The sequence below is a fragment of the Nannobrachium achirus genome (genome assembly GCF_963921795.1).
Source record: "Nannobrachium achirus genome assembly, chromosome: 3".
Lineage (NCBI taxonomy): Eukaryota > Metazoa > Chordata > Actinopteri > Myctophiformes > Myctophidae > Nannobrachium > Nannobrachium achirus.
The window spans coordinates 34,862,931-34,933,182 of record NC_137812.1 but is presented as its reverse complement, the minus strand read 5'-3'; the positions used below and the strand labels follow the sequence as shown (position 1 = coordinate 34,933,182).

At 41.9% G+C, this 70,252-nt stretch overlaps 2 protein-coding genes and 1 long non-coding RNA gene across 3 annotated transcripts; all 3 read right to left on the bottom strand.

The window, feature by feature from the left end:
- Positions 1 to 9,580: 9,580 nt before the first annotated feature.
- On the bottom strand, positions 9,581 to 12,555 carry cep20 (centrosomal protein 20). The gene is made up of 4 exons (XM_080721335.1): positions 12,513 to 12,555; positions 11,408 to 11,605; positions 10,801 to 10,885; positions 9,581 to 10,675 (listed from the first exon to the last, which is right to left on the bottom strand). The coding sequence occupies exons 1-4, from the start codon at positions 12,538 to 12,540 to the stop codon at positions 10,549 to 10,551; spliced, it is 438 nt and encodes a 145-aa protein (XP_080577461.1). The 5' UTR covers positions 12,541 to 12,555; the 3' UTR covers positions 9,581 to 10,548.
- Positions 12,556 to 15,037: 2,482 nt separating this feature from the next.
- LOC308281130 lies at positions 15,038 to 17,477 on the bottom strand. The gene is made up of 3 exons (XR_013961816.1): positions 17,250 to 17,477; positions 16,799 to 16,886; positions 15,038 to 16,589 (listed from the first exon to the last, which is right to left on the bottom strand). It is a non-coding gene; the product is annotated as an uncharacterized lncRNA (long non-coding RNA).
- Positions 17,478 to 29,043: 11,566 nt separating this feature from the next.
- Positions 29,044 to 55,237, bottom strand: abcc6a (ATP-binding cassette, sub-family C (CFTR/MRP), member 6a). Its single transcript, XM_080722000.1, has 30 exons — positions 55,029 to 55,237; positions 54,564 to 54,689; positions 51,553 to 51,690; positions 49,015 to 49,137; positions 47,006 to 47,067; positions 46,754 to 46,885; positions 45,050 to 45,256; positions 44,099 to 44,276; positions 43,705 to 43,866; positions 43,474 to 43,566; positions 42,369 to 42,572; positions 41,198 to 41,344; positions 41,017 to 41,104; positions 40,388 to 40,457; positions 40,140 to 40,266; positions 39,854 to 40,030; positions 39,476 to 39,643; positions 38,942 to 39,125; positions 38,375 to 38,459; positions 38,173 to 38,290; positions 37,747 to 37,954; positions 37,041 to 37,351; positions 36,282 to 36,481; positions 35,257 to 35,383; positions 34,342 to 34,443; positions 33,801 to 33,947; positions 33,508 to 33,666; positions 32,093 to 32,259; positions 31,496 to 31,690; positions 29,044 to 30,937 (listed from the first exon to the last, which is right to left on the bottom strand). The coding sequence occupies exons 1-30, from the start codon at positions 55,029 to 55,031 to the stop codon at positions 30,829 to 30,831; spliced, it is 4,317 nt and encodes a 1,438-aa protein (XP_080578126.1). The 5' UTR covers positions 55,032 to 55,237; the 3' UTR covers positions 29,044 to 30,828.
- Positions 55,238 to 70,252: the final 15,015 nt, after the last annotated feature.

Genomic DNA, 70,252 nt, shown 5'->3' with positions numbered 1-70,252 from the left:
TCACTCAGCAGTTCAATTAAACTATATTGTATGTCTGTCTATGGCTGGCATTTGTTACGTTTTCTTTTTTCTTTTTTTTTTAAATAAGACTTTAGTCCACGCCTTCTGTGAGATGGGCTATCAATTCACTCACTCAATTTGTTCTCCCTAAGTTATTTCAGTTTACATCAATGTCATCATTCAGCTCTCTACCATCAGTGTGAAGGACATATCTAAAATTCCTTATCACCATGTGATTATCCATGCAAGGAAGGAGGACAGGAGCCTGAATATCTGAACGGTTCAAGTGGAAGAAGGGAGACACAGTTTATGCTGTCATGAAGGTTTTGTCCTGAGGTCCAGCCAAATCACATTCCATCACTTGGATCTCTGAGCTGAAGCACCATCATTGAGCAGTTTAACGAAGCAATTAATAAAGTTAAGAAAACTGCACAGTTACAAGAAGAGTGTGTGGATTTGGAGTCATTATAAACATCTTTTGATTTACACTTACAGTAGACAGGGAAGCCACTTAAGGACATTTAGTTTTTAAAAATAGTTGTAAGGCTTCACATTTAATAATATTTATGCAGAGCCTTCTACAGGTTCACTGCCTGAAGGAGTCGGTTGCTTTACCCTTGTGTAAGGGTGGCCCAACTCACATTAACCGCCAGTGTTTAAACTGGTACCTTTGTCATTACCTTGTTACTGAATTTGCCAATAAATAATTGTAAATACACCTTTTTGGTTTGTTGTATATTATTAAGTATTATCATTAGCAGATTGTATAATTATAAGTTTCCGACAACGCCACCTCGTTTAAAGAGGAAAATAAGTGCACAAAAGGCACAACCTTTAGGGACACACAAGTTCGTTTACGGAACACCAGAGCAATATAATCATGAGGAGAGAATGACCAGGACGACAGTTTAGAAAAGTATGACAATCTTTATTACTAGGTTACAGCGGCCTCTATCACGCCAAAAACACAATAATAAAATAAAAGGGAACCCTAAAATCCTACGGCGCCAACTAACTAAAAAACTAAAAATAAGAGCACTGTCAACAATAAAACATTAATTCAAACCCCCCTTCTTTCTCTTATCGTAACGTTCTTGGTGACAATTAAAGTGCACTTAGTTTAGGGTACCGGCTCGTTAAGGCCTCAAATCGTAATAGTATAATAATTACGATAATTAATTATAATGCAAGGAGCGCAGATTAAAGACTATAAATGTTATTATAAACTAAGCAGATATTAAATAATAGGCAGAGTATCGTTTCAGCAGGTGGGAATAGTGACTTCTACAGCAGGTGGGATGGCACACACAGCGACACACAGCTCATCTTTGGTCGTCTACTTCTTTAGTCCACCCATCTGTGAATACAAAGAATACGCCAGTATCCTTGTCGTGACGACTATACAGCTCAACTCTAGGCCAGTGACTTTAGTGACAGTGGTGTACAGGATTGGATACTCACACGCAGGCAGCCAAGTGGCTGCCAGTGCGGGTAGTTCGCACGACACCACAGTAGTCACACGACCCCTCTCGTTGGTAGACTGGTTCGGCTCGTCGGGACCCTCTCGCCGTCTCTGGATGGCCCGGACACTGCCTGGTAACGCTGGCACCCGGATCGCCGTCTGGAATCCGCTGCGCTGTAAGGTAAAGTGCTACTCGGTCCTAGCACTGGAGTTCACTAAGGTTCAATAAGGTTCAGTTCAGTTACTGCATGTCTCGGCCTGTGTCTGTCTCTCAGTTCGTCACAGCCGGCCACCTGAGTCACTTCCCTTCCCTCAGCCCGCTCCGCACACACACGTCCGCACCCCTCGCTCGTCAACCTAGACTGAGCCTGGCGTTCCTCTTAAAGGGCCGCCTCCCACTCTGCCAGCCGCCCATTGGCTGGTCATGACGTTAGTCCCCCATACATTGGCCAGCACCGGCGTCTAGTTATCCTATCAGTTCGCATTCAGACTCACACATGGAAAGAGAGGAGGTTTTAAAGGGGGACAGCAATACAACATTATAACCAAACGAAACATATTATACAAATTATACCAAACATGTTCAACAGAAGGAAATAATTGTAAAAACAACAATTATTAAAGGAAATAAAAATAAAAAGAATAACGCTGCTTTCCACCCCCTCACACTCCCCCCTACTTGATCGTTAGCAGTCCCTGCGACTAACTCAACCGGGCTGTACCGCACAGACGGCTGCCCAAATTAACTCCAGCAGAACGTCGGGGCCCTGATACCTCCCTGAAAGCTTCTTCCAGTTAGGCTGTCGTCTTGGTTGAATGCATCCTCCCTTTCTCCGCCTCAATGGGACGGCCTGAGCCTCGTTCCCCCAGGTGACCTGCAACTGGGGTTCGTCCTGGAGCTTCTGAAGGGCCATCTCCTGTTCCTCAGACAGCTGCTGGTGTTCTCTCATCGGGGACACGCTCCGTCTGTTGGCCTCTTGCAACTCTGCGCTGAGGCCCGTTATGGTGATCTCCAGCTGGGCTTTCTCCTGGCTCAGCCTCTGACGCAGAGCACCACCTCCCTCCAGCTCCACCGCCTGTTGCCTTACCTGCAGCTCCAGAACACGCACCTTCTGGTCAGCTGCTTGTGCCTGGCTGTTATACTCACTCTCCATCTTGGCCCATCTGAGGTTGGTGTCCTCCAGCAGAGCCTGGGTGCTCTCTGTGTGTCTCCTTTGCAGCTCAAACTTCTCCTGCTCCTCCTTCAACGAGTTGGCGCTCTGAACCGCCACCTTCCTCAGCTCACCGATCTGCTTATTTTTGCACTCACGAATGACCTGGGTTTCCCGCCGTAGGCCTCGAACTGTCTCCTCTAGCTTGCGGACGCGCTCCTCAGAGTCCCGCTGCTTAGCTCTATACGCCTCAATTTCGCTGTTCTTTCTGTCCAAAAGGGCCCGCATATCCCGATCGTGTCTCTGCTGCATTAACCTAACTTGTAATCCTGCATCCGGTAAGCCACATAATGGAACTCTCTCCCTCGGTACCCCCATAACCTGACACTCCCCAACAAACGCCTCATTAGCCCTCCTTCCCATAGGTGGGGAAATAACCCGTCGCACGGGCTCCGGCAACAGGGCCCTTTAGTTTAACGACGGCTGATTATTAGTGCACCATCTAGCTATGTGTCCCGGTCGTTTGCATTGTCTGCATATTGGCCTCCCCTCCCCATCCCATTCATGTCTCTGAGGTGGCGCGTACCGGCGTGCAGGTGGCACATAAGGCGCCTCAGGCGGCGGTGGTTGGGAACGCACAGCAGGAGCGGCAGCTTGGATGAGCGGTCGGAGTTCACTCATCAACTCTTTCGTCATACCGTGCAACTGCGTCTTGACATCCTCCATTATTTCTCGCTTCAGTTCATCTCTCCACGCAGAGGTCTGTGGTGGCACAGGGACAGTTACGGGGTTAATAGCATGACAAGCGATTTCAGTAGCTGGCGTACCTCCATGTTCCGTGTCCAACGTCAAGGCCTCCTGTCGCAGCGCGGCGAAGTCTTCGTCAGGGTGGCGTCGAGCATATATTCTCAGTGCTTGACCAAGTGGGCCCTCAGTTAACCCCATAAGAAACTGGTCTTTCAAGACGGCCTCGGAGGGGGCTGTAGTCGCATCATAACGCCGCAACCCACAAAATAATTCTCTAAGTCTCAGAATAAAGGCACTGACACTCTCTCCAGGGCGCTGTGCGCAACTATAAAATTGTGAGCGTACCTTTGCAACAGGGATTGTTTCCTTGTACACGTTATCTAGATAAGCAAAGATTTTGGCCACAGTATCTCGATCCCCCTCATCCAACACATTAACTTGCCGTCTAGCTTCATCAGTCAAGGTTTGTAATAGAATGGCAACCTTTTTAGCCTCATTAACATCTTGCGTCCCCAATAGCCCTTTAATCTGTACTTTCCATTCCCTGTACTTAAGTTCACCCTCTGTACCTCCAAACGTGGGCAGCCACGGGGCGCCCGGATACACCGGCATCATCATCATATTACAAGTTCACAATTACACACTTATTCAATCTCTCCTCTATATTGCTCTGTGTCCGATCCTGCCGCTACAAACGTCAATTATGTAAGGGTGGCCCAACTCACATTAACCGCCAGTGTTTAAACTGGTACCTTTGTCATTACCTTGTTACTGAATTTGCCAATAAATAATTGTAAATACACCTTTTTGGTTTGTTGTATATTATTAAGTATTATCATTAGCAGATTGTATAATTATAAGTTTCCGACAACGCCACCTCGTTTAAAGAGGAAAATAAGTGCACAAAAGGCACAACCTTTAGGGACACACAAGTTCGTTTACGGAACACCAGAGCAATATAATCATGAGGAGAGAATGACCAGGACGACAGTTTAGAAAAGTATGACAATCTTTATTACTAGGTTACAGCGGCCTCTATCACGCCAAAAACACAATAATAAAATAAAAGGGAACCCTAAAATCCTACGGCGCCAACTAACTAAAAAACTAAAAATAAGAGCACTGTCAACAATAAAACATTAATTCAAACCCCCCTTCTTTCTCTTATCGTAACGTTCTTGGTGACAATTAAAGTGCACTTAGTTTAGGGTACCGGCTCGTTAAGGCCTCAAATCGTAATAGTATAATAATTACGATAATTAATTATAATGCAAGGAGCGCAGATTAAAGACTATAAATGTTATTATAAACTAAGCAGATATTAAATAATAGGCAGAGTATCGTTTCAGCAGGTGGGAATAGTGACTTCTACAGCAGGTGGGATGGCACACACAGCGACACACAGCTCATCTTTGGTCGTCTACTTCTTTAGTCCACCCATCTGTGAATACAAAGAATACGCCAGTATCCTTGTCGTGACGACTATACAGCTCAACTCTAGGCCAGTGACTTTAGTGACAGTGGTGTACAGGATTGGATACTCACACGCAGGCAGCCAAGTGGCTGCCAGTGCGGGTAGTTCGCACGACACCACAGTAGTCACACGACCCCTCTCGTTGGTAGACTGGTTCGGCTCGTCGGGACCCTCTCGCCGTCTCTGGATGGCCCGGACACTGCCTGGTAACGCTGGCACCCGGATCGCCGTCTGGAATCCGCTGCGCTGTAAGGTAAAGTGCTACTCGGTCCTAGCACTGGAGTTCACTAAGGTTCAATAAGGTTCAGTTCAGTTACTGCATGTCTCGGCCTGTGTCTGTCTCTCAGTTCGTCACAGCCGGCCACCTGAGTCACTTCCCTTCCCTCAGCCCGCTCCGCACACACACGTCCGCACCCCTCGCTCGTCAACCTAGACTGAGCCTGGCGTTCCTCTTAAAGGGCCGCCTCCCACTCTGCCAGCCGCCCATTGGCTGGTCATGACGTTAGTCCCCCATACATTGGCCAGCACCGGCGTCTAGTTATCCTATCAGTTCGCATTCAGACTCACACATGGAAAGAGAGGAGGTTTTAAAGGGGGACAGCAATACAACATTATAACCAAACGAAACATATTATACAAATTATACCAAACATGTTCAACAGAAGGAAATAATTGTAAAAACAACAATTATTAAAGGAAATAAAAATAAAAAGAATAACGCTGCTTTCCACCCCCTCACACTTGCACAAGTGGAGTGCCAATGCTCATGATGGGACTTCAGTATACAGTATACAGTACCACTGGCTCACTCTCGGTGGTGTGGTCACCAACAGGGGTGTAACACCAAATTTTTGAAAAACCTATGTTTCTATGTCAGTGGTGCTCAAACCTCTTCATGTGAAGGACCCCCAACATGATATGTATTTGGCCACGGACCGTCGGACCCCCATCTCAAAATATTTAGTTCCAGGGACCCCCCAGAAGCAAATATTTGAGTAAAAAATGTTCGCTTAAAAAAATAACAAAGATTTGCACACATTTTCCACAACTTTTCAAAAATAGCAGATCTACAAGCTCGCAGCGCTGCACTCGGTGCCGCGCTGCATGTGAGCTTGTATATCTGCTATTTTTCAATAGCTATAAAGTATAAAATAATTAAGGCCCCCTCCACCTTGGGCCCTAGTAACTCAGTCCCACTTTACCCCCCCTTGTGACGCCCCTGGTCACCAACCAACATAAAGCCATCGTAGTCTGTTGCTTGTTCTGTGCTAATGGAGCAAAAGGCTCATATAGGCCTTTTAGTATACAAGCTACATTGTTGCTTTAGTTGTGCTCATGTTTAATGCAATGTTCTGCCTGACTGACAAAATAGCTAGTGATACAGACACCTGTTGTGATTAATTATCTGGACCAAGACCAATGTGTTTGTGATGTAGTAAGTACAATATTGTCAAATTGACAGATCTATTGCATATTTGCATTAATAATTTTTGCATATTATTCTCATCATAGTTTGTAGCCACAGAAGGCCAAATTGGCCAATTATAGAGTGAATCATTTGTTTATGGATATATTTGAGCCCAATGGAATGCAAATGCATGTTAATTTGAACCAGAAATAAATGTTCACTCTGCTGCATTGCATGAGACACCATTATTGTACCCAATAGTATTTATACAGCTGTCTCTTACACATAACCAAATATACAGTGGATTAATGCAACCTGCCAAATACAAAACAGCAGCCACTCAATTTCTTCTGCTTATATAGCTGTTTCCAAGGGTATTCATATCTGGTGTGAATAAACTGGGCGACTATAAGGGGCGGGCTATAACCATTGTTATGAAAGTCTAAAAGCTCCACATATTGTACATTCTCTGAAGGAGGTTTTAGAAAATGCCATGCGTGCGATCACCAAAATCAGTAGGCACCTGCAAATCCATCCATTTGATTTGGAGACATCTTGCAAGCGGAAATTGTGGGCTAGGGCGAGCTCTGGTCCATAGCGTTAGAACTCCACTAACGCTATGGACCAGAACTAGCCTAGGGCCAAAATCAATATGATTTTGAGATATGAAATCTCAAGTGCAAGTGGACATTTTGACCTACAGGTGAGGAGGAAAGGCCATGCGTTCACCAAAATCGGTAGGATTTAGCGTCTACAGGGCATGTTGGTGCATAATACATTCTATGGCAATCTAACCAGTTTTCAAGATGTCCTGTTTGGGACAGAAGACAGACAGACCAACAGACAGACAGACAGACCAGACAGACCAACATTTCCATCCTTAGAGCCCTGCTACTAGCAGGTCTAAAAATACATTTTGGTCTGAAGCAGACGTGGGTCCTGAGAATGATGTATTCATGGAGGTCAAGAGATTCACCAGAGTACTATTTCTAATGCCTCTATTCCCAGCATGCGCATGTACAGCAAAACCATATTATAACTTACGCTGGGACTTAAAAGCCATGAATTAGGAAAGTGTATAAACACATTGGATACATTAACAGCTACTCCTCCTGCAGACATGGTGTGTGGTAGTAGTTACTTATCTTTACAGCTACTTACCCCATTACAAGATGTAGACATAATATACAAAATATTACTGAGCTGTCTGATTAATTATACTAACCAAATGAGGCTGATTTAACTTTTTAAAGGTATAGGGTAAGTGATATTTTATGGTTAAAACGAAAGTTTATTTTTGTTCAAATGTTAAAGCACTATATTCTGATCATAATCATTGCTATAGAGTCTTTGTTCAGTAAAACACGTCTCTCCGTCCAGCTCTTTAATAAACAGAAAATACATTTTCAGGTTGGTTGCCAATTTCAGCCAATCAGAAGAGAGTAGACAACCCATTTATCAGCTCTGCTGGTCTGCTCATTTCTTTGTGTCACTACTTCCAATTTCACTTGTTTAATCTGTATCCCCTGCGCGAGTTCTCTCTCCTCGGATCAAATTGATATCCTGACCTGAAAAATCCATTTCTGTTTATTGAAGTGCTGGATAGGATAAAAGACAAATTATTAAACCTTGAAGTAACTGAGACACACAATAGCTTGTGCAAAGGGGGTGTCAGTCGTAAGATCATTATCTGGAGCTGAACTAAAAAAGATAAATGGCCAGCTCTACAGACGATCACTTCCAGTTTGTGCTTTAAGTTGGGTCACCCTGCGAGTGAGATAAGAATGTCAAGTTCCCTTTTATGGCCACAGTAGATGTTTGTGTGACCTGCACTGGCTATGGGCCACACATGGACGTCACTAGAACTTCACAGCCAGCGTTCCTGAGCTTCCCCATGGAAAAGTCGAAGCACGGTGGAGAGGGCAACAGAAAGCAGCTGGGGTCCAAATATATGCAAACTATTATCAATCTGCTCTCCTTCAGACTGGATACACCCAGTAGCATCAATGAAACAAAGATGCCTTAATTCAGCCAGCTCCAAAACAGGAAGGTTTTGTCAGGTGGAGAACGGAGGCAGTCAGGCAATACACTTTGAGGTAGTAAGGAATCAGCATAAGTGAGTGAAGCTTCTTGGAGACTACATAACATCTAACCTCTGTGACTCATTTGTCCCATTTCCTGTAAAGCAATAGTAACAACCTTGGGGCTCATCATTCTCTCTCCCTACAGGCCAACTCAAACTTCATGTCAGGAACCTCCAAATTAATATTTAGCTGCAGACCCCCATCTGGAAATATAAAATATTTTGTGCCAGGGTCCCCCATACAATATTTGCGTTGATAAAATGTTTTACAAATATTCAAAGATGTCAGTGGTTATACTGATTTTGATGCTGGAGACCCCACTTTGGGAACCACTGAACTATAAAACATAAGATGTATAGAATTTCTCCAAGTTGCCACGGTTACATGTCTCCATAGAGCGTCGCAGCGGAAGTGGATTCCTGGGGTCACTTAATATTCCCCATTCATTTTCGCCATAGACTTTTACAAATATATTTATAACAATTATGTTAAGCCTCGAACCAAGCCATCCAGGATGGAGGTGAATCATGATCATATAACCTTTGATCCTATGTGAAAACATATTTTAATATTACATTATTTGATATACTACATTTAATAACTACCCTTTGTTTAGCGATTTTCAAAATGTTCTTTTCATAGAAAAAAAGGTTATATGGTCATGATTCACCTCCATCCTGGATGGCTTGGTTTGAGGCTTAACATAATTGTTATAAATATTTTTGTAAAAGTCTATGGCGAAAATGAATGGGGAATATTAAGTGACCCCAGGAATCCACTTCCGCTGCGATGCTCTATTCCGACATGTCTCCTTTCCGACACGTCTCGATTCCGACACTAACCACCCGTAACCCTATCTCTAACCCTAAACTTAACCTCTATGGAAGTGTTGTCACTCCGACAATAAGAAGTCAATGTCGAAGTGGAATGGAGAGCAGTCACCAGTTGCCACAACGGAAAGCTTATTATAAATGACAAGTGAGGTTAGACATCATCTAATGGAGATTCAGCAGTAAAGAAATTGCCATGAGAAATATATATATAATACAGGTCAGAATGCATTCAATTCTTGCTATTGAAACATTTTCAAAGTATGATTACTATGACTTATGTAGAAACCTCTTTAGTGATGCTGCCACCATGTGGTGCAGAGATGAACAGCAACATTACAACCATATTCAGAAATATAAAAACATTTATTAAAAATATAAAATACCTAAAGAAATATATTTTAAAAGACACATAAAGACCAAATATAACCTAAACATTTTTGTCTCTGGGTTTCAGAAAACACTGGGAGCAGAAGCAATTCGCAATGATTCTAAAACACACAAAATATACCCATTTGACTTTCAAGTTCACACAAACTTAAAAACACATAAGATAGGTATAAATTGGCCCTCTGGAAGCTTTTGGCAACAGCAAGAACAACAGTTCAAAGACTTGATTTGCATTCATCATAGCAGAAATATTATTCCATAATCTAATGCCTGAATACATTGAAATACAACCATGAGAAACATTTAGGGACAACATAGCATAGGGTACCATAGAGAATCCAGATATTATATAATATTGTTGTCAGTAACTGAGTGTTGAGGCACCTTGTTGTACCATACTGTATGTACATCAGTGGCTCTCAAACCTTCCATTTCAAGGATCCCCAGTTTGGTTAGGCCCCCCCCCCCCCCCCCCCCCCCTCATTAACTCTGGACAGTGTAAATGGAACCAAATGGAACCATTACGGGTCCATTTGGTTCCTTTTATACACTCTAAAGAGTTACAGTCATATAAGTGTCAACTTGGTCTTACTTCTTAAAGGGCCACTTTCACCTCTGGTACAACCAGATCTTATTTTATTGTTGTTTGGGACACAATCAACACAATCTGATTACAGTTATTCTTTGTGTTCAATCTGTGTTTTGAGATATTTTAGTATTTCAGCTGTGCTAGTGATGCGTTTTGCATCATATGATGCAGCATGATGATGCAAAATGCATCATATGAAATACTAAAATATCTCAAAACACAAGATTGAATACAAAAAATAACTCAGGATTGTGTTGATTGTGTCCCAAACAACAATAAAATAAGATCTAGTTGTCCCAGAGGTGAAGTGGCCCTTTAACTATGAATCATTATGCTGGAGACCCCTTGGACCCCCAAGGACCTCTGGGGGTCCCCAGACAGACATAAAAGTTCCAGTGCCATCATGTCAACTTTTAGGTATTAGGTCCAGGCTGAGTGTTGCTGGGCTCCACTGGGAGAGAGTTACCTCGGAGAAACACCTTCCCTCCGTTATCAGCTGTGCTGCTCAGGAAATGGGACACCAAGCCATACAAGAGGGGCCTGGAAAAAAGAATGTACTTAATTGAATGATTCAATAAATACATCGATAAATAAAGGAATAATAACAATAATTGACCTTTATTTATTTATTTATTATTATTCCCCCCAAATCCTGATGAACTTACACAGATTTGGAGTTTGTGTCCTCCACTACTTTCAATTCATTGGCCAGGAACTGTCTGTCTAGAGGAAGTTCAGGCTGGCCGGATTCTGCCGAAAACAACGTTTTAAAGAGTTTAAAGTCTGGCAATCAACAGTGGCTCAACAACATCTTCAAAAGCAAACAGTATGTGTTGGGGCAGGGCAATATGACTTCAAATCAATATGACAACTATTTCATAGGCCGCCGGTTGATTAGGTCATAGGCCTACCGAATGTTTGTAACTATTGTATAGTGGAAGTGCATTGTATTTAACTGAAAGTTAATGTAAATCTTCAGGTCTTTTAATTCCTATTGTTAGTGAAGTATTCTGTCTGAGTCCTCAGGTGTCTAGATTTGCTGTAATTTTTATTTTCTGTTGACCTACACTAGTGTATACAGTCTGTGACACGAGCATTATTATTGCGGTTGGAGGGGCCTAATGTAGATCTTGACCAATTTAATACACCCCTGAATGTCAGCTCAGATAATAATGATCGCGTCACTGTCAGTGATTTTTCAGTTATGCGCTATAGTTTGCTCAGTTGAACAACTGAATACAGTGGTTATCCAGCTACATATATTTGACTCACCCGCTGTAAGGACTGAGGCCGTGTACCTGTACTTGTTGAACTCCAGGTACTCGCGGATGAGCTCATTGATGAGCAGGTTCTCATGGGACAATGTTGGTCGAGTCTCGCTCTGGTCATCCAGCGCACTGAACACCTCTGCTCTGATGCGGGCCTTCAACTGGCTCAAAACACCACGAGATTCCAGTGTTTCTCTCACAGCTGAAAAAAGAAGAAGAAGAAGAAGAGGAAGAAGAAGAAGAAGAAGAAGAAGAAAAGATCAACGTATAGACCGTATATGAATCTGTGGTAAAATTAACTAAAGTAGGCTACTTTTACAAAAGAACAATACTGAAGTACACTTTTGAGGTACAGGCAAATATTGTATATTTTACTCGACGACTTCAACATTTTCCAACCTATCTTCATATAATAATTATATGTAGGTTGGAAAATGTTGAATTATTGGTCCTCACTTAATGTTCACAATAAAATGGCACAGTTCTTTTCTACTTTACTTGGTCTGTGTCTCTTAGGCGGGCTGTGGGCAGTTCAGTTTAAACAATATTTTTAAAATATATATTTAGATATATTTAGAACAATGGCTTCCATTATAACATTGTAACCTTTCAGGAATAGAAGGCCTGCTATTTCGATGATGTCACTGGCAGACGGGTTTCTGAACTGCCCACAGCCCTCCTATATGAGACACAGACAGAGTAGGATTTTTTTTTATCATGAACATTTAATAGTGAGGACCAATTATATGAAGATAGGTTGAAAAGTGATGTCGTCCTTTAAGTTACTTTGCTTGTAGAGCTTTGCTTATAATATTAGCTTAGATCTGGTAGCCTATTTGCACTTGTGTCTACTTTTACGAATTATGGCAAATACAATTTTGACAAGATGACTTTTAATTGTAAAAATGTCTACATTCTGGTATTGCTATTGCTACTTTTGCATTTTCCACCAGTGGCATGTCGTTTTTAGATGACTATCCTACATTTGCGTTTAGTGAACGTTCGTCATACTACACGAATTTGTATACACAGTTAATAAGAGAACACTGGTTGTGGTATTTAGTTAAACAGTACTTCTGTAAAAAAAGAAAATAAAGCATAATGTTTACCACACTTCAGTTCTGCGATGGTCGCCATTGCAACGAATGTAAACAAAAACGACCAGTGTCGCGCATTGATGACGTATATAGTCAGGCAGAGAAGTGGATTCCTGGGGTCACTTAATATTCCCCATTCATTTTCGCCATAGACTTTTACAAAAATATTTATAACAATTATGTTAAGCCTCGAACCAAGCCATCCAGGATGGAGGTGAATCATGACCATATAACCTTTTTTTCTATGAAAAGAACATTTTGAAAATCGCTAAACAAAGGGTAGTTATTAAATGTAGTATATCAAATAATGTAATATTAAAATATGTATTCACATAGACAAATTTCCTGTTTATAAACACGAAAGGATGCGCGCGCATCCACGGGGGTGGACATAGAGGGCGCTAATGCGCGCAGCAGCTCTGGTCAAATGTAGAGTATAGGCCTATAATAAAATAAATGGTCTTCACAGAGTTTAAAGTAGATTATATATGCATTGTTTGTAATAAATTGTTTGACGAATAAAAAAATGTGTTTCAGATTTGGATTTGTAGCTTGAATAGTGTCCCATTTTACCCTTAGATGTACTTCTGTGTAGAGTGCAGAGACGTTTAATTATGAAATGGGATCCCATGAAAGAAGCTACAGGGCTGAGAAATTAGTTTAATTACCATGAATGTAGAATGTAATCAATCAAGCAAAACATTACATTTAAAATGTAAACGTCTCTCTTGTCTCTGGGCTTCATCAGTGCTATTGATACTCAGTACTCAGACATGTAGGCATATCAATGTTCGTGTAATTTCAATAACTTACATGTTTTCTTTGTTGTGTAGCACTTTTCACAGTTGTTAAATGCAAAGAATCCTCAGTTGAAAGTGTTTGTTAAAGACTTAATGCAATATGAGTCCACAGATCTCTCTGCTGTTCCTGCTATCAAATGGGGCAGAGAAATGGAAGCTACTGCACGCCAATCTTATGTAACAGAAATGAGGAAGATTCATGCAAACTTCAAGGTCAAAACAATTGGTTTAACAGTGAAAGCAGATGAGCCTTATCTGGCTGCATCTCCTGATGGCATATTTTCCTGTGACTGTTGTGGAACAGGGGTGCTAGAAATTAAATGTCCATTCAAGTACATGGAGGGGTTAGAGGGATCAGGGTCTGACACATCCTTTTGCCTCGACAAAAACTATGATCTGCGACCAACCCACCCATATTATGCACAGATTCAACTGGAGATGTATGTTTGTCAAATGAACATGGGCGATTTCATGGTCTGGACCAAAACAGGGAGTGTTATTTGCCGGCTACAGAGAGATGAAGCCTTTCTGCAACAGACAATTCCCAGGGCTGAAGTCTACTTCACGGAGCACCTCCTTCCAGAACTTCTCTGCCGCCGCAAAGACCCAGAGTTGGCTGAAGAGATCTTATGTCTGCACTGCAAAAAGCCTAGCTTTGGCAAAATGATCAAGTGCACAAAATGCTCCCAGCACTTCCACTATATATGTGTGAACATTACCAGAAAGTCCAAAGAATGGAAGTGTGGATATTGCAAATAGATCCAGATAAGTGCGCTAGCAGTAATAGACATTGTAGATAATACAAAGACACTGGATCTTACATGTCAGTTCATACAAACTGAGAAGACAGCCAGCACACAAAATGTTACATTTTCACATTTTATTTACCTCAGTTTAATGACATTGTTGAGCAGAGCACATCAAGCCTTTTAATCTGGAGTGTGTTAAATTTAATCTGGAGTGTTATTTGAAGTTGTAAAAAAGAAAAGAAAAACAGGGGTACTCTGTATTTATATTATTACAGGACTAATACAGGCCAGGGAAATCTAGAGCAAGGGTCTTTAACGTTTTCAGGCCAAGGACCCCTTATAGTCCAGGAAAACTAGCGTTTTACGAGAAAGTAATTGTAAAAGATTTTTTTTCTTCACAGACCTTTTCTATAAGGTCTCCAGAACAACATACTAAAAGTCCTAAGAAATCCCAGTTGCGGAAATATGTTTAATTGACATTAATCCAAGACTTACTATACACTACACTATAAAGGCAAAAATGACTCCCAAAAAATCTGCTTTAAGTGGGATGTGAGGGATCAAACTAGGGGTTATTAATTATTCTGAATCCATTGCAAGCATTTGTTTTGCATGAAAAACATTCCTTGGGCTAAAAACGGACCCCAAAAGGCTGTGAAAATTGATGACTCGTCACTAAACCATCGTATTGTGGGGTCGTTTCTTGCCCAAGGAATGTTTTTCATGCCAAACAAATGCTTGCAATGGATTCAGAATAATTAATAACCCCTAGTTTGACCCCTCACATCCCACTTAAAGCAGATTTTTTGGGAGTCATATTTGCCTTTATAGTGTAGTGTATAGTAAGTCTTGGATTAATGTCAATTAAACATATTTCCGCAACTGGGATTTCTTAGGACTTTTAGTATGTTGTTCTGGAGACCTTATAGAAAAGGTCTGTGAAGAAAAAAAATCTTTTACAATTACTTTCTGTTTTGGGTCCAAAATGAGCTAGTTTGCCTGGACTATTAGTTGAGAGAGAGATGAAGCAGTGACCCCCACAAAATTTGTATACGGTAGATTCCATATAGTTTCATCATTTTGACAGCACAATCACCAGTGTATTTTGGATTCATATCAGTTTGTTTTCAGATATTTAACCGCCGTCAATACTTAATAAACTTGACCTTTCACTCTGTACTTGCTCTGACCATCTGTTGAAAACCCCCGATCCGGTGTGTTCCAACCAATTTATTTATATCGGTGGCCAACCACACTCTTCCTAAGGTTGGTGAGAGCAGCACATATGGTTACAATATCATCCAGCATATCTACCTGACGGATGGGTATAACAGTGTTAAGTATATGATAGAGTTTAAGCTCACCTATAACTCGTTCCACATGTATGCAGACTCTTGATAACTGCCGTGAAGTGTCAACACAAGAACCAGGCAACTGAGATTTTCCCTTAGTGAAACTTGGGATTCTTAATGTTGCTCCTACACTGGCCAATTCCTCTCTAACAAGAAAACCTCTGTCAGCAAGGACCTCATCCCCATAATCAATTTTTCTCAAAAAGCTGGAATCTAAAGTTATTAACTTGTCAGAGGCACGACCTCCCCACCCATCCGACAAAAAAGATATAGCTCCTGCTGGTGTTATTCCAATTAAATATTTGATTGTGTTTTGATGCTTATAATTTGACCAGGTTTCAGCCCTTGCTTTGAGATTGTATGTTCTTACAATAAAAATTTCAGTACAGTCTATAATACAACGGCACTTTTTAAATTTTGGTTTAAAACACTTTGGCATGTTTGCCCTAATTGCATCTCTACTAGGCCATATTATCAAGGGCTTCAATATTGCAGACAACATGGGTATCCACTCTCTTAAGATTTTTGATACAATTGAAAATGAAAGCCCAAATCTGTAGGCAAGGTCTCTGTTGGTCAGTCCGAGTTTACATTTCATTAGGACCAAAAGAAGGTGGTTCTCCCAGCTTAACCCTCCCTTAGGCACAAGTGAACTTCCTTGTACAATAGTCAACAGCCAAGTGAAAACCTGCACTACCTGTATACCAGTAAAAAAGTTCACCTTAAAGTTACTGTCTTTTATAGAGTCAAACCCAAATTTAGACTGTTGTAGCTGCTCCTTCAGTTTTCGATTCTCTTCCTTTGTGGCATCCAGTTCTGTCTTCAGAGCTTGCCAGTCATGACGGAGCTGGTTGTACGGCAGGTTCAGTTGGTCCATCTCTTTTCGGAGCATAAACACCCTGTCATCTACAACATAAAACACATTTGCGACACATCACAAGAACAGACATGCACAAAACTCTCTCACAAACAGAATATGTCTACTACATGTCTACAATACAATTACTCACCCACCAACCAACACAAGTAAATAGTTATGGCTTGCCTTGCACATAAGTACCTTCAGGGGATTCATGAGGCTCTGTCTCCATTTGGCCTGTGGGGCTGGTAGTAGGAGCAGGAGCTGTATTCTCATCCAGTCTTCTAAGAGGTCCCTTGTTTTCATCCCGCCTTCTTTTTCTTTCATATCTAGACAATTTAAAACAGTATGGTCAGGTTACTAAATAATTATCAACATATTAAATAACAATAAAAATAACACAAAAAACTAACCTTATTTGTTTAAATACATATTAAAAAAACAACAAAGGGCAATGGCAGATTACAATATTACAATTGATCAATGAATGAATGATTGATTGGTCAGTTAAACACAATATACAGTACATGACACTGACCGTGCAAATTTTACTGAGCTGTCTCTGGTACTGTGGCTAAAAATTGTTGGCACAAAATCTGGACTGTCATAATCCATGGACGGTGCTCCTGATGAAGAAGAGAGAGAGGAACGATTACAATGGCTAACTGGCCACACAGTTATTACCATAAAACTAATTACATTACATTAAGGTCTGTGCATCATGTTGGCTCACTGGAAAGGCTCAGACTGACATACCCTACTACTTTCATGTAAATGAGAGTAAGCTTGAAGGCTATTTTCAACATTTTAAAAACTAGTAGCTCAGCCTGCACACTGTTAATGTACAGCATTGTGTTAAACAGAGCTATGTCGCTAACACCAAATTAATAAACCTATGCTGTATTTAATATGTCAGTGCAAAGAATCACGCACAGTGTCAACTTTTATATTGCATGCTTAGCTAAGATAATATCAGAAAAAACACATACCAGATACGAAGTGGGCGCTGCACAAACTCTCGTCACCTTTGCGACCACTGGAACCCCAATCCGCTCTTTTAATGGCCCGTAGCCATAATACTCTTCGGTTTTTATGAAAAGGGTGAGAACCCCTCGGAATGTTAAACATTTTCCACCCATCCTTTGATTTATTGGCGCAATTGACGGCACAACAACTTCTGGTCATGTTTGTTTTGTAGCGATAGCATCCGAGACAGATCCGAGTCACAACCAAAACACAACAGAAAGCTTACTGCGGGTGCTGCTTTCTACCACTGACATGCGCACTCTGTTTGTGATGACGTTGCACGGAAATTTGTCTTGGTTCGAGGCTTAACATCACCCTTTGTCAAGTCCCGCCCATTGTCCTGCCCCTCTCCACACCCATTGGTTGCTTTGACTTGGAGGGACATTCAGTGGGACATTCCATCCACTGCCATGTTAATTCAGTTGCTTCATATTGTTATTCTGTGTGCTCAATTCTAATTTCAAACTTTGTTTCAGTCAATTGGAGCTGCTCAGTGGCAACATAGTGAATCAGCATGTTTTTTAATGTTTTTATTTCTCCAAAAAGTATGTTTTAGCTAATTCAACATAAAAAAGGCGGAACCAGGGCGGGACAAGGCAGATGGAGCCTGCTGGTTGGTCAATCAGGGACCAACCAGGAGGCTAACAAAGGGTGGGCTCGCCTGGAAGGCGAGCACACGTATGTTATCTTCATTATTGTGGGCTCGCCTGGAAGGCGAGCACACGTATGTTATCTTCATTATTGTGGGCTCGCCTGGAAGGCGAGCACACGTATGTTATCTTCATTATTGTGGGCTCGCTGAAGGCGAGTCCAGCTTGTTATACCCCAGTTTATATTTATTCTTTAAAACTTCCAAGGGTCCGACCACTTTCTTCGGCATCTTTCAACTCCCTCACACTTTGTGCTACAAACTTCGTTCCAACTTCAACATGTTCAGCTTTCTACAGTGATGTGTGCTTGTACTTTTCTTTTCAAAATATTTCATATTTTCGGAAATATTTAACTTTTAAACTTTTATTTTTCCTCCTTATAATGGGAGTCTATGCAAAAAAGTGCCCACTTTTCTGGTGCAAATTCTTTGTGCTCTTATAACTCTTTCATACTTTAACATAAAAACTTCGTTCCAACTTTGAAATGTTCAGCAAGGTTTGAAGTTTCATTGTTGTTTTCGAAATTATTTAAAAGTTTATACTGTTTGAAATATTTAACTTTATTCATAAATCTTTCATCCCATAGAGAATGAATGGGATCTGACTTTAACATTTTTACTTTTTCACTAAACTTTATAGCCTCATTACTCTGGCATACATTTACGTAGGAACGCGATTCAAACTTGAAAAACGCTCACACGCTTTTGGACTTCATCGTGGTTCAAACGGTTTTCGAAAACGTCATACCGTTCTTCCACAATCGCAGTCCAAAGGTAGAGTGTTTTGGGGTATTTTGGGGATATTTTTGGCGGGAAAACCAGTCCTAGAGTGTAGCTAGAGTGTGGGAGACTTGTTCTTAAAGTAATGAAGTTCTCTGAACGAATCGTCCTCACGGCCAGAATATTTAAAATGTATGCATGTTTTTTGGCACGTTTGTAGCCACGCTCGTCGTGTTTCGTAAAGTGCAACTAAAATAAAACAGAGACTTACAGAATTTCATCTATGGCCCTCTGAGTGCCGGGTCGCGCCTCAGACGCCCCATTCACCTCAAGTCATTTTTTTCTGGTTTTCGGATTTTTTTTATTTTCCCCCAAACATTTCTAGCTTGCTCTCATGCGCACATTATTGATCCTTTTAACATCAGAATCGCAATGTTCGTAGAGCCACTCACCGAGCCACTCCCCGAGCAAAGACTATGTGTTTTCAACTTTTCGTGTTTCCGGGAGAGCGATCAGTTGGTACACTTGCGCTCCCTATTCAAACCAATGGATATGGCCCATATCTTGAACAAACAGTTCTACAGCTCAGAAGGAAAGGTGCTCCTTATTAACTTTAATTACAGTGCTGAGTCAGTGGTCTCACATGATTTACAAGCTCACAATAAGTTGCACTGTGTAACTTTGTGAGCTTGTAGATCGGCTATTTATCTGGTTCTCAAAGTGTGGTCCAGGGAACACATGGACGCACGGTCGCACGCACGCATGTATGCACACATACACATGCATACTCACACGCACACACACACACACACACACACACACACACACACACACACACACACACACACACACACAGTCACTTCCACATGATTGGTAGATCTAATTCTAAAACCAGTCCCATCCCAATGATTTTTAGATCTAATTCCATCGGCAGTTCCAAACCATAATTTGTAGCTCTAAATCCATCACCTTTCACATCCACATGATTTGTAGATCTAATTCTAAAACCAGTCCCATCCCCATGATTTTTAAATCTAATTCCATCGGCAGTTCCATACCATAATTTGTAGCTCTAAATCCATCACCTGTCACATCCACATGATTTGTAGATCTAATTCTAAAACCAGTCACATCCACATGATTTGTAGATCTAATTCTAAAACCAGTCCCATCCCCATGATTTGTAGATCTATTTTAATCGGCAGTTCCATACCATAATTTGTAGCTCTAAATCCATCACCTGTCTCATCCACATGATTTGTAGATCTAATTCTAAAACCAGTCACATCCACATGATTTGTAGATCTAATTCTAAAACCAGTCCCATACCCATGATTTGTAGATCTAATTCCATCGGCAGTTCCATACCATAATTTTTAGCTCTAAATCCATCACCTGTCACATCCACATGATTTGTAGATCTAATTCTAAAACCAGTCCCATCCCCATGATTTGTAGATCTAATTTGTAGATCTAATTCCATCGGCAGTTCCATACCATAATTTGTAGCTCATCCACATGATTTGTAGATCTAATTCTAAAACCAGTCACATCCACATGATTTGTAGATCTAATTCTAAAACCAGTCCCATCCCCATGATTTGTAGATCTAATTCAATCGGCAGTTCCATACCATAATTTGTAGCTCTAAATCCTTCACCTGTCTCATCCACATGATTTGTAGATCTAATTCTAAAACCAGTCAGATCCTCATGATTTGTAGATCTAATACTAGAACCAGTCCCATCCCCATGATTTGTAGATCTAATTCCATCGGCAGTTCCATACCAATTTTCAATTTTCAAAAAACTTTTTTTTTTCAAATTTTTTTTTCAATTTTTTTTTTCAAATTTTTTTTTTTCAAAAAAAACTTTTTTCAAAAAAAACATTTTTCAAAAAACTTTTTTTTTTTTTTATTTTTTTTTTTCAAAAACATTTTTTTTTCAAAAAAATTTTTTTTACACCCTTGCGCTTAAATGCATTTTCTACTATTACTTCATAACAGTTTCGAGCGAGCCCACGCAGTTTCTGCAGGAACTGCTTTTCTAGTTTATATACTATACTAGTCAGTATCTCCTCAAAACTTTGGCGCGCTTCATCTCTTAAACGCTTACACCTTTCAACACCATTCAAATTTTTATGTGTTCAGCTTACTGAGGACACGTGTGCTTGTACTTTTGGTTTTGAAATGTTTTGTAGTTTAATTATAAAAAAATAAAAATGTTTAACTTTAAGCACCCAATGCATTTCCAATGGGTTTAGTGAGTGGGGAGAGAGTGAGACAGAGGAAAGGGACCCATGTTTATATTAAGTCGCTGTGGCTGCAATATTCACACTTCAGATATGCTATTTATATCAATGCGTTCACACAGGTCTGCTGTCTGATTTGATCCAAATGTCTAAGCTGTGTGATGTATAAAACTATAGTTATAGTTAAAACTATAAATAAATGTCCCTCTCCACTCTACTGATTGACACAGCTGTGATTAAAGGCTTGGCTGTCATTGGCTGTTCTGTGGTGATGTAGCCTTACATAAGTGGGCCCTGCAGTGACAATGCGAAAGTCTCGGCAGAGACGTCTTAATGTAAGGCTAGTGGTGCTGCAAAGTAACCAAGTACATTTACTCAAGTATATACAAACAAGTACTTGTACCTACAGTACAATTTTTAGGTACTTTTACTCTAATTTCCATTTTTGTTACTTATACTCTACTATAAATACAGCATTTGACAGCTTCAGTTACTTTTTATTTAGCAGATTTTATTATTAATAATAATAATAATAATTATTAACACGCACGCACGCACGCACGCACACACGCACACACACACACGCATACACACACACTGACACACAAACAACTGTTACTGTGTTACTGTGGAGACGTTTGCTTGTATTTGTCTTTGACACATGTTTTGTAGTGTTTTAGAAATTTAACTTAAAAAGAATAAGGTTCCCGGGCGATGGGCTTTACAGTATATATATATCCTAGAACCCGCAGGGGCACTCTGTGTGGTTGTTGTTGGTTGTCAGGGAGATATCACAACCAATGCATTTCCAAATCAGACGATCAACCGAAGTGGACCCACCTGGCAAAACCACACCCCAAACACTTTAAAAGCCATGAATTTCAGCCTGTCTGCATTTGAATCCTAGTATATCCCATATGCATTTGGATCAGCATGTCCCGTACTGTATACCAACTTTTACTTTACACTTTTGTTACTTATACTCCACTGCAATTGCATTTGGCAGCTTTAGTTACTTGTTACTTTGCAGATTTTATTATTAATACAAAACATACGGTAGATGAATCACGTAGAAGCTGATCTACAATGTGACATTGCGACATGTTGTGATCTTGTAGATCTGCTGTTTTTAAAAAGCTTGTCAATATTAGGACCATCTGCGTACTATTACTTTGATGTGGTTTGCTGGTTTGCAAAGTGTAGTTCAGGGACCCCTAGGACACACACACACACACACACACACACACACACACACACACACACACACACACACACACACACACACAGGTTCCCCATCTTTCTTCCCAGGCTTTAAACAGCCATAACTTCAGTTCCCAACATGCTACTGGTCTCGAACTTTTGTTGTTGGTTACCCGTCCACATTATATTTTAATTTTATTTTGATTTAATTGTCCATACCTTTAAAGGACCAGGTCACCTCTGGGACACCCAGATCTTATTTTATTGTTGTGTGGGACACGATCAACACAATCCTGTAATTTCTTGTGTTCAATCTGTGTTTTTAGATATTTTATTATTTCAGCATGCTACAACTGGTCATATGATGCTTTGTAGCATGATATTGCATCATCTCATGCATCATATGATGCAAAATGCATCATATGACCAGTTGTAGCATACTGAAATACTAAAATATCTAAAAACACAGATTGAACACAAAAAATAACTCAACATTGTGTTGATCGTGTCCCCACACAACAATAAAATAAGATCTGGTTGTCCCAAAGGTGACCTGGTCCTTTAAGTTCATGTAATAACACTGCTTGTCTACATTGTATTTGCATTACCATTTTACGTCAGTAAAATGAAAGAGAGCATTGCCTGGGAACTTGACACTTTTACTATTATTGTTTTGGGTTGGAATCGAGCCCACACTGTTTCGAAGGAACAGTATTTCTAGTTGTGGGCTCGCCTGGAAGGCGAGCACACGTATGTTATCTTCATTATTTATTTCTATACTATACTAGTCAGTATCCTCAAAACTTTGGCGCGATTCATCTCCTAAACGCTTACACCTTTCAACACCATTCAAATTTTTATGTGTTCAGCTTACTGAGGACAAGTGTGCGTGTATTTTTCATTTTGAAATGTTTTGTAGTATAATTATAAAAAAATAAAAATGTTTAACTTTAAGCACCCAATGCATTTTCAATGGGTTTAGACAGAGTGAGACATAGGAAAGGGACCCATGTTTATATTAAGTCGCTGTGGCTGCAATATTCACACTTCAGATATGCTATTTATATCAATGCGTTCACACAGGTCTGCTGTCTGATTTGATCCAAATGTCTAAGCTGTGTGATGTATAAAACTATAGTTATAGTTAAAACTATAAATAAATGTCCCTCTACACTCTACTGATTGACACAGCTGTGATTAAAGGCTTGGCTGTCATTGGCTGTTCTGTGGTGATGTAGCCTTACATAAGTCGGTCCTGCAGTGACAATGTGAAAGTCTCGGCAGAGGCGTCTTAATGTAAGGCTAGTGGTGCTGCAAAGTAACCAAGTACATTTACTCAAGTATATACAAGTACTTGTACCTACAGTACAATTTTGAGGTACTTTTACTCTACTTTCCATTTTTGTTACATATACTCTACTATAAATACAGCATTTGACAGCTTCAGTTACTTGTTATTTTGCAGATTTTATTATTAATAAAAAAACATAGATGGACCACTTAATACTGCTATGAAGTTGATCTACAATGTGCACGCACGCACACGCACGCACGCACACACACACACACACACACACACACACACACACACACACACACACACACACACACACACACACAAACACACAAACAACTGTTACTGTGGAGACGTTTGCTTGTATTTGTCTTTGAGACATGTTTTGTAGTGTTTTAGAAATTTTACTTAAAAAGAATAAGGGATTATTCTAAGTTATAGTTTTGCTTAGGCTTGCACCCCAATTGTTTGGCTACAAATCGGGAAAAATGGTCTACATTTTTTGTGCTGGATGTGCTCTAATTTGTGCAGTTGAAATCATCAATTGTGCTTTTATATATATTTATATATATAAATATTTATATGGTTATGAATTAGCAAATTTAGCAGCAGTTTACTGATTGCCGGTGCAGCAGTATTTCATTGTAGAAGATAGCAGCAGAACAGTGGTGTCGTGTAGAATATCTCAATAATGATAGCAGCACAAATTATAAAATTTACGGCACAATTCAGCACTAAAGAATGACACCATTTTTATTATGTTTTCATCATATCTTACTTTCCATTTTTGTTACTTAAACTCCACTACAATTACAGTATTTGACTGCTTCAGTTACTTGTTACTTTGCAGATTTTAGAATTAATACAAAACATAGGGAAACCTGGAGGTCCTTGAGGGTCCATTGCTGGTTCCCAAAGTGTGGTTCGGTTACCCCCGAGGGTCCCTGAAAGGTTTCCAGGGGGTCCATGGCTGGTTGCCAAAGTGTGGTTCGGGTAGAGTACAGTAAAAGTACAGTAAGGTTCAGTAGAGTACAGTAAAGTACAGTAAGGTACAGTAAAGTAGAGTACAGTAAAGTACAGTAAGTTACAGTACAGTACAGTACAGTACAGTACAGTACAGTACAGTACAGTAAGGTGCAGTACAGTATAGTAAGGTACAGTACAATACTGTAAGGTACTGTACCTTACAGTACCTTAAAGTATCCTATTTGTTGGGTTGGAAGCGAGCCCACACTGTTTCGAAGGAACAGTCTTTCTAGTTTATTTCTATATTTATAGTCAGTATCTCCTCAAAACTTTGGCGCGCTTCATCTCTTAAACGCTTACACCTTTCAACACCATTCAAATTTTTATGTGTTCAGCTTACTGAGGACACGTGTGCTTGTATTTTTGGTTTTGAAATGTTTTGTAGTATAAATATAAAAAAATAAAAATGTTTAACTTTAAGCACCCAATGCATTTCCAATGGGTTTAGTGAGTGGGGACAAAGTGGAGAGAAGGATAATAGACCCATGTTTATGTTAAGGCGCTGTGGCTGCAGTGTTCACACTTCAGATATGCTATCTATATCATTGCGTTCACACAGGTCTGCTCTCTGATTTGATCCAAATATCTAAGCTTTGTGATGTATATATTCTGAGTTAAAACTACAAATATCTATAAATGTCCCTCTCCACTCTACTGATTGAGACAGCTGTGATTAAAGGCCTGTCTGTCATTGGCTGTTCTGTGGTGCTGCAAAGTAACCAAGTACATTTACTCAAGTATATACAAGTACTTGTACCTACAGTACAATTTTGAGGTACTTTTACTCTACTTTCCATTTTTGTTACATATACTCTACTATAAATACAGCATTTGACAGCCTCAGTTACTTGTTACTTTGCAGATTTTATTATTAATAAAAAACATAGATGGACCACTTAATGAAGTTGATCTACAATGTGCACACGCACGCACGCACGCACGCACGCACGCACGCGCACACACACACACACACACACACACACACACACACACACACACACACACACACACACACACACAACAACTGTTACTGTGTTACTGTGGAGACGTTTGCTTGTATTTGTCTTTGAGACATATTTTGTAGTGTTTTAGACATTTTACTTAAAAAGAATAAGGTTTTAGGATCCCGGGCAATGGGATTTACAGTATATATCCTAGAACCCGCAGGGACAATCAGCCGTATTAGTGGTTGTTGTTGGTTTTCAGGGAGATATCACAACCAATGCATTTTCAAATCAGATCCACAAACACAATAAAAGTCATGCTCCACTCCTCAGTCTGGAGTGGCCACATAGAAGAACGCCTTGGTTATAGACATAGTGGAGGACAGATGTGATCTGGGATTGTTAACCTACAGTATATGCACTCAATATACACCTCTAGAACACATAGAATATGTACAGTAAGGTTCAGTAGAGTACAGTAAAAGTACAGTAAGGTTCAGTAGAGTACAGTAAAGTACAGTAAGGTACAGTAAAGTACAATAAAGTACAATAAAGTACAGTAAGGTACAGTGGAGTACAGTAAAGTACAGTAGAGTAAAGTACAGTAGAGTACAGTAAAGTACAGTATAGTAAGGTACAGTACGGTACAGTAGAGTACAGTATAGTATAGTACAGTAAGGTACAGTACAGTAAGGTACAGTAGAGTACAGTAAAGTACAGTACAGTAAGGTACAGTACAGTACAGTAAGGTACAGTAGAGTACAGTAAAGTACAGTAAGGTACAGTACAGTAGAGTACAGTAAAGTACAGTAAGGTACAGTACAGTAGAGTACAGTAAAGTAAGGTACAGTAAAGTACAAAACAATACAGTAAGGTACAGTAGAGTACAGTAAAGTACAGTAGAGTACAGTAAAGTACAATAAAGTACAGTAAAGTAGAATAAAGTACAGTAAGGTACAGTGGAGTACAGTAAAGTACAGTAGAGTACAGTAAAGTACAGTAAAGTACAGTATAGTAAGGTACAGTAGAGTACAGTACAGTAAGGTACAGTACGGTACAGTAGAGTACAGTAAAGTACAGTACAGTAAGGTACAGTAGAGTACAGTAAAGTACAGTAAGTTACAGTACAGTACAGTACAGTACAGTACAGTAAGGTGCAGTACAGTATAGTAAGGTACAGTACAATACTGTAGGGTACTGTACCTTACAGTACCTTAAAGTATCCTATTTGTTGGGTTGGAATCGAGCCCACACTGTTTCGAAGGAACAGTATTTCTAGTTTATTTCTATATTTATATACTAGTCAGTATCTCCTCAAAACTTTGGCGCGCTTCATCTCTTAAACGCTTACACCTTTCAACACCATTCAAATTTTTATGTGTTCAGCTTACTGAGGACACGTGTGCTTGTACTTTTGGTTTTGAAATGTTTTGTAGTATAAATATAAAAAAATAAAAATGTTTAACTTTAAGCACCCAATGCATTTCCAATGGGTTTAGTGAGTGGGGACAGAGTGGAGAGAAGGATAATAGACCCATGTTTATGTTAAGGCGCTGTGGCTGCAGTGTTCACACTTCAGATATGCTATCTATATCATTGCGTTCACACAGGTCTGCTCTCTGATTTGATCCAAATGTCTAAGCTGTGTGATGTATAAAACTATAGTTATAGTTAAAACTATAAATAAATGTCCCTCTCCACTCTACTGATTACACAGCTGTGATCAAGAATCAAGTCCGGGCGATGGGATGTAAATCCCATAGCCATATATCCTAGAGCCCGCAGGGACAGTCAGCCATATTAGTGGTTGTTGTTGGTTGTCAGGGAGATATCAAAACCAATGCATTTCCAAGTCAGATCCACAAACACAATAAAAGCCATGCTCCACTCCTCAGTCTGGAGTGGCCACATAGAAGAACGCCTTGGTTATAGACATAGTGGAGGACAGATGTGATCTGGGATTGTTAGCCTACAGTATATGCACTCAATAATATACTCCACTACAGTTGGAGTCCATTTGACAGTTGCTGGTTCCCAAACACAGAATCAAAAATGTAGATCTAGAACACATAGAATATGTACAGTACAGTAAGGTTCAGTAGAGTACAGTAAAAGTACAGTAAGGTTCAGTAGAGTACAGTAAAGTACAGTAAGGTACAGAAAGGTACAGTACAGAAAGGTACAGTAGAGTACAGTACAGTAAGGTACAGTAAAGTACAATACAGTACAGTAAGGTACAGTAGAGTACAGTAAAGTACAATAAAGTACAGTAAAGTAGAATAAAGTACAGTAAGGTACAGTGGAGTACAGTAAAGTACAGTAGAGTACAGTAAAGTACAGTATAGTAAGGTACAGTAGAGTACAGTACAGTAAGGTACAGTACGGTACAGTAGAGTACAGTATAGTATAGTACAGTAAGGTACAGTACAGTACAGTAAGGTACAGTAGAGTACAGTACAGTAAGGTACAGTAGAGTACAGTAAAGTACAGTAAGTTACAGTAGAATACAGTAAAGTACAGTACAGTAGAGTACAGTAAAGTACAGTAAGTTACAGTACAGTACAGTACAGTACAGTACAGTACAGTACAGTACAGTAAGGTGCAGTACAGTATAGTAAGGTACAGTACAATACTGTAAGGTACTGTACCTTACAGTACCTTAAAGTATCCTATTTGTTGGGTTGGAAGCGAGCCCACACTGTTTCGAAGGAACAGTATTTCTAGTTGTTATAAATATTTTTGTAAAAGTCTATGGCGAAAATGAATGGGGAATATTAAGTGACCCCAGGAATCCACTTCCGCTGCGATGCGAAAATAAATATATTAAATGTGTTTAAATATGATGACATTTTTTATAAAGACCATTTTTGATTGCCTGACAAACTCTACTGGTAACCTAACCTCACCTTTCTCTTTCTCTTAGGTATTGAAGCGCCTTACTTGTAGCCTGACTGCAAGCGTCAGACTCTATCATACACTTCGTTTTGGGATGGGGGTGGTGATGTGCGGACTGATTTATCAGGCTACCTTACTTGACCATCAGGTTGATTTCACTGGGGAAATGGCTAAACGTCTCCTGCCACCTAGTGGCTGGATTTCGCACTGTGATTGTGCTGTAACAAAACAAACGAGAAAATTGCCCCCTCAACTATATTAAAAATAATAATAAAATAAAATAAAACATACTAGTTAATTACTTCTTAAGTTAATTACAAATCTAGAGCTGCACAGGCCCTAGTCATCGCGAGTCCATCACCCACCATACATTTAAAATTAATTATTTCTCATGGTGTAATTTGTGACACTTCCTTAAACAAACAATTTCAGTTTCATATCAGATTCTAATTGTATTAATTAATCAATCTATCAATTCAAACCTGTGTGTTGACTTTTTTAAGTATGTATTTCAAGTATGTATTTCAACTGTCAATGGGAATTTCCAAGGATAAAATTACTACCAAATTCCAACTAAATCTCTATAAAGAATCCCCAAACATGTCAAACTGTTTTCAAAATACGCACGCACGCACACGCACGCACACACACACACACACACACACACACACACACACACACACACACACACACACACACACACACACACACACACACACACACACACACACACACACACACACACACACACACACTTTACTTTTTGAAACATATCACTTTCTTTATTCAAGTTTTATTAATACCAGCATGAAGTATATTACAGACAAGACAAACAGCTTGATATAAAAAGTATAAATATAATACAATCTTTAGAATTGTAATAACACTTTAATACATTTTGTCATATTACATAAATAATGCATAGCCTCTCTTTGAATACATTGTCTAAACCAGTAAGACAAGAACAATTAAAAAAATCACTTCTCTTTGAAAAGTCCATATGTATCTCTAAAATAAGAATAATAGTCAACAAAGAGACTCACTATTTACAGTTTTTCATACCAGCACCAGAGGAACAATACTGACATTGAATTGTAATGTTTGTCACCTCAAGATTGAGAACTGATCTCACATAAAGAAATGGTCTCCTTTCCTCTACGTGTGTGTGTGTGTGTGTGTGTGTGTGTGTGTGTGTGTGTGTGTGTGTGTGTGTGTGTGTGTGTGTGTGTGTGTGTGTGCGCGCGCGCACGCGTGCGTGCGTGCGTGCGTGCGTGGGTGTGTGTGCGTGCATGCATGCGCGATTGCGCGTGCGTGCATGTGTGCATGTTTGGCACATTCTCACATGGAATTATCACTATTGTTTTGAAAAGGCATTCTCTTCATTCGTGGTGGTTCCCCCCCCCCCCTCCCCACCAGGGGTCCGGTTGCCTCTGCCTAGCCAGCTCAGTATCAACTGTTTTATGTGTTTACTTTGACAGAAATAAACAAAGGCCACAACATAGTTGGGCATTTGCTAGTGTCTTGGCACGTTTCAATGTTTTCCTCCTTTTCCCTGACTTAAAAAACCTCAAATGAGCCCTTCTGAGCCCAGGCGCTGAAGACCGTGAAAAGCGTACTTTTGGGCTTTCCAGGTCAGCTTTTGAAGGTTAGTGTGTCAAAGGATTATTTGCACGTCCCAGATTGTGGGGTGATTGGTGGGGACGTATTTATATACAGTAAAGTCCTTTGTGTTAATTTAACTCAGAGAGGAGTGTACAAATTTTAAATAAGTACTCTTCTGAGTTGAATTAACACTGGATTTTACTGTGTAATTTACACAGTGGTTGCTTTCTAATTTGATATTTGAAATAGGACAATGGAGTGTGAGAATAAAGTTTAAGATTTAGACCTAAAAGGTCAACATAAAGAAATGTACCGTATTCTTCATAAAAAAAGAAAGGCTTCATAAAATGCAATAAGCCTACCAAAGTGATGCCTAATTTATACTCCATTATACAACAGTGTCGCTTGGCAAAAATAGCAATTACACATGCTCACGTCACAACACTTTGCATCCGAGACACATTGTGAGCTTGTAGAATGCCTACTTTCAGCGTGCGACACTGTTGTACAGCAAAGTATAAATAGGGCTTAACTGGCTCCCAGTCAGAAGCGAATGAGAACTTTTTTGCAACTGTAATGTGCTACTCAATTTAACCCTTTCATGGAATAATCTGCCAACTCTCACTACTATATACATATTTACAGATTGAAATTCAACAATCCCAATCCTCTGTTTCGATTACACTCTTTGATATTGAGCATGATTGTCTTTTTCTTTCTTTTTTCTTTGACAGTATGTTTTCTGTTATGTCCTTGGGTTGATTCGTCCTTGGGTTGATTCGCCCTTGGGTTGATTCGCCCTTGGGCTGTAGACACTCCAATGCCCTCATGGAGTGGATATTTGAGCTGCCGCAAAAGTTGATATGGTCAATTCAACATTTCTTTTTTTGAGAGCCAGCCACTGAAAGAAAGTGCCAGGTTCATACACCAAAATATTGTGCGATCGGTGCAGACAATAAGACCTAGACCAGCCCAGCTTCCCGGCACATTCGGTAGAACTGTCCTCTCTGTGTGATGAGGTTGGCTGGAGAATCTGACTCGGAGATATGGCCTTTGTCCATAACTATCACCCTGTGGAGCAATAACAAAAGTGGAATGAGTGGGTTGAGATTTTCTGGGTTTCCAAAATTAACTTTCACTAGCCCTTACCCGTTCAAAGATATGAGCTCCGAAATGATGTGCAGTGTGTGGGTTATGGGATGTGCACTGTGCACACAGTATATGCGTTGCCAGTTATCTAATAAGAACCTTCTTGTTTCTCAACGTGGGGTCCAGGGACCCCCAGGCGTCCTTGAGGGTCCCCAGCTAAATGATGAGGTCTGCAAACCTCATGGGTTTGTACAAATGGAACCAAATGGACCCCTAGGGATCCATTTGTTTTCATTTGTACATTAGTTAAATTAACACTAGATGGTTTTCCCAGAGATAAAATGTTTTAATTATATCAAACTGGGGTCATTGAAATGAACAACCTCAAGAACCATTATTCCTAGAATACTATCATACCGGTAACAATATAGTCTTTTTTATACCATAACGGCTACAGTATCAGGCAGAAAAGACAAGCCTTCTAACCAGGAATGAGAGAGCGTGAGGTTCAAAGTGATTAATGGATTATATATAACGTACCTGGTGTAGTCCATAATTGTGTTAAGTCGATGGGCGATGGTCAGTACAGTACATTCCTCAAACTGTGTGCGGATGGTGGATTGGATCAGAGTATCTGTCTCCAGGTCCACGGCAGCAGTGGCCTCGTCCAGGACTAAGATCTTGGTTTTCCTCAGCAAAGCTCTGGCCAGACAAACAAGCTGGCGCTGACCCAGACTAGTGGGAGAGGGAGGGCAAGAACGGGACGAGAGGAAATCAGACCATGAATTTCGGAAAAATGTATTTTCACCTGCCTCGATAGTCGATATCCGACTGATGTATACAGAATTATTAATACTCTCTATAATACCACATATACTGTATATCATTGCTTATACTAAAGCCTGATGACGTAGGTATACTTAGTTGCATGCCAGTATAAAGTGTAGAAAAGCCGATCTACAAGCTGACAACGCGTTGCAATGCACCGTGTTGTGAGCTTGCTCATCTGTTATTTTCAGCCATGTCACAGAAAAAATACTTATGACCTTGTGATCTGCATGCTGAGTAGGGAACGAGAGGCTACTTGACACTGTGTCCAGTCATTGAAATGATTAGACTGTATTTTCTCATCTATACCTGAGGTTTTCTCCCCCTTCTGAGCATTCATGGTTGAGTTTGTCAGGCAGATTGGAGACAAAGTTCTTGAGATGAGCGAGTTCCAGTGAACTCCACACCTCCTCATCAGAGTAGGCATCAAAGGGGTCAAGGTTCATCCGGAGGGATCCTGAGAACAGCACAGGGTCCTGGGAATGGAGGAACACTTTGTCATTCACAGCTAACAGCTAATCAAATAATACTTCAAAAAGTTGCATAAATAATACAAATAGCTACATACTGTAGATAGTTAACAAAGCGTGACAATGAGAAATGAACTTTCACTATTTTGCATGACACCGTTGTGTGGCAAAGTATAAAACTAGAAGCAGTGCTCTTCCGAGCACAGGTCTCCACCAGGCCACACAAATCGGCCTGTTATAGCGCCACCATGAGGCTGATTTAAAAAATGTGGGGCAGAGGTTCTGAATTAGCATCCAGGGAGTGTGTGTGCTCAGTTTGGCAGCGAACGGGCCAACGGCGCCGGAGATTAGCTGGTAACAACCAGGCCACACAAATCGGCCTGTTATAGCGCCACCATGAGGCTGATTTGAAAAATGTGGGGCAGAGGTTCTAGATTGGCATCCAGGGAGTGTGTGTGCTCAGTTTGGCAGCGATCGGGCCAACGGTGACTGAGATTAGCTGCTCACAAACTGCGAGGACGCACGGACGCACGCACGCACGGACGGACGGACGCACGGACGGACGGACGGACGGACGGAGGGGAAAACATACTCTCCCTCAGCCTTCGGCTGGTGGAGACAATAACACTTGTGGCGCCCGCTGGCCTAGCGGTCCAGGCGCATACCACATAGGATCTGGTGCCTGACAGCATGTCGTGGGTTAGAATCCCGATCCCGTCGACCTTTGCTGCGTGTCACTCCCCATCTCTCTCCCCATTTCCTATCAGTCTACTGTTCTATCAATAAAGGCATAAAAGCCCCCTCCCAAAAAAAATCTTTAAAATAACAGTTGTTATTAGGTTAATATGTTGTTAGGTTAATCGATTTGTTGATAAAACACTCTTCTCGATTATTCAATTAATCAATATGGTAATGAATAGAATAATCGCTAATAAAAGATAATTATTGATAGTTGCAGTCTTAATTCACAAAGCCGAATGTCTACAATTCATTGTGTGGTTAGTTACACGTGGTATGAGTGGCTCATTTTACGTCTATTGAATTCATTTAGAAGTCTTTCAAGCACTATTTACTGGATGCTATTATAGTAACCACCAAGACACAAAGCTGTGTCTCCCTCACAGGAAACCACCACTGACTCAACTAAAGGGGATACCCCCCCCCCCCCCCCCCCCCCCCCCCCCCCCCACGGCCAAGGGCTTCTGGGACTCAGCCAGAGCTACTCTTGTTACACAACATCTTGTACTGCAGTACCTGAGGGATAATGGTGATGCGTGAGCGGAGGTCATGGAGTCCAATCTCAGCAATGTCGATCCCGTCGATGAAGATTTTTCCTTTGGCGGCCTCCAAGATTCTAAAGATTCCAAGGGCCAGTGAAGACTTCCCTGCTCCGGTTCTCCCCACAATTCCAACCTGGGTGATTTGTATCAAGAGTTAGACCCTGCATCATCTTTCTTGAGAATATTTTTGAAAGTTATTTATTTAACAACTTTAATTAATGAAGCATTAAGTGAAAATGTGTGTGTTTGAGGACACCAACAGCTTACCTTCTCTCTTTCTTGAATATGCAAAGTGATGCCCTTCAGTGCGAGGTCCAGGCCTTTGCGGTACTGCAGTCCATAGTCCTGGATGCTTATGGTACCTCTCTGGGGCCAGTTCAGAGGCCGGGTGTTGTCCTCCACACTCCAAGCACCCTAATAGAACGGAGACAAAGAGTGGGTAAGACATCTTTTTAATATCCTCTGACAGTGCGGGGACAAAATAGTAGGTCCCCACAACGGTTAGGGTTAGGTTTAGGGTTATGGTTAGGTTTAGGGTTAGGGTTAGGGGTTAGGTTTAGGGATAGAGGTTAGGGTAAGGCCACAGGACTTGCATAACAATGAATGGAAGTCTATGTAATGTCCCCACAAGTGATGTAAATATATACAGTATATAGTGTGTGTGTGTGTGTGTGTGTGTGTGTGTGTGTGTGTGTGTGTGTGTGTGTGTGTGTGAGTGTGAGTGTGAGTGTGAGAGAGAGAGAGAGAGAGAGAGAGAGAGAGAGAGAGAGAGAGAGAGAGAGAGATGTATGTTGGGAGTTGTGCTGACCTCTTTAACAGTATCTGAATACTCCTTGACTCTTTCTACAGAAACAATGTTGTTTTCCACATCTGTCCATGATCTTACAATCCAGCTCAGGATACCAGTCACCTGCAACATCCAAAACAAACGGGCCACGTTAAAACATTTTCATACCTGCGGCTATGATGTGTGGTTTAGAATTGTGCAAATATACACATCCGTGTTCTACTTTCATTTAACTATGGCAAACCCCACATTGAGCAATTTTTTATGTAAACGGACGGGCTGGCTGTAACTTTTTTTTTTTTTGCATGATTGTGTAGCCAGAGAGGGCTGATGTTTGGTAACAACAGCAGAATGTACAGAAAGTTTGTGTGTGTGCATGCGCGTGCGTGCCCTCGTGCATGCGTGTGTCTATGTACAGCAGGGTTCCCCAATTAGTTTTCTCCAAGGGCCGAATTATGTCTAGGGTACCAAGCCGAGGGCCACAACATTGCAGGGGGGTGACCGTGACGTTCCCGCTACTCCAGTGACAGTTCAGATATCGTTGTTGTCGGGTGAAAATCTTGTATGTCCAAAACCGTTCGTTTTGCATTTATCATTTTAAAAAGTGATTTAAACGAGTGAAAACAGCCGATCTACAAGAAAACAAGTGCGAGGCGTTGTTTGCTTGTAGATCTGCTGTTTTCACTACTTTTGTGTGATGAAGCAGGGCTTTACTTGCGAAAGAACGTACAAATTTGGAGATACAAGGTTTCCACCCGACAACGACAATATACTAGTGTTGTTGCTGCTCTTATACCACCATTATTATTGGGGTTGGTGGGGGCCAGACAGTAGCCCCCGCGGGCCGCAAATGGCCCACAGGCCGCCTATTGGGGAACCCTGATGTACAGTATGTGTACTATATGTCTGTGCGTGGGTGGAAATAGAATCTCTTACCTGGAGGGAGTGTGACACAGCCAAACCAACTATGCCAGGGCTGAGAGTGTGTTTCCCAATCACGGAGAGAATTGCAGCTGCTAAGACAACACCATTTCCAACAAACTCTAGATTTACTGCCAGCCATCTGTGAATAAGTCATATGGATACAATTGATTTGTAAAGACATTTTCAGAGTGTAGATACAGTAGCACATTGATAGTACATTGAGGAAGAAAGAGGTTTGCTTAAGGAAAGATTCAAGATTCAAAAATGCAAGATGTATTGTAGTAAGGGGATTTTATTAAGATATTTGACCAATCTGCGAAGTAAATCGTTTACCAAGAAATTCCTTCACCAATGTGTTTCTAAAGGTGTGTAATAATATGTACTAAAAGGTTGAAATTCAACTCCCGGGTGAAACCTCATAAAAAAACTGATTTGTGTTTGCGTCCCATTAATTTACTATACAGGAAAAAAATACAAAAAATAAATATGCTTTAAGTAGCATGTGAGGGGTCAAACTAGGGGTTTTTCATGATGCTGAATCCATTGCAAGCATTTGTTTTGCATGAAAAACATTCCTTGGGCTAAAAACAGACCCACAAAACGATGGTTTAGTGATGAATCATCACTTTTCACCATTTTGTAGGGGCCATTTGTAGCCCACGGAATGTTTTTTGTGCAAAACAAAAGTTTGCAATGGATTCAGCATCATGAAAAACCCCTAGTTTGACCCCTCACATGCTACTTAAAGCATATTTATCTTTTCTTTTGTATTTTTTTTCCTGTATAGCAAAGTTAATGGGACACAAACACAAATCATTTTTTTATGAGGTTTCCCCCGGGAGTTGAATTTCAACCTTTCAGTACATATTATTACACACCTTTAGAAACACATTGGTGAAGAAATGTCTTGGTAACGATTTACTTTGCAGATTTTCTTATGTTCCCCTTACTATTGTTATTCTGAAATTCATATTCTCTATGTGTTCTGATACAAATGGAACCAAAATAGTAAACTGTATAAGGACACATCATCTCACCTAGTGGCTACAAATCGAGGGAAGTATGATGTCTGATTGAAGTCGACCCTCTTGTTGGACTGCAGAATGAACCTGGACTGCTCTCCAAAGGCCCGGATGACACTGGCACCCTGAACGGTCTCATTGAAGTGGGTGTAGATGGGTGAGCGACTCACAGATTCCAGCCTGCGCAACTGGCACGATGTGGCAACGTAGAAGCTCTGTAACCCACAGAGTAAAATAAAATCAAAACTTTTAATAAACATTGAGAAACCATCTTAGAAGCAATGTTGAATGTCTTGTGCTGTGATGAATCTTTTACTTATATTATTCTCATACTATATATTATTCTTTACTATTGTGTATTATGTAAATGTGTTTAACTTTTTGTTTCTTTTGTTTCTCTTTTGATTCATTTTAATATGTGATACAGTTGTATCTATATTGTCCTTTTTGAAAACTTAATAAAACTACATTGAGCAAAAGACAAAAGTAATTGTTGGGTTGCAGTGTGGGGTATTTGTGTCAGCAGGTGGGGAACAATTCAGTCTTGCTTTTGAAGAATAGATCTTTTTTTCCAGTAATATGTAAGTTACCATTTTCGACTCATGTGTTATTATAGGCAAACATTTTCAAAAATACACGTTGTGAGCTTATGGGTTATTTTTTTCTATTTTAAAAACAATAAAAAGCTAAAACAATAAAGTATGTTTACAAAAAAAGGAAAATGTTTAATAAATATGATGGTTCAAGGTCAAAGGATGTATGAAAAAAATGTACCTGTACAAAGGCATATAAGAAGGCGAGAGGCAGAATGATCACGGCTGCAAAGGGTGTCGCCATCATCACAATGATGCAGACTTCCATGAGCTTAAAGACATAGCCCAGCATCATCTTCAGTCCATCAGGGATCATACAGTCAATGGCATCTATCTCTTTTGAGAAGCGGTTGAGGAGGTTGCCGCTGGGCGTGCACTCGAAGAAGGACATCGGGGAATGGAGCACGTTGTTCAACAGTTCCATATGCAGGTGGCGAGAGGCTATGATCCCACCAATGGAGATAGCGACCGTTGTACCAAAGATAGCTACACCTGAAGACAGTGAGAACAACGTCTGCTGAAAATGGAGCTGGCCGTAAAAGAATACAACGCTTGGAAAACATTGTACACTACATTAAACGGGTGTATTGATATGAATATGGCATGGAATTTCATCATTTTAGGATAAAGGTAACTTGGCCTTTGGTTTGGAGATAATAAATTCAACTTAAGTGTACAGGATGAATTTATTTTTTATTATAGTATTAATAAATACAAAGTCTTGCTGGTACAATCTTTCCACAAATAGTTTGTTTATTCTTTTTCCACAGTGCCATATTACAAAAGAGTTTGACATGTTATGAGCTTATAGATTGGCTATTTTCGCAGAATGTTGTTGTGCCCACAATAAGGAAGCAAGGGTTCAGGATTGTGTTTCCAATACTAACCTTGTGCAAAGCCCAGGGCCCCAAAGACAGCCAGCTTCAGGTCTGTATCGAGCTGGGTGCCGTTGACAATGGGGTCGTCAGCCCACAGGCTGAGCCAGTAGTTGTAGGACAGCGAGGCACCCTGCTGGAAGGCATACAGGAAGATGATGGGAACGATGAGGGCCAGCCCAATGGTCTTGAAGTACTCCATGTACATCTCCAACCTCACCTGTTTCAGGGAAGAACAAAAACACCAGTCAACCTCAGCTAATGTGCAAATATTTGGGTGGAGAATTCCTGTGGTATACTCTGTCTCGCCCATTTCAAATTGTTCAGTTTTGCGTCTCGAAAAGAGAGGGATGAGTAAATGTTTATTTAAAGAAGGGAACTGTGAGTTCTTTTGAAAAACATCTGAAACACCGAGTGAACAGTCGCGTAATGACTCACCCTTCCAGTGCGGGCCTTGTCGACCACCGTCAGCTTCCCCAGGTCCTCTGGTGTCTGCTCCTGGTCGGCCTCAGAGACTGGCTCCATGCTCTGCAGGTTGGTGTTGGTGCTGTCACCCCTGAGGAACATACAGGCTAGAGGTCAGTTTCATAGACAGATGACAAAAATCCTTATGATGGTGTCGCAAAGTTAGTGTTCCTACCCAATGAGCTGCTCCTGCGACAGGTCTCTGGAGAATGGCATGAAATCAACCATACTGAGTCGAGCATTGGATCTCCTGGAACCGGCTGCAATACAAGAACGATTTGTAAAGTCAGGTTATCATTGATTTTGTACATTATATATATATGATTGAACAGAGAAAAACTGTGATGTAAAGCAGTGGTTCTCAACCTTTTCAGACCGCGACCCCCAAAATAATCATTTTACCTTGACAAGCACTAAGAGTTGAGGAATTACATTTTCTATAACCCGGTTCTATTGCGAAAATAGCAGATCTATATGCTCACAACGGTGAGCATGTAGATCGGCTATTTTCACAAATTCTGCCTATAATATTTGACAATTTGGCCAATGTTTAATTTGTCATTTTAGAGGTATTAAAAAGTCCTCAAAATTGTCACTTTAGAAATGTGCAGAGATACCCTCTATCTATACACTTAAACTTCATGTTGGTTTGTTTACTGTTGAGTGAGAAAACAATGTTTCACATTAAGTTAATCATCCCCCAAAACAATGTAATGAATTAATGATTGTGAGATTCCTTTACCTCTTTGTATGGCGCTCTCTTTACGCTCGGTGCTTGCAAAGGTGTGGATGAAATCAGCAAAGGCCCCATGGCGACTGAGGAGCTCCTGGTAGGAGCCGCTCTCTGTCATCTCTCCGTCCGCCAGTACGAGAATAAGGTCAGCCTGCGGCAGGAAGCTTGTCCCGTGGGTCACCAGGATGCGAGTCTGTAAAATAAGCCACGCGGTCCAAAGTAAATTAGGAGGTCGGCAGAATTTAACACAAAAAATTTCAACAAAAGAGTCAGCAAAATGGTTTTCCACGATATGATAACTTAAACAAAGTCTGTTATGTCTGGGCGTTTGAATACACAACGCAACCATGTTTTGACTCTTTGCAGTTGACCTGAACAGGTCTGGGAGAACTAAAAATGGGGCTAACATCTTGCTCTGCATTGCCATTGTAATGCACTGCCATGGAAGTTGTATATTTTGATTTGTTTTGTAAAGTGTCTTTGGATACTAAGAAAAGTACTATATACGTTTGATGTATTATTATTATTATTATTCAGAAATACCTTGTCTCTCAGCACTCCTTTTGGCCCAATGACTTTGTCAAAGATGTGTTGACCGACATGAGCATCCACAGCAGACAGAGGATCATCCATCAGGTAGACGTCAGCCTTCCTGTAGACTGCCCTGGCAAGACTCACCCTCTGCTTCTGGCCTCCTGAGAGGTTCAAGCCCTGCCAGGACAAAAATATATATAATTGTTGTCAGGCAGAAATCTTCCATATCCATATTTCACGTTTTTATGTAATTATCCCAAAAGTCATCACACCGTGATCATCATAAAGTCTTTAGACAAACCCTGGAGATAGGAGACATAATAAGATATAACAGTGGAGGCAATACAGAATTAAGCACAGCCATATAAATTATAAACATAGTCATACCTTCTCTCCAATCTCTGTGGCATCTCCTGCAGGAAGTATGTCTAAGTCAGGCAGCAGAGCACAGGCCTCCAGAACACGTTGGTACCATGTCTTCAGCTTTTCACGACCAAACAGTATGTTGTCCTGCACTGTGGCATTCTGGATCCATGCCTGCTGGGGCACATATGCTAAGGAGCCCTGTAAAGGAGGGTATGAAAAAGAGTGGTCATCAGTATTGGGATTTGGGATTTATGAATATGAATTAGAAAATTGACATGCATTAATCCACAGAAACTGAGTAGGGTACCTTAACAGTGACGCTGCCACTTCTCTTCTCCGTCTCACCCAGCATAGCAGACAGTAGTGAAGACTTTCCACTTCCCACATGCCCGACCACAGCCACGAGTGAACCCCGAGGCACACGAATATTAATCCTATTAATGACATAAAATACTTTTACTGCAAGCCTCCCTCGGTCTTAATATCTTAATATCTTTTTTATATTTCTGAGGTGTTGAATTCTGTCAGATAATAACAATGGTAAATGTTATTTACCGTTTCAGACAGGGAGGACCTTCTGCAGACCAACTGAATGTACCGTTGTCAATCATCACATCTTCTCTGTCTAAAAAACATGGAGACAGAGACAGATGAACGCACGTATCTCCAGGGCTTTCTGTCTGCATGTGCATGGCAACTGAGCTCAAGCTTTGGACCCGCATGACAGACAAACATTCAACAAGAAATCCACCTTTCCAGTTGTAAGTCAAACAACAGCCTAAGCACAATTAGAAGTGATTAGATTAGCTTGATCCGTCGAATGACAGAGTTTGCGTAATTCCTTAGGAAGTGTTGACAGATACAGACGGAGGAGATGAGCATTTATTTCTCTTTGAATCATACGTCTGACTTTGTGCTGTGATTTATATTCAACCACTGTAAGTGAACATCCTATAATTACGCTGTCTACCAGTCGGCACGCGGCAGAGAACCCAGGAAGTGACATTGCACATGAACCATATACAGATGTAGGATTCCACAGATACATGTAAACAACAGAGTCTCAAGGCCCACTCGTACAGCGTATAGTTTCAGTGTTGATGGGAACCGAGCCAATTTTAGGAAGCATTTGTAAAAAAAAGAAAACGCAACAGAGCAGATTCCTTCAAGCGCAGTAATCTTACCAGAACTTAAAGGAGCATTGTTGACATTTTCCACCTTCAGTTCTTCTGAACACAGATATTTCCCCAGACGTTTCAGTGAGACAAGAGCCTAAAACACAGGGAACCGTAAATCATCTCATATATTCATTTTCAAACTCCAGCTAAAATAAGCCTCTTCTGAGTTCTGTGTACAGTACGCTACCTGCATAGTAGTGCTCATGGCAAATGGAAGCTGACTGAGAGGAGTCTTCAGAATATTGATCAAAGCCATGGAGACAAAAACCTTCTGTGCATCCAGGACATTCCTGTCATCACTCATCACATAGACACCGAACATGGCAAAGGCAATCTGAGGAAGGAAGAAGATATCAGAGATTGTTATCTTTAGAAGCAGATACAAATGTGTTGGACAACATTATGAGACAATGTAGCCAAAGTGGAGCTCATCATGTCGTTTTCTTTTTTTTTTGCCCTTAAAAGCTAAATAATCTGAAATAAAGGCAAAATGGGAATTAGAAATGACTATCATAATAGAAGATGAGGAATGGGAGGCGGCTTGTGAAGGAGGTCACAAAATCACAAACAGCCCTTTGTGGAAAGAATTTGGCTGGAAATTAAAAATGAGATACTTCAGGACACCCTTTATAATATCCAAATTTGATAAGAACACAACAGCGTTGTGTTGGAGGGACTGCAAACAGATTGGTGACCACACCCATGTTTTCTGGGACTGTCCTAAACTGAAAAAATATTGGGAGGGAATACGCAAGGAAATAGCGGTTATCCTGAAGATAGACTTACCATTAGACCCCAAAGTCTACATTATTGTTGTGGTTCCGGAGGGGTTGGCTAACAAACAAGTGGTCTACATTTTAAATATTCTTTTGCTGATAGCTAGAAAAATGATCACCCTAGCCTGGATGAGATCATTACCACCTACAATTGATCAATGGCACGCGAGACTGATTCAAGTGTACACTATGGAAAAGATCACTGCTAAGCTCCAGATGAAGTTCGATGTTTTCCTTAAGAACTGGGCCCCGGTAATATGTTATCTGAACCTCCCTGTATGAATGTAAATGTAGTTGCCATGCTATTGTGAGATTTTGAGTGTGTGTTGTTCTGATTCCAAGTTTATGTCCTGTTATTTCTTCCAAATTCCGAAATTGTTTTATTTAATGTTTGCCGATGTGTGTGTTTTGTGTTTATCTTTATTTTTATTTTGCTTTTATGTTATTATTATTATTTGTGGATTATTTGCTGATAACTTGCTGATAACTTTGTGAATGTTTATGGAGACAGAATGGCAAATAAACACCTTTTGTTCAAAAAAAAAAAAAGCTAAATAATCTAGTAGTTTACAGACAATTTACCAGGAAAGAGGAGGAGTTGAAGGAGGCAATGGAGATGGAATAAAGGATCTGAGACTTCTTCAAGGCTTTGAGCTCCTTCTCTCTGTAGCCCAAAACCTGCTCAAGAAAAGCCTTCTCCCAGGCGTAGAACTTCAGGATTTTGATCCCGTTCAGGATCTCATTCATCAGTTTGATCCGACCATCCATCCACTTCATCTGGACTTCCTGTTTACCAGACAGTGCACAATTTTGACGGTTGTAAGGTTTTTCATAAAAAACATCTTCAGACAGTATAATGGCCGGCCGGGCCACTACCCAGATAGAAGCTAAGACATGCATTTGTAAACATGGGCTTGGCTACGCTTGTAACAGCAGCAATAACGTTATTGAACGTAATACAAAGATGACTTGTTAATTCAATTAGAGTTTACTGCGCAACAGCGCTGGTAGCACTTAGCAATTTTATGACAAAGGAAACAAAGGGTCAGGAACGTGGTCAGTGAATTCCTGACTGTAAGTTTGATTAAAATGGAATACAAATTTGCCAAACGTCTGTTGTTTTTCCAGCATAATGAAAAATGATGTTTTCGTGCTGCCCACTTTTTCCTGACATTGTTTTAAAAAAAACATTATATGGAGCAAACATCAAAAGGACAACTGAGAGTGTGCCGTACAGGCCAACGCCTACAAAGTACCACAGCCTCTACCTTAAACCAGCTGTGGCATTGCTGACCTAACAAGCCAGATGTCATTGTTATGGCTTATGGATCATCTATATCGTCGTTGTCGTTGTTGTATGTCCAAAACCGTTTGTTTTGTATTTAGCATTTTTTAAATGATTTAAACTAGTGAAAACAGCCGATCTACAGCCTCGGCGTTGTGTGCTTGTAGATCGGCTGTTTTCACTACTTTTGTGCAAAGGCCTTATATGGTGAAGCAGGGCTTTGCTTTGTGAAAAATTTGACAAATTGAAACTTGGAGATACAAGGTTTCTGCCCGACAGTGACGATATTTTGTTGTATGACTGTGTCTTTTGCCGAAAATAATATTGATAATGTGATGCGATGTACAGTATACTACAACTACTGTTCAAAATGGGCATTGCTGGGGTCATTATAACACCTACCTGTAGCTTGCTCCTTTTCTTGGCTATGAATCCATTCAATGGAAAAATGAGGATGACAGTGGCAATACCTGCTAATGCAGATGGGCCCAGGTGCTAAAAAAGAGAGGAAATTGCACAAATCAGGCCAAAATAATATTTAGTATCGTCAACGAGAAGGAATGTATTCTCAGTGGTGATGAGATATATTAGTCAAATCATTACGGGTTGGCTAATTACTTGATTACATCATACCTGCCAGAGGAAGAAGAGACAAAGTGCGATCTCAATGGGAGCGAGCCAGACAGCATTGAAATACACCACAAAGTCCATCAGCTTCTGAGTGTCCGCTGAGACCAGGTTGATGATCTCTCCAACAGTACAGGTCCTCCTTGCAGCACTGTTTATCACCAGGGACTAGAGTGGGAGCAAAATAGTCAAAACAATTAAAACCTCAGTACTTTCTGTATCATTTTCATATACAGTATCATAAGATGTTCACTATACGTGCCAATCATCATAAGTATAATATGTTATTATTCACAACAGATGCTGGTTTTCAATGTAGAGTAGAAAACCCACTTATGTTTTGCCATTTATATCAATATTTATGTCATGTCTGGAGGCCAGTGGGCAGAGGTAAACCCACCTTCCTGTAGACCAGTCCCATTACAGCCGTCTTCACCCTCATGCCCACAGTGAAGCAGGTATACATGTACTGGTGGTTGAAGAGGGACTGAAGACAGGAGAGCAGGAACATGAGTGTGGCGTAGAAGTAGCCCTTCCACAGTGGAGCATCCTCGTCTCTCATGAAACCCAGCAGCAGGCTGTAGTAGGAGACGCACCAGGAAGAAGAAGAAGCGAAAGAAGAAGAAATAACATGATTTTAACACTAATGGAAACATAAAAACAGCTTTTATATATGTATTGTCTATTGCAACTTGCCGTAAAATAAAGCTATTACTGTGAGCTGTAAACCAATGGCCTTGAGCATTGCTTGTGGCTGCTAGCTGGCTTACTGATCCACACACACAGAGCTCCGGTTGCACAACAGAGGTCCTCTTGTGGCCATTCAGCCCTCACATTTGGCTAGCGGCTCGCTTATTGTGGTCTACCAGCATTTCTGCCATTTAGAGCCTGCTCCCTGCTTGTTGCTGTGCACTGGCTCACTGGCTGTGGTCACCTCTCCTTCTCTTGCTCACAGTTCCATGACCGTAATTAACACTTCCACAGCCTCAGTTGTGCATCAACAACAACATTCCTGTCTGACTACTGGCACGGTGGGACGGATGTTACACGGCGGGGTCAGTGTAACCTTCCAACTATTTGGGTTGGCAGGTGCAACTTTTGTTTTGTGTGTCGAATTGAGTTGATATCTGAATAGCGGCTAAGTGTAGGCTATATGGTTTGGACAGCAATGTTTCAATATTTTGATTGGCATGTTTTTTTTTTTTTTTGTCATATAAAACGGAGGGGCTGTCTACAAGGGATGGAGATGGGTGGGAGATATATCTGTGGTCCGTTGCACAATTTCGTTAACTTATCTTACAACAAGAACTGCACATTTTTAACAGCTCATCCCTACAATCTTTCGTCTTACCTCAGCACCTGCGGTATGGCAAACATGAAGGCATCGTGGAATATGATGCACATGGTGCCGGTCAGGAAGTAAGGACCGAAGTTGCGAGCCAGCGCTCTGAGCAGGAAGAACCCGGAGCTCTGCTCCTTCTGAAGCTTCCTGAGGAGCTGGGCCTGGTCGGGTAGTCTGCTCCCCAACGCCACACCCGACGCCAGGGCCTTCTCCTGCCTGCCAGAGGGGGAAGAAAAGCACTGTTACAGACAGGGCAACTGTGTCAGTGATGGCCCAACATGGTGCAGGCGCCTTTCAAGTCTTTACTGTAATGTAAAACAGACAAAAAAAAAACAGTCATTGTTGTTGTTCCTCCCTTCAGTGATGCACAGAAGAATGTGCCAACAGCTGTTAAAGGCGTTATTCTCTAACACGGGAGTTGGTTAATGCAAGGTTATTGGCCTTAACGACTGATCTTCAAAGCCTGGATGTTAACGAGCTTGAAAATGGGTCAGTGTTCTGTCTTGACATTATAGTGCGATGTGTCCTCGCTCCTCTGGGAATATCTCCAGGCTTATTTTTTGTCCAAAATGTTTCTGGCGATGATATTGCCTCCAGTTACCATAAACACGGCTAACACAAACAAGTGACACTAATCCGGACCACATCGCAATAAAAATGGAATTGATTCCTTCGCCTTTAAGTTATAATAGTTAGGACAGTACACTGGATTAGAGCTCTGTGTCAGAAATAGAATGAAATATGAGTCATGATGAACATGAAAGAGACTGAATAGTATCACATCACTCAGTCACACATGGGTGCATTCTGTCAGACTTTAACGGATGTGGCACTGGACATTGTACTCCTAACACTGCCTTGGGGTGATGATTAGTGTTTGTGTGTGGTGTGTGTGTGTGTGTGTGTGTGTGTGTGTGTGTGTGTGTGTGTGTGTGTGTGTGTGTGTGTGTGTGTGTGTGTGTGTGTGTGTGTGTGTGTGTGTGTGTGTGTGTGTACCATTCTGGCTGGCTGACCTGCTCTGTTGCTCAGATAGAACACCCAACATCCTAAATCGGGAATGACTTAAAGGAGAATTTCACCCTGTCAACCTTGTCATTCTCCATATAGTTGGTCCTTACTAATGCTCGTTATAAGATGGCACAATTTAGTAATCTCTCTGTCTTATTGGCCATGCCAATTACATTATCGATGGGTACGTTTTCTTGCATCATTAAAAACTAAAGTAATGGAAAAAATATGTTTGAAATCTTTCAATTTATCTACCGATTGGCAGGTTTATGAACTGTCCACAGCCTTCCTCTGAGACACAGAGCAAGTAGACATACATGGTACCATCTTATAATGAGCATGAGTGAAGACCAATGAATTTATCGTTGTTGTCGGGTGGAAACCTTGTATGTCCAAAACCGTTTGTTTTGTATTTATCATCAACTAGTGAAAACAGCCAATCTACAAGCACACAACGCCTCGCACCGCGAGGCGTTGTGTGCTTGTAGATCAGCTGTGTGCTTGTAGATCAGCTGTTTTCACTACTTTTGTGCGATGACCTTGTATGATGAAGCAGTGCTTTACTTTGCGAAAGAAATTACAAATTTGAAACTTGGAGATACGAGGTTTCTGCCCGACAGTGATGTTATATGAACATAGGTTGAAAATGGGTGAAGTTGTCCTTTAGCCATCGCTTCTAGACTGGTGCGTTACAATTTTTTTTACTTTTGAAGTTTGGCGCATTCAGCCGTCCACTCCTGCTCCAGGTCGGAGATGATTTTGTCGGAAGTGTCTTCGTTCCTTAGGGTCCACAAGTCCTCCGCTTCCAGAGGCGTGCGATATCCTTTCACCACAAGCCTGAGGGAGAGCCAGGATGATTCACACATACACAGAAAATGAAAACACATGTTGAACAACACAGACAAACATGTGGACGCTGTGAGTCAGCTTTATAATTGTCGCTAAGAGCCATCTTACCCGGTGAACCACCAAAAGAGGATCTTTGAGAGGAAGGAAGCATCTTTCACTGGACAGGGATTCTGAAACAGATTACAGAGCAGTGTCACCACACGTTCATTATCAAATAAACCTCCCAACACAAACCGGCTCTTACGGAAATATAGGGAGGGCCATCGTGGGGTGTTATTTTGCACATTACACAGCAACGAGTGATTTCTTCCCAACTAAATGTAGATGTGTTTCCGCAGCATCCTACAGGGTAGAGTAGACGGACAGCTTTAACAGAATGTCAGTGTTGTACAGTACAGTTACAGTACACAGTGAAGAGGAAATGTTGAGGTCTGCAGGGTGGAAATGTGTCATCAATGACTGTCTACCTGACACACACACGCACACACACACACACGCACGCACGCACGCACACACACACACACACACGCACGCGCACGCACGCACGCACGCACGCGCGCACACACACACACACACACATGCGCACCCTAACGCAAATTTAACTCAGCCTCCCCACCCTGCCACCCACTCACCAGAGTGCTTGCGCTCTTTATTATGCTCCCTCTCCGCCTTCGCCCCTCACTTCCCCTCTCCCTCTCTATCCTAACCCTGACCAAAGCGTGGGGAGAAGCAACAGCGCGAGGACACACCAAGGAAGGGACCGATGGGTGTGTCACCTCACCACCACCACCACCACCGCCAGGCTGTGGCTTCCACACGCAGAGCCTCCTCGCCAGCGGCCAATGGCATGCTAGGGACTTTTCCAGTCTACTTGTTTATCACCCACTATATGACGTCATGCTGTATGACTTTGTTGATTTATTGAGGCTTTTTAATTTTCATTCATCTGTCATCTGTCAATGTTATTTTTGCTGTTTAGACCTGTAAAGTGTAGCACCAGATCGTCTTTTTTGATTGGAAAGTGAGATTTTAAATTTGTATTAACCCAGACGCTTTGTGAGCTTGTACATCTGCTAATTATTTAGGGGGGTCCCCACATGATTAACTTAATGTGCAACATTGTTTTCTCACTCAACAGTTAACAAACCAACATGAAATATAAAGTGTATAGAGGGTATATGAACATTTCTAAAGTGACAATTTGAGGACTTTTTAATACCTCTAAAATGACAAATTAAACATTGGTCAAATTGACAAATATTAGAGGCAGAAATTGTGAAAATAGCAGATCTATATGCTTAAGCATGTAGATCTGCTATTGTCACAAATTATAGAACCATGTAATACAAAATGTAATGCCTCAACTCTTAGTGCTCGTCAGGGTGAGGGGTCTCCAGTTAAAACATGATTATTTTGGGGGTCGCGGCCTGAAAAGGTTGAGAACCACTGGTTTAGAAGGTATTTCTAGAATCGGCCTCAGGACTTATTAAAGTAACTAGCCTACAGCCCCTTGGTGTGAAGCAGACAGACGCTTGTTGACGCCCATTTGTGATGTAAATCGCATCACAGGACAAAGCCGCCTACAGGCCAAAATTTGGGGAAATATTTTAAACATTTGGGGATTATGAGAAGTAGAGACACATTTGAAGGTGATAAAGTTGATGTTGGGCAAGGTACATGCGTTATTGATTTTTGTATTATGTTTTTTAGACAATTGAACAACTGCTGAACGTGGAGTTACAGATGGAAACACACACAAACACACAAACACACGGGGCGATTCTAATTAAGGTTGTGGGATGATGCGGCCGAGGTCTCTCTGGGAAAGCAATCCTGATGTTGTCCCGCAGAGGTGTGAGTGAGTTGCACAGCTGGAATGCTATATAGAGAAAGACAACAAGCTCCAAAGTTCATTCACACTGCTCTCCTAGGAAAACCAAAGTCGGCAGAGTGAGAGTGGGAGTGAGAAAACGGGGAGGGCAGGAAGTGAATCACTGCTTCCTCCAAAAGGGAAAGTGTGTTGACAACAAAAGTTCCAAACCACAGGATGGCTTTTCAAGCATGTTGGAGGAAATGCACATTTTGACGGAAGAGGTCCACATTCTTTTTCTCCATACCTTTTCTAACACTGCTTTTCCCTCTGGCGCTTGGTCAGCAAAACAGCACAGGAAGAGCTGTGCCATTTGGAGAGAGAAGTAGGAGAAGAAGGCCAGGTATCGCACAATATCAGACGAGATGCCCTGAAATAGAACAAAATAAGGAATTAGAAGTTCAGTGTTAATAATCCCTCTTTTTGAGTGATTTGTTTACTTTTGGCTATTCCAGATATTTCTTGAATTCATCTCACAAGTCCTGGTTGGAATTAATTGGTGCAGTGGCTAAGGTTGTACCACAGTAACACAACATTATTCGTCTACTAAAGCAATCGAGGTTTCAAGCTATTCTGGTTTTGTATTGCATCTCTTTGAACATTGCCAAACAAATCACATCTTCCTGTGGTGTGTAATGCCATTTTCCTTCAGTGTGGGTTTTTACGCTACTAGCGTTAAATTCTCTATAGTGGTTTTCCCATGCTTACACATTATATAGTGCAGGATATGCGTTGTACTCAAGGATCACAGACACAATAAAGCTTAATTTGAACCTCGAAGCCAAATCAGGATGCAAAACCGGAGTCTTTAATGGTGCACTTTATATAAATTAAATGGCAGTTAAAACTCCAAGTCAGTCACGCTAAGAGCGCAAATCTGTAAATAGACAGATTTGCGGTTCAAAAACCAGGGTCCTTTAAACCAAAACCAGCCAAAAGTCAAGATATTAACAGCTCGAAGACATTTTGTGAAATTTGCTTGTTTTTCTCAACATATAGAAGGGTGGCTTTTGGCAGAGCTTTTGTTTACTGCGCAGTCACCACGCCTCTACCACGGCTGGCCTGTTGTGCAGTGGTACGGGTATGTGTTAAAGTCCAGACCCATAGTAAACATGTAAAAAAAGTAAAAACGTTTCCGCGAGGAGTGGTGCTGTGCCCGGAACAGAGATGTGAAGGGGGCCAAAACTGAATCCGGCCACACAGTGAAAACAGGGTCAGAATGGTGGGCGAGTGGGAGGTAGATATGTAGGTCAAGCATCTCAGAATGGACGAAGGCCCGCAAACACATACTCTGTCAACTCCAGTCTTTGGCAATATGATGAGACTTAAGCCACTTTCTTCATGACTGTTTATTTAGTAATGTTTCTCTGAAATCTCAAAATCAACTGACACACACATAAACGGCAACAGGCTAAATGAAATTAATTACTTCATCGCTGCTTTTTAACTGCTACCATCAGTCTATTGAAAAAAGAAAAGAAAACCAAAACAACTCAACACCTCAATTAGAAGGTTTGCGCTGCAACACAGCACAAGTGCAGCGGTCATATGACTACCCAGTATGCGTGCGCGTGTGTGTGTGTGTGTGTGTGTGTGTGTGTGTGTGTGTGTGTGTGTGTGTGTGTGTGTGTGTGTGTGTGTGTGTGTGTGTGTGTGTGTGTGTGTGTGTGTGTGTGTGTGTGTTTGTGCGCGCTGCAGTGTAAAATGTGTACAGTATATGTGCACATTCAATTCTGAACAGTGAGTGATACATTATGTCTCTGTGGGTGATTACATAGATTTCCATCTGGCTGTGTTTAAGGCCACTTTTTCCCATAAACACAACGCTAATGTTCCACTGGTCTGACCCTGCGCTGCGCTGTCTCACCAGCGCTTATCCCAGGCCCATCATTACTGTCCCCCAAGCAGTGAGGGAATGTCACATCGAGGACAATAAAACTGAAATATGGATGCCTGTGTTTGTGTGTGTGATGTTTGTGTGTTTATGCATTTTTAGAGAAATGCAAATGCAAACTCTGCCTCGGCTGCGAGTACGTGAATAGACACTTGCCCCGTGCAACAATGATTGTAGTGTCTGACGGAGGCGTAGGATGGGACAGAAACCTTAAAAACACACAGGCGTGACCAGAATTGGCAGTATCATCCTCCAACACTTGGTTAACGCACAGCTAGCTTGGTTAACTTTGGGAGATTAAATCTCACTGCAGAGTGCAGACACATGGCAGAGCTCAAGCTGTGCTGTAGGAGGTGGGTGTCTAGACTCTGGGTAGACTACTGTATACTAGACTTGAGTAGACTACACTAAACTACCAGACAATGCCTCCACTCGAGGCTGCTCAGGCTTTGCAGGGTCACTGAGTGCAAACTTGGTGACAATGGCTCAATCAAGCTGAATAAAAAGGGTTTCTCATGACCAATATGCAATAGTTTGTTGACAACATTTGAAAATATGGTTGTGTGCAATGGCAATGTATCGTAGGGTCAGGAAGGGTACAGTATGGTACAGCCAGCCCATTCTCACCCCCTCTGCTTCAACCCCCCGACCGAGTTGTCTGACGCTTTGGAGGTGAGAATATTATGTTGGTACAGCACAGTACTTGGTATGGTATGACAGACACAATACGATATGTTGCAATACCATTTGGCATGGGTTGGTATCTGTGCCTGAGAGTTTAAAATTAGAGGAATTGGGAAATTGATCCTTATGGGACCATTTTCACACTCTCTGAGTTCGATGTACACTAAGAACCTTTCTGCACACATTCCAGTAGGCCAAATACCATACCTCGTCCATGGCCAGCTGGATCTTAGCCCTGAGGGGCACCAGGGAGCAGACGACAGCCAGGACCCAGAACAGGAAGAGAAATACAGAGGATCGGCAGCCTCGTATCCGCTCCAATTGGATGATGCAGAGGGCTAGAACCTAGACATGAACATGAACAAGCATATTACAAACAAAATCATCAAGATAAGGACTCTAACCTGTGGAGCTATATACACTGCACAAGTGATAAAATGGAACATATCAACTTCATTGGAAAGCACTAAAATAACATTATACTTAAAACTGAACTCATGCAAAAGATTATGATATATATATATTATGTTCAAATGAGCTTTACACGTATGTATATCTTTTTTTGGTTCTGTGAAACAGTTGTTATTAAAACAAGTCAACAGACAGAAATTTGACTGTGCTAATACTCACCACAGAGCTACAGTAGGAACTACTGTAAATGACATCAGACTTTAGACTGATCTAATTAAGCTGCTGTTGGTTTTGAGAAAGAAATAGATCTTGGGATTTCCCAAGGCACCCACAGGCACATGTTAATCCGGCTGACTTCCGTCAATAAACCAACAGCTGTTAAGCTACAGCAGGCCCTCGGTCCTTCAAACGCTGCATTTGCTTTAATTGCATTGTATACTTTTTTTTAGAGAAAGTTTTGAACAGAAACGTTTTCTTCAAAATGGGACAGAAGGAGTGTTTTCGACACCACTGTCTGTCTGTCTGTCTGTCTGTCTGTCTGTCTGTCTGTCTGTCTGTCTGTCTGTCTGTCTGTCTGTCGGACTGTCTAGAGAGGAGCCATGCAACTGCCATGTGGTGTTTGTTCCATAATTGGAGCCTGTCTGAGTGGTAGTCCGAGTGAGACGTCACATTGCCATGCCAACTCATCACCAAGTGAGCAGAGAGGTGGTTTAGGTTGCATAATGGATACCATATTGGTTATATTGGGATGAGCCATCATAACCACAATGCTATACTGTTATAAACAGGTGGTCTCATAATTATATGAGCTTTTATTATCAATACCATGCTGACACACTGTAGGGGGAGATACTGTACTAGTGCTTGCCCATTCGAACTTATGCATTTTGGTTATGGGGTGTGCACAGTATATGAGGGATTGATTGTAGGAGTCTGAGAAGTAATGTTGGAGAATCCAGACGTATCAGTGATGTCAGTCATTTCCAAATTTGGGCACTGTTTCAGCATACGGCTGTTACCATGGCCACCACGCATGCACAGTACAGGCGGCGGTATCAGTGATGATCTCCAAATTTGGGCACTGTTTAGTATCAGTGATGTCAGCCTGCATGTATATCAGACAGACATCGGACAGACAGAGATTCGGTCATTTATTAGTAGGACGTAAAATGTACGAAATAATTAATATTGGGCATAATTAGCTGTGACTGACGACCTTATTAATTCAGAGGCAAGCAAATTTTGAAGCTGTTTGAAATTAATCAATGAGATTCAAAACAAGGTGAAGATTTAAGATAAATCTATATTTCTACAAGGACTCCCATTCATCATCCACTATTTTTAAACTGACCTCAGATCAGCATGTAGGGGCTACTTCCTATACTTATTATAACTCTATGGCTACTTCCTCCTATTCCTGGCCTTAATCTCTGACTTGCTATATTGCTGTAAACCACTTGAGCTTGGCCATCTGTGTGTAGAAGTCAGTGGGTGGAACTAGGTCTATTACCAAAGCCCTAACTCAATGCCCTACCTAGTAATTATATGGGGCATGTGTAGCAGTGGGGAAGGAAACAGAACTTTACGTCATGGTATCACTGATTATAGTCAATGTCATAAGTGAACTTTTCGTGGAAAATGACCACGAATTGTTTGTGGGCAAAAAGGTTCCCATGTGGGCAAAAAGGTTCCCATACTCATCGGCTGAGGTTTAAGTACATACAAAAACAAGTTGGTCAAAGCAGCAAGTACACTGTGTTCCAAGTCAGGAAGCTATGGTGGGGGTAACATTACGCCTTTACATTAAGAGTTCACTGGCAAGTACATTTGCAGATTTACAGTATGATACATTTTCTTATGCCTTACTTGTCTGACTCCTGGTGCAATAAGTGAAGTACAGAATAATTTAAAAATGTACAACTCTGTCTTCACACATGAGATGTCTCTCTTGTGAGAAGTTTTTATTTTTTACTCAAACGTGCTGATATTGACTTAGGAGTCTGAAGCAACCGCAGGTGGGCTAAGCTGTCTGATTTTCAGAGAGTGGGTCTGTGCAACAAGACCTGCGTTGAGCTGTATTGAGGGGGGGGGGGGGGGGGGGGTGAGTGTTATGGGTCTGTGGGTCAGCTTATAGCTATATTAGTATTAGTATGTAAGTATAATGGCCTACATTGATCCCTCCCATCTGAGGTCTGCACCCCTGTATGCTCTTGTAAACCTTGTGTACATCACTCCTACACAAAATAAACAGTGTTTTATCCATGGTTAGGCATGCCACCCATGTTGTGAACTGCTCCCATCCTCTGCCTGCTCCTACTCATTTTCAAACCATCATTTAACTGAGAATTACGCCATTTCCATCAGAGGAGGTCACTGAGTGCATCACTTTGACAGCGCATCAGCCCTTATCCTGTCTAATTATGACAGGATAAGGGCTGTGATTCTGTGATCTGCCCTATGCCTTAGTAGCATTCATGTCATCCCTATGCCGTACAGGATGCTCTAAGTTGCACAGTATGAATAAATAAATCAAACCAAGTTTAAAGTGAGCGGTGGTGCGTGCATGTCTCTGTGCGTGGCCGTGTGTGTGTAGCAGTTCATTTCAGGGTTGCGTGTGTGCGCCACTTAGTCACCAGCGGTATTGCAGCTCATGCTCAGGCTACTTACATAGATAAACAGTAGAAGTAGTAGTAGTAGTAACATAGTAACAAAGCTACGCACACACTCACGCTAAGGAGACGGTGTGACCACCGCTAAAAAAACAGAGACAATTTGCAAAGATTAAGCCATTGATAAAATATATTTACCACTGTCATGCTGCGTATGATGGGGCTGAGTAGGAAGACCATGTGCTGCTGTATCTCCTGACTCCTCTCCAGCAAGATGTAGAAGAACTCCACGAAACCAAAGGATGCCAGCAGGAAGCCAAACACCTTGACATACAGCAATGACGCGTAGTTAGCAACAGTGAACCCAAAGGACCAATTATTGTGTTGTTTCATATACAATTTCGTCGTTGTCGGGTGGAAACTTTGTATGTCCAAAAAAACGTTTGCTTTGCATTTATCATTTTTAAAATGTTTTAAACTAGTGAATACGGCCGATCTACAAGCACACAACGCCTCGCAGTGTGTGCTTGTAGATCTGCTGTTTTCACTACTTTTGTGCGGTGGCCTTGAATGATGAAGCAGTGCTTTACTTTTACTTTTACTTTACGATTTGTTCGTTGACAGAAATCAATGTGAGAGAATGTTTTCTTTTTGACGTCTCACCATCTTGGCGGTGCACAGGCAGGAGATGCGTATGCGTCCACGGTCATGGCAGTAGAGGTGGAGCCCATAGAAGGGGGCCAACAACCAGAGGTAGATGCAGGGGACCCACACCAGCACGGTGTTCTGGAAACACTGGGTCAGGTCTGGGTTGGCTGTGTACCATGTACGGTTCCAGTCCTGGGAGCAGAAGCAGAGTGGGAGATGAGAGACCCATATGGCAACAGATATACGTATATGAGAGTTGAACAAACTTGTTGTTTGGGTCAACCAAATACAGTACACATCCGGGTATTGATTTATGTTGAATTCTGAGAATGTATTATTCATCCGACAGCCAGGACAGGCCTGGAGCAAGTCCAGAGGTATTGGACTTGGTACAGAGTAGACCTACATCTGCTTCTGTGTATCTAGGCAATGGAGGGTGAAACCACAGCTAGTCGACAGAATGCGCGCGCGCGCGTGTGTGTGTGTGTGTGTGTGTGTGTGTGTGTGTGGGGGGGGGGGGGGGGGGGGGGGGGGGGGGGGGGTTGTGCCAGTGCCGGTGTGTGTACGCATGAGAGAGTGTGCATCTAAGTGGCCTCCTTCTTTCTGGAGAGCTGAGTCAGTGTTGGAATTTTCTGACCACGTCTAAAGTGCATTTCAAAACTTTCCCCTAAAGGAGGATAATAGCAAGCTGTCAACAGATTAAACTGTGAGGTCAGGTCTTATACTAATAATGAAGCTTAACAACAATAAAAAGTTTATACAGGCGAGGTGTGTTGGCCAAATGTTGCCAAATGCGAGCAATTACATAAGAGCGACAGTGCCTGGGATAGGTTGCCTATCATAAAAAAAGAAGACCAAAATACCAGGAGCTTAAGTGGCTTGTTGTTTTCTTAGCTCCCTTGTTTATCACCTCTCAGACCTAGGAGAAGGACAGGGTGTCTGGCAGTGCGAGCTAGACGTCCCTGTGGAGTCGCCACAGGAAGTGGTTTTAAGGTTGAACTTGAAGCCATAGACTGGACTCTCGGTAGACTCCAGTCCCAACGGGGACAAGGGAGAGCGACCACAATTTATGGCAGCAGCCAGGGTCATTATGTAACAAGTAACAACAGTCCACCCACATCCCTGCCACAGGTAAGGCTCCTCACATGGCATTGTGTTCCTAGAAGTGATGAGCCCTGGCATGAGGACTGGTTCATTTAAATGTATTCACTGTAGGGATGGGACGATATGAAAATGTCATATCACGAAAGAAATGGCAATTTACAATAATATCGCGAAATCAAAATCCATTATCCTGGGGCGGAACATTTGCCAAAAAACTTGACATTTGACAGAATTGAGTGAAAAAATAGACTGTATCAAATATTATAAGTGCCTTTTACCAATTATAGAGGGTTTAAATGGTACCGGATATGCAGCTCTGCAAATAAAAGGTGAATTGATCCCAGTGCATGACGGAGGACAATATCACAATAAACAAATTCACTGTACGACTTTGTTGCTGTTTAGAGCATGGGTTGGGGATGAGCAGTTGATTAGTGTTTGGGTTGTACATGACCTCACTGAAATCAGCACTGGTGCACAACATTTTATAAAGCTGTCATTAAAGTAGTATTCCCGTATACATCTTTACAGCATGCATTGCTTAGGTTTGCACTCGTACTGTACACTATTGCCTTCTTAGTGGACACTGCTGATGTCATAATAAATGGCTTGAGAGCCAGTGAGTGGGAGGTATCTTTCACAGAACCTTCAGATTCCAGCAGGCAGGTGAACACGTTTATGTAAGAAATGAATCTTGTCAAACCAGCTCTTTCTTGGTCGACTTGCTGTACTAGTGTACGCTGATGTGGTTACAGTGGAATTGGACAAACGAACAGTTTTGGATCACAGAAGGGTGTCCACTTTTTACCTGTCAGCGAAGTGATGCGAAATGGAAGGAAAGAACCCTCTACACTCAGTTTTACAAAAGCTGTTTGTGCCTTTCCTACAATCTCTGCAAAGATGCAGAGTCTAACTGCGGCTTGGAAGTTATACCCTGTCCTCTTTTACAGGAAGATGGCACTCTTCCATTCTAATACAACCCATGCATTGCCAAAATGTCAACCAAAACAAGTAATCCATTTGGTGTGAGTATGCTATGATTTGTAAACTGGATACTTGATTGGCAAATCTTCATAAAAATAATGGCGCTTTAATGTCTCAGAGCATCCGCTCGCCTTGAGATGAACTAAGTATGAAGGACTGTATCATTGTTTTGAGAGTCTTACCTAGCCTTGTGCTCTCACGCAAATTACAGGATGGTTTGAGAAGATTAAATGGATACAGTCTCATTCAAATACTTTCACCCTATCCAGCTTGGAGGGAGGGTGTTGCATGAAACCTCACCCTCTGGGTTGATAGCTGTACTGTGCACGGCAATATCATTATTAAAGTCATATAAATTCCCAGGCCAGTACTACTACCGTACTACCCGAAGGCCATTGCCGGTATTTAACTGCAAGCAGTGACAGTTCAGCGTTAGAATAATATAGGATTATCTGGTTGACTGCTACAATTAACTAAAGTACTTTGTTGCCATGCAAGATAAAAACATTGCCTATAGAGTATGACTCTTCAATAAGAAATCACAGAGCCCACATAAAGCATGGAGTATTGTTCATATTCTAATCTACAGTATTTCCTAAGCCACACAGCCAAGAAAGAAACTCTGTTAATAATAATTAACAGAGTTAAATAAATAATTGTGGACTTTATGCTGTCACTTTCTTTCATCCAGTATCCAGTGGGCAAGTGTCATAACATATTCTAGCGGTCAGCGGATTTGGAAGAGAGAGTGGGGGGAGAGAGAGAGTGTGGGGGGGGGGGGGGGAGAGAGAGAGAGAGAGAGAGAGAGAGAGAGAGAGAGAGAGAGAGAGAGAGAGCGAGAGCGAGAGAGAGAGAGAGAGAGAGAGAGAGAGAGAGAGAGAGGGAGAGAGTGGGTCAAGCTGGGACCAAGTGCTCTCATTGACTTTGGCATTCTATTTGGATCAATGCCTGACTCATTTTCTAGCCGAGATACGGAATGTCGAGGTTTGCTAATATACAAGTGATCACATCAGAAAGTGACTAACTGACGCTTCAACGTCACGTTGCGCTGAATCATATGTCAGAAACAAAACAATATTGATGCTCTGATGCCCATCTGAGGTAAATTCCCTTCAGCGTCACATTAGTTTGGGTTTCTAATGCACTCTCACATAGGTAAAGACTGTAAACTGAGAAGGTCAGTGCAGACAGAGCATGGTGCTTTCCTGCCCCCCTGTGTCCTGCCAACTGACTTTCAAGGGCTCTGCTGAGCCATTCAATGAGTTCCCTTTAGATGATAATGCCCTTCTGGGTCAGAATGAACCAGTGACATCACTGAACACCGTCACTGGTAGCCAAGGAACCAACAAGAGAGGAATATTAAATAAGCACAGTAACAGTTACACAATGTTTACGTGCCTAACATTTATGCTATGAAAATGGAAACGTACTACTGTAGGTCAGTGGGTCAATTACAGTACACTCGCTTTTGCTGACAAATCTGTGACAAATCAATGATAGATATAAATATGAACCCTAACCATGTCCAGTATAGTATAGCAGTGGTTCTCAACCTTTTCAGGCCGCGACCCCCAAAATAATCATATTTGAACTGGGGACCCCCTACCCTGACAAGAACTAAGAGTTGAGGCATTACATTTGGTATATCACGGTCCTATTGTGAAAATAGCAGATCTACATGCTCACAACGCCTCGCGTTGCGAGGCGTTGTGAGCATGTAGATTGTCTATTTTCACAATTTCTATTTGACAATTTGGCCAATGTTTAACTTGTCATTTTAGAGGTATTAAAAAGTCTTTAAATTATCACTTTAGAAATGTGCATATACACTCTATACACTTAAACTTTATGTTGGTTTGTTTACTGTTGAGTGAGAAAACAATGTTGCACATTAAGTTAATCATCTGGGGACCCCCCAAAATAATGTGGGGACCCCCCTGGGGGTCCCGACCCACAGGTTGAGAACCACTGAAATACAGTACACTCGGTTTTGCTGAAAAATCTATGACAAATCAATGATAATGATATAAATATGAACCCTAACCATGTCCAGTATAGTATAGTATACTGTGTCATTGCTCAATTGAGATCAACACAATGTTAAGCATAATACTCTGTGAGGAGGCATGGCTCATTGCACATGGCTCATAGCTCTGTGGCTCATGGCTCATAGCTCCTGGCTTAGGGCTCACAATGCACAGAGCCACCAGGCATGAGCCACGAGCCATGGCTTGTCTCACACAGTATAAATTAGACTTTACAATAACCAGAGGGTCACTCACCCATAGAGGGTCCAAGCCACTGAGTCTGCAAAAGGCATCCATCCACTCGCTTCCTCTTTCCTTCCAGATGCTCCACTTGCTTGGATGGACTGGATCTGCACTTCACCCCAGAGTGTGTGTGTATGAGTGTGGGAGCAAGTGTCTGTGTGAGTGTATGTGTGTGTGTCCACACACTTTGTATGTATGTGTGCGTCCTCTTAGGACTTTTCCTCTCTCAGTGAAGGTACTAGTGTCTAGGGTTTGCGGCTTTCTGCTTTTCTGTCAGGGTGGCACACTCAAGTGTTTATTAGGGTGTGTTGAGTATTTCTCTGTGAGCAACACAACAACTCCCCTGTGAATGAAACTCTGTTTCTGTCTCCCTCTCTCCTCCTTGCTCTTTCAACCCTGAGTTCTTGTGTCCTTCTGACTCTCACTCTGTCCCTCTCCTGTTTATGAGTGTGTCTCCTTGTCGGGTGGGTGGAAATTTCTCTTGCGTGTGCTCTCTCTCCCTCTCCCTCGCCTGCTCCCACGTCTGTTGGATCTTGATCAAAACACCACAGCTACTCCCCTCAATGGGATGACAGCTCCACACCCATCCAAGCTCCTCCCACTTTCTCGTACTCCCCCCTTCACCTCCTTTCTCCCCTCTTCTCTGCCCCCCTCTACCTACCGGTACATCACAGACCACAAGACCCTCCTTTCCCAAAAGCAGTGTCTGCTTCATGCATTGGCACTTTTGAGGTGAGACAAGTGAGATTATGATAATCAACCATGTCACAGTCCAATCACCATAAAACCTATATAGAGGGTTCAATTTGTAAAAAAAAAAAAACAACAAAAACAGAGGGAGGTACATTTTCTGAACTCCCTAGCTTCATTGTACAACAGTGAAAATAGCTCATCTGCTATATAGGATATATTTTGTCAGGTGGTTAATATAACGTACATTTCTTACAAAACTGTGAAAAATGGATTGTGGTTAACATAATTGTTTGTATTAAATTGTTAAATAGTGATGTTATCAAACATACAGTAAAGATCATATCAGACAGCCTACTTTTCCCAAAAGGAAATGCATATAGTTCATTCAGTCTGATCGGAAGGAGGGATAAAACTGCTTATATCTACCGGCGATATAAATGAATGACCAGAGTGGGGGATATCAAACACAGAGGCATAGATTCCCATCAAGAAGGACACATAGAGTCTGCACACTGGATGGATAGGAAGCTTTGTAACTTTATTGCTGGTCCATGTTTCGAGACATGTCCTTCATCAGGACATGTCCTGATGAGCTTCCTATCCATCCAGTGTCCAGACTCTTCAGTAAATCAGGGGTCTTCAACGTTTTCAGGCCAAGGACCCCTTAGTTGAGAGAGAGATGAAGCAGGGACCCCCACAACCTTTTCGTAGATTCCATATACCGGTAGTTTAATCGTTTGACAGCACAATCATCAGTGTATTTTGGATTCATGTCAATTTGTGTTTTCAGATATTTAACCACTTGAACTGTCAATACATAATAAACATGACAATTAGTGTGCTCTTTTCTCCCTCAACACCAAACTTCTTTGCCGAAAATAGCCGATCTACAAGCTCACAAGCGCTTGATGATTCTGCTTGTCTAGCACCTGGGCCACGGATGTGCGTGCACTATTTTCTTCATAGATTCCCATCAACCCCTAAATAATCGAGCCCTATCCCATTGTCCAAAGTCACAGAGATGTCAAATCTTTTCATGCATTACATGGTGGTGGGGCTGCACTGAACATACCAGCATATTATGTGAAATATTTTAGAGTGGACATTTCTGCACATTTGTAACAAATAAACCTTGGAGGATTCACAGAGTTAATGTTTAGGGAATATTTGCGGCATGAACTTCCCGGTAACGTTACTGCTGAGTGAGTAAATTTGCTGACCTTTGCAACTGATGAATAAGGAATTTGTGCATTCATTGAAGTGAAACTTTCCACTTGTGTAAGGGGAAAAAAGGCCATTGTGTAATTTGGTCATTAATTGGAAACTGAAACCGAACGATTTTCTACTATTCTATAGTATTTTATAGGGATGCTTTATAAACCGTGGACCCTTGTTTTAGCTGAAACTGGAATTTGTTGATACTGAAGCCTGACTTGTACTTTGTCGTATGATGGAGCATACATTAGGCATAACAGTGAGTCATCATTACTGTCCTTTATTATACCGTATGTACCCGACCATGTTTGAAGATTAGTAACACTGACATTTTTCCCTCAGGAGCAAGTCTTTTGGTTTGACAAAAAAGAAAGCATTACAGCAAAGTTTGTCTCTTTGGACACATATGTTCATCCATCTATGTCAGATTTATACCAAATATTAACAGCGAAGCAGTTAAAACAGAATATGACTCTTCCAAGGTTCTTTGTAGTCTGCTAAAAGGACGGACACTACAGCATCAGACAGACGGATGACGGTCACTCTGGTCAAGACCCAGGGGAAAACTTCAGCACAGCTGCTACGGAGGAAAGTATGACATAGTGTCAGCGTGTACTACACCAACACCACCATCACCACATCGAAGAAACATGGAAAGTTTGGCGGGAGGGCAGACCACTGCCAGGGCAGGCCCTGTGTCCAGCTAGCCACATGCAAATGTAAGATTGTTATTCTCAATAATATGAATCATCTTTGCTTTTCTTCTCTTTCCAGACAGTGCTTTTTAGTGCTTCATTCCATGTTGTAAAATGTTAATTATACATGGGATGTAAAAACTGAGAGGTACGGTATCAGAAGAGATGTTGTAACTATCAGGTGTGATTTGTACCTGATCAGAGCATCTTCCTGGATCAACTTGTGTTTCGCTATACGCTAGTAGTCCATACCCAGGGATGTGCGCACTCAGAAGTATCTGCAGACTTTGAGTTATGTATGGGCAAGGCGTGTGCTCATATGGCTTGATCTCTGCCTACTGTGTTCATGCGGTACAGCTATTATGGGAGAAGCATAGTACAATCAGCTCAACTTAGTTCAACATAGCATTAGCTCTGACAGTATCATCTAGCACAGAGACAAATTGACTCTGTTCAAAAGCTCATCCGCAAACACCCAGCTGTTTAACATGTTTAACAGGCCAACCCCAAACAAGTACTGTTCCATGGTACAACCAAATGTTGTGTTTTGTGTCTCTGTCGCACAGGCTGAGTGGAGGGTTCTTACCTTTTATTTACCTCTCACGAACAGAAAGAACTGATGGGTTTCAACCAAACAGGTCTTCATCAGCGTTGTGTCAAGACAACAGGAGGTGAGGTATAAATAGTATATGAAGTATATCAAGTCCAATACAGGTGCCAACTGTCATCACTGTGAAAGTTCAAGACTCAATATTATTCATAGGGTACCAGGAAAGGACATATGTTTCAAAACCATGCAATGTCATGGTGAAACCAAAGTCTGCTTTGATGTATGTTTCAAAGTATGTACATTTAGAAAAATGATATGTTTATGTGAGACTAAGATCTGTACTTAGATCAGTGACATAGATCTATCAATATGCACAACATGAAACATGGAGACAACCATGGTATTTTGAAAATAGCATACACCTCCCTTCAGTTCCCCATACACGCCTCAAAACCAAAGGTGACTGGGCTTTTTCTATTGCTGGCCTCAAACTATGGAATAATCTCCCAGACATTAAGTCCTGCACTATTATTATGGATATCATGTGTTTCTGTTTTGTCATCCTACATGGGAAAGTACTGGTCAACTGTGCTATGTATGAAAAGAAATAACTGGACTTGACATACATATTCGTGACTACTAATTGAAGCCGAGGCCGAATTGGGCCGAATCGCATGGATGAGCCCTGACAGCACATGGTTGGTGCTACAGACTCCAAATTTCGCACGCAGATAGCTCAGACCTTTGCCTACGTTCTTAGCTAGGCCTCGACCCGACCCGATATGCGGTTTTCCGGAACCAACGCTAAAGGTTCGGAATCTCCATATGCGGAGTCCTGACTACTAATTGAAGCCAATGGACGCCGAATCTGAATGGCCCGAATCGCATGGATGAGCCCTGACAGCACATGGTTGGTGCTACAGACTCCAAGTTTCGCACACAGACAGCTCAGACCTTTGCCTACGTTCTTAGCTAGGCCTCGACCCGACCCGATACACAGTTTTTTGGATCCGGCACGAAAGATTTGGAATCTCCTTATGCGGAGATGACTGACATCGGGCTGTTCCGGAGCAAGCGCTGACTCATTGTGACATCACTTCATAAAAGGCTCTGACATCACATACGCTAGATGAGTCAACTAAAAATGTGTGGCATAAACTAAAGTCTTTCTTCCTCTCACTTCGAGGTGAGCAAAGTTCAGGGTGCTCTTCAGAGCGGTTGGGTTCAGGGGAATTAGCGGGCTGTGCCTTTAAGAGAACCAGGTGAATAATGTGGATAAGCCCGGGCAGTTCCCTCTCACGCTAAACTTAAATAATAAAGGGGAATAAGGAGCCCAGTGGCTAGGGAACTCCGGGGCGCTCTGTAAGTAAAGTAAGGGGTGCTGTGTCTGCAGAGATCTCCATATATGGGCATAAGTGGACAAAGGCAAACAGATGGTCAAAACGGGTCCTATGACAACAGGTATAATGGGGTTTGCATTATAGGGTAGGGCCGGAACTGGTACTGTGTCTGCAGAGATCTCCATATATGGGCATAAGTGGACAAAGGCAAACTGATGGTCAAAACGGGTCCTATGACAACAGGTATAATGGGGTTTGCATTAAAGGGTAGGGCCGGAACCGGTACTGTGTCTGCAGAGATCTCCATATATGGGTATAAGTGGACAAAGGCAAACAGATGGTCAAAACGGGTCCTATGACAACAGGTATAATGGGGTTTGCATTAAAGGGTGGGGCATTCATTCCCTATTTTAAATTCGGCGCGCGTGTTTCCCGCCGCAGCAGGTAGTCGGGGGCACTAACAGATGCAGAGATCTCCATAATGGGCATAAACGGACACAGACATCAGATACAGAGATCTCCATATATGGGCATGAAATGGATGCAGACAGACAGATACAGATATCTCCATATATGAGCATAAATGGACACAGGCAAACAGATGGTCAATACGGGTCCTACAGAGATCTCCATATATGGGCATAAAATGGACGCAGACAGACAGATAACTCCATATATGGGTATAAATGGACACAGGCAAACAGATGGTCAAAACGGGTCCTACAGAGATCTCCATATATGGGCATGAAATGGACGTAGACAGACAGATATCTCCATATATGGGCATAAATGGACACACGGCCAAACAGATGGTCAAAACGGATCCTATGACAACAGATATAATGAGGTTTGCATTAAAGGGCAGGGTATTCATTCCCTATTTACATTGTTCCCGAGTTGGCCAGGTCGCCGACTAGACGCTCGGCCGCCCGAAGGGCGGCCGAGCTTCTAGTACCTTTAATTACTAGAGAGCCCTATCTTATCTTATCTATCTTAAATGATATACTGTATGAAGGAAACCTCTGTCCGTATTGAGCCGTGCCCCTTAAAGACTTGTGTTTAATCTGGAGTGTTGCCCTAACCCTAACCCCTCTGCCTTGCAGTCATTTCTCTCAGTGTTCTTACTTTGTGCAAAATGTTCTTAAAAACCCCATGGCAATAACAAAGAACGGCACCACAACGGCAGAGCTGTGGGCGATGGGGGCCCGAGGGTGTGTATAGCAGACCATAACACAGTCCAGTGTTTACGCTTCAGCCTTTGTCCCACATGATGCTCAGGGAGAGCACATTTTAGCCTCGGCTACACTGTGTGAGACAAGCCACGGCTCATAGCAGTGTAGCGTTTGATTCAAGATTCATGATTCAAGAGATGTATTTGTCACGTGTGTGTACGCGTGTGCGTGCGTGTGTGTGTGTGTGTTGTGCTGCTTGTGTGTGTGTGTGTGTGTGTGTGTGCGTGTGTGTGTGTGTGTGTGTGTGTGTGTGTGTGTGTGTGTGTGTGTGTGTGTGTGTGTGTGTGTGTGTGTGTGCGTGCGTGTGTGCGTGCGTGCGCGTGTGAGTGTGTGTGTGTGAGAGAAATGTTGGTGTGGCCTGCCTCGGCAACACTATGCAGCATGACAATATAATAAAAACAAAAAAACAATACATAATAAAAAAGAAGGTATAATAAAGCCACGGCTCATGCCTCATAGCTCTGTGCATTTACAGAGCTATGAGCCATGGCCAAGCCATGATCCATGGCTTGAACCCACACAGTATGAATTAGGCTTAAGAACAGGGAGGACGGAGAACGATTCATCCAAGCAACTTTAAATCGCTGTGGCCAATGTTGTTTGTGTTCGCTAATCAACACTATAGACAGATGACAACATGTGGTAATCGGACAGCAGCTGCTAAGTAGGGTCTGGTTGAGTTTAGCAGGGATGGAAGACATTTTTAGGGCCTCTGTGTGAACTTATTTTTCCTCAGAGGGGGCCCTACGGTATATGCAATGCATTGTGGTCTCTCACGCAAGTTTACATGTGCCCCTTTTTTGTGTCCCACAGACAGGAAAATGTGAAAATGGCGTACTGTCTGTTTGTAAAATGCCATCTATAAAAAGGGTGGTGGTCAATGTTATACATTCCACAGGTCTCCCAATATACAGACATTTGATTGGAATAGAGAACGAGGGAGTGATTAGGGTTTCTCCTAAATAAACTTCAGGGCCAGTGCATGTGTGTGTGCAGACCTGGCCTCTTAACCAAGATTTAGCTGATTAGTCTCAGACAGAACCCGGGGCTAAAGTGCAGGAGGAGTTGCAGCTCATACACAGACACACACACACACACACACACACACACACACACACACACACACACACACACACACACACACACACACACACACACACACACACACACACACACACACACACACATATACACTCCCCCTGACGCAACGCACACAACAACAAGCGAGGATTTGCTAACTGCCGCTATAGCCTCACGGTGGGTAATATATCGTATACAAGCATGCACACATAATGACCGTCTGGCCCGTAAAAACAAGGACCCAGAAGCGCTCCGCGCTAGCGGACGGCCAGACAGCAGAGGGCCAGACAGCAGTCTGTTTACAGCGATTGGGGAGAGAAAGTGGGCCTCCAGCGTGACCCAATGGGATGCTGACACTGGAGCGTGGCCACTTGTGGTCATGGCGTGTAGTAGCCTAGTAGTAATGTGGAGCTGGCAGGCGGCGGAGGGGGAGGGTGGCTGTGGGGGCGGCAGTGCCTCAGCCAACCCGTGGTCTAGCGGTGGTTAACCAGTCCGGGTCACCTACACTTCCCCTGGCCTCTGTCCCAGGGAGGAAAAACAGTCTAGTCAAAATAATGGTGTCATTTTGGGCCCTTAACGCCGGAGCGAGGAGGGGGGGGTACGAATTTAGCAACAGCAGAGCGGAGGGAGGGGGCTGAGACAGATTAACGCCGGAGCGAGGAGGGGGTACGAATTTAGCAACAGCAGAGCGGAGGGAGGGGGCTGAGACAGATTAAGCAACCAGCGAACAAAATATCTTTTCTCTCTTAGTTTTTTTTTCCTTTTCAAATAAGCGGTCTTAAATGTGTGGCGTGGTTCCAGCGCAGGCTGTAAATTCAGATGTGTCAGCCTACGCAAGCAATTATAACTGGGTTCTGTCTTCCGCTATACGCTCCCTCCCTCTTCTACCCAGTCCACCATCCTCCCCATCGTCTCTTCATCCCTCTTTCCTCTTTCCATGAGGGACCAGTGATGTGCTTGGCGTGCTTGAGAAAGTGACGGTGTGTGCACGTCCGTGTGTGTGCACGTTCGTGTGTGTGCACGTTTGTGTGTGTGCATGCACGCACATCCGTTAGGCCTCCAGACTCCAGACCTGTCTCACATGCCACTGTGAGTGCCATGGGACCAAAAATATTTACCACCCTGGTGACCTGGCATCTGCTAAAGAGACTCCAATCCGTTTAAAAAGGACCAGAAATACCTGTAAAGGAAGGCTGAACTCACTCCATTTCAGTGACTATGCCTCACATACTGTATACCCACTTCCAGAGGCCTATAGTTTTGTAACCTCACTAGAAATTCTTGGCCAAAACTAATCTGGGTTTTTACAGAAACCTGATTTATTTAAAATGATAACCGACATAACATGACCATAATAGATTAGTCCTCTGGTAGATTAGCATATGCAATCACTATATTATACCTATATAACTAGAATATTCCTATTTGTGGGAACTTATTTCCCCAAACACTTTTTTCCAGTAGCTCTAATCTTAAACCCGACATCTCTAAACCTCAGATGCGGCAGGGATACTCTTCTCAGACATTAGGCTAGCAGTCATCCTGCAACAGCTCTGGAAGCAGGATGTGTTGGTGATGATACACGCTGTGATTACCCTTCAGAGGAAAACCACGACTGGTGACTGTCAGCCTGAGGAATGAAGAAGTTAGCGGAGGAGAGACTCATTAAAAAGGCTTTGTCTTTTTGCATACAAGGATTGATGATGGTGATAACAAACTCTGAAGATGAACTCATTGACACTTGGGTCGGTATCCCAATTATAACCTACTGCTTAAACCTATTGTTAAAAAAAGAGTGTACATTGCACATCTTCTTTAGTTGTCTCAGCATATATTTCACTATGGATAATCATAAAGCTTTCTTTAAGCATCATAAATAGCTCGGGTGGCGCAGGGGGAAAGGACCTGCCCACCACCACAGAGACTAAAGGCAGGGGTTTTAATCCAACGTGGTGTATCCAGCTTTCAGAGTCTCCATATTCTGAGAACTGTAGCCAAAAATAGCAGATCTACAGTACAAGCTCACAACAGCTTGTAGATTGTCTATTTTTGGCAAAAGAGGTTTGGTGTAGAGGGGACAAAGAGCAGACTAAGTACAGAGTAAAAGTTCCAGTTTATTAGGTAATGACGGCTCAAGTGGTTAAATATCTGAAAACACAAATTTACATGAATCCAAAATACACTGACGATTGTGCTGTCAAACAATGAAACTATATGGAATCTATTAACAGGTTGTGGGGGTCCTTGCTTCATCTCTCTCTCAACCAAGGGGTCCTTGGCCTGAAAACGTTGAGGACCCCTGCTCTAGATGAACACAAGTGGCCATGTTCGGGGGAGAGAAGCCGTAGGGGGAGAGTGAGCTTTGTCCCTGCACATATATCATTTGGCACATGGTACTTACATAACAATAAACAGCCATAATGTCACAGCCATACCCCATCATCATACTGCACGTACTTCTGTCAGCAGGTAATGTTGGATGGGAGGAGTAGGACGAACGTGCTACGTCCTCCCGGACCGCCACCATCCAGTCTGGTTTGGTCTGCTTCTAAAGAATGTGGAGACTTGTGTCTGAGTTTACACCAGACAGGCCACAGAATGGCTAAACCCTTGCCACCGTGGACAGGATATGCGTATGCAATGCATTGTGAGCTTATAGATCGGCTACAATTGACGTGCAACACTGTCGTACGGTATAAACCAGTAAGACTCCCTAATCGGGAGATAAGCAACCGTCAGGTCGCATTAATGTTGTCTGCAAAAAGCAACCTCGTGGTGGCGCTAGAAGAGGGGCATGTGAGAAATCAGGGGCGGAGGTTGTGGTTTGCCAGGCAAATAGTGTGTGTGCAAAGTTTGGCATGGATAGGGGCAACAGTGCCGGAGATAAGAGTAGGGCCAAAAGTGTGACGTGACGTGATGCACAGACGGAGGGACTGACTGACGGACTGACTGACGGACAGCTGGTGGAGGTTTTCATAGTAACGCATCTCATCCCATCTCAACTCAATCATTTTAGTTACTCCATCCATCCATCTATCCATCCATGCATCTAAGGTCACAGACCATCATCCGCAGAGAGTCCAAGGACCTCAGCACCTCAGGCGAACCAGGCAGGCCCTTTGAGTAAACATCGCTCAATTACTTTAACAATGCTTAATAGGATATTGTGGCTTCTCCGCAAACTCAAAACAGGCCTTCTTCGACCCTGAAAATAGCTGCGAGTGGAAATCCACGGGACAGGCCTTCGTCACTGGTTGCCCAATAACATGAGACTGGCTTCCCCTTAATAGAGCACGGAGCCAAGCTCCCACTCACCCCGGCTGTTGCTGACGTAGAACGGCTCCACCGTGTCACAGGTCATGACACAGAAGTGGTAAAGACACATGTTGACACAGACAGTTTCTGCTGTTTTTATGTGATGATTGTTAACCAAGCACTGCTAAAAATATCTGCAGGCAAAATTGAGGGGGAGGCCAGGAACGTGGTATTGACATTTATAAGGGAGTCGTCCACTCCTACATAGACATGATTATGCATTGTAAAAACACTGTCTTGTTAGTGCAGTATGTGTATACAGTATGCTTGGCCTCTTTCATCCATGGCCTCCCAATTTTGGACAAGGAAGAGTCATTATATAGGTAAAATTAAAAAAAGAAATTTGCCAATCTTCAAACTACACGTCATATGGCGTAGATCGGCTATATTTTGACTTCTAAATAGGGCAATAAGTGGTTAGGAGACAAGTTGAGTGGATGGCCTCTCAATGAATTGCAACTACTGCGTACTGAGGTCTTTATATTTGTGTTTGACTACTATGAAATACTGCTAGAGAAAGATGATTTAGGATGCATTTGCATTAAAAAGAAGTTATTAAAACTATGGCCTTTTTTTTCTTCCATTGCGGGAACTGAGAGAGAATTTTCTTTTTTTATTATGGTGTGCATCACATTCCATTTACTGGTTTAATTAGTGACCAGCTTTAATGCCATTGGTGCCATGTCAACATGAAGACATAGTTAAGATAAGAGGCTAATTGAACCAGAGGTATATTAACTGATAATGATTCTGTTTCTGTC

Coding starts and splice junctions, on each gene's coding strand:
- cep20 (XM_080721335.1), bottom strand. CDS start 12,540: ATGGCGACCATCGCAGAACTGAAGTGTG. Junction 10,886..11,407: donor GGCCTCAGTCCTTACAGCGG/GTGAGTCAAATA, acceptor TGTTTTCGGCAG/AATCCGGCCAGCCTGAACTT. Junction 10,676..10,800: donor GACACAAACTCCAAATCTGT/GTAAGTTCATCA, acceptor TCTTTTTTCCAG/GCCCCTCTTGTATGGCTTGG.
- abcc6a (XM_080722000.1), bottom strand. Junction 39,644..39,853: donor CCACAGAGATTGGAGAGAAG/GTATGACTATGT, acceptor TTGTCCTGGCAG/GGCTTGAACCTCTCAGGAGG. Junction 37,352..37,746: donor GGCCCTGGGCTTTGCACAAG/GTTAGTATTGGA, acceptor CACTGTCTTCAG/GTGTAGCTATCTTTGGTACA.